General features: G+C 33.9%; 3 protein-coding genes and 1 pseudogene across 4 annotated transcripts; 3 read left to right on the top strand and 1 right to left on the bottom strand.

The window, feature by feature from the left end:
* The first annotated feature begins 5,171 nt into the window (after positions 1–5,171).
* Positions 5,172–7,315, top strand: LOC140878317 (5-formyltetrahydrofolate cyclo-ligase-like protein COG0212). The gene is made up of 6 exons (XM_073281921.1): positions 5,172–5,608; positions 5,699–5,789; positions 6,435–6,661; positions 6,766–6,841; positions 6,942–7,067; positions 7,165–7,315. The coding sequence occupies exons 1-6, from the start codon at positions 5,210–5,212 to the stop codon at positions 7,311–7,313; spliced, it is 1,068 nt and encodes a 355-aa protein (XP_073138022.1). The 5' UTR covers positions 5,172–5,209; the 3' UTR covers positions 7,314–7,315.
* Positions 7,316–7,346: 31 nt separating this feature from the next.
* On the bottom strand, positions 7,347–10,389 carry LOC140878321 (protein LIKE COV 2-like). The gene is made up of 7 exons (XM_073281926.1): positions 10,203–10,389; positions 9,345–9,397; positions 9,145–9,254; positions 8,658–8,825; positions 8,292–8,389; positions 7,839–7,965; positions 7,347–7,716 (listed from the first exon to the last, which is right to left on the bottom strand). The coding sequence occupies exons 1-7, from the start codon at positions 10,335–10,337 to the stop codon at positions 7,631–7,633; spliced, it is 777 nt and encodes a 258-aa protein (XP_073138027.1). The 5' UTR covers positions 10,338–10,389; the 3' UTR covers positions 7,347–7,630.
* A 13,346-nt stretch (positions 10,390–23,735) lies between these two features.
* On the top strand, positions 23,736–25,943 carry LOC140892681 (uncharacterized). Of its 2 annotated transcripts, XM_073301646.1 has the most exons (3): positions 23,736–24,545; positions 24,877–25,422; positions 25,521–25,671. In XM_073301646.1, the coding sequence occupies exons 1-3, from the start codon at positions 24,260–24,262 to the stop codon at positions 25,526–25,528; spliced, it is 840 nt and encodes a 279-aa protein (XP_073157747.1). In that variant the 5' UTR covers positions 23,736–24,259; the 3' UTR covers positions 25,529–25,671. The 2 variants fall into 2 exon arrangements, with proteins under 2 accessions (XP_073157747.1, XP_073157739.1); XM_073301638.1 differs by having other exon boundaries at positions 24,877–25,943.
* Positions 25,944–39,276: 13,333 nt separating this feature from the next.
* LOC140866139 (subtilisin-like protease) lies at positions 39,277–53,186 on the top strand (annotated as a pseudogene).
* Positions 53,187–60,948: the final 7,762 nt, after the last annotated feature.

Here is a 60,948-nt window from a genome sequence, read left to right as displayed (position 1 = left end):
ATTATCTTTATTTAAAAATATTAAATTTTATTGTAACTATGACAAAAATGACCCGTATTACGGATAAAGCTTTATCTGTGACACTATCTCACAAGTGACATCTCTATATTTTTTTATTCCTTATTGTGATGACCCGAGTTCTAATCTCTCATTAATCAACACTGTTAGACAATAACCAAAGTCTAAACAATTAATCAACAATGCTAGACAATAATCAAAGTCTAAACAAAAGAATAAAAAAAAAAATTTTTTTTTTTCAAATGGATTGCCCTGCGCACGCGCGGCCTGTCCTCTCGCGCGCGCGCCGGCACCCAAACCCGAAACTCAAAGGGTTGGCTCGCGCGCGCGCGAGCAGGAGCTCGCCCGTGCGCCGGCCACTGCACTCGAAACAAAATGTTGGCTCAGCTGCTGTAAAAAATGAAATCAAGCCTACAATTAATTCAAGATCATCTCCTACAAAAGTCTAGACATGGTTTAATCAATCATAACATCTAACATGCATTCTAACATGCTATAATTGTTAGGAATAAACCATTCCAAGGCTTTACAACATAATCAAAATCTCATAAACATGCAATAATCTTGTCATATAAAAACTAGTTCAAGATACAACATGTTGGAGTCAAATATTTGAAACATTACTCAAATTTCAAATATAATAACAAGACCTTTAGATCATCCTTAACAAGTCTTGATACAAGTAACTTCTAAAATGATCATGTTTACGACTCAATAAACTTCATGACAGTTCAAACAACTCCTAACTCGGATCCTCACACTATATCTCTTCAATCCTTGTTCTTCATGATTGCTTTTGCCCTGTTCCAATCCCCCTATTGCAATGACACATACAACAAAACAATAGCCGGATAACTCCGGTGAGAAATATATTTCCCAGTAAAAGCAACTAAACATGCATATCAAACATATATCAAGATCATGATATAACAGTAAATACAATGCATGTTTTCAAAACAAGGTTCATTTCATCATTCGTCGGTTGGGATCCCGAGAAGTAGATATCATAACTAATCCACCGACTCTCCCGCTCGAGGTGAGGTTACTTATCTTTCTTCTCTAGACTTTGAAATAATCATATATGCAAATCAGACGCTAGGCTAAATCAACCACCCAGGCCATACATATACAATCCTTCAAATCGTCTATTCGAACGTTTCCGTTCATTTCAAAATCAAGGAATAAGTCTTCAAGATGAATGCAACATATATCATTATCAAAGCATTCATAACATCAAAAACTTATTTAATAACTCAAAGGAAAACACATAAGAGCAATTAAGAAAACAAGTATGTGATTTAAGGGAACTCGATACAAACCATCTTGAGTTGTAATCCCAATCAAATCGTAGTCCACTTTTACCTTCGTATATTGTCCGTTCTGAATTCTTCAACCTCAAACATGTACATCCATCTCCGTTCAATTCAATCCTTTCAGAATCGAGTCGAAATCATCAGCACATCTTCAATCAAACCATTTCAAATTTCAAGCGAACTTCCTCGGTTCACTATTCGACTTCTTGAGTTGCTTGAGCTCGTAGCATGTCTGAAATATACAGATTGTATCTAACAAAATCAGTATACAATCCCAAGTTCATTAGCTCAATCGTAGACTATCCATATGGTTTCAAAACATAACCAATCATCGTAGCGATTGACAATCGGGAATCGTTACGGTATCGAATTCATTTCTAATTTCAATTCAATTCATACAGCTTTTCAAATCAATACTACATCGTTTGAATCTTAAAAACAGTAGCTAAACATATCAAATAACATCTTATCTCGACAATCATCTATCAAACTTGTCTCAAAACATCAATCGACGGCATAACGACTGAAAATCGGTAACCGACGAAATATCGTATTCGAATTCAATCTCATCTCAACATATGTGATCATAAACCAGACAAATAACCACATACCAGCAGCTAAAATTTCGAGAATACATGCTGGAGAATCCATACGATTCATTCAAAACTAAATCTTCAATCCAGTTTCGAATATAAACTAAACAACACGTCAAGAACAAGATCATATGCTCATGTACTGATCTCTGCCAATTTCGTTCTACAAAACATACTTAAAGTACTCAGAAACTTACATCAAATCGAAGTACTCGTCTCAAGGATTCCAGAACATCTTTCGGAATCAAAATCGGACGAACGGATCAAAAGTTACGGCATTTTGAAAATCGAAAAATCAACCAAAATGAAAAACGAGAAGGGCTCTCGGCTTCCACTGTTCAACTTTTGAATTTCATATGCAGCCTACACGTTTCACTCCTGAATTTAAGACTTAAAATCGGATATGTATTGAGTAAATTGCAATTTAGTCCCTAAAACTTCATAAATTGCAATTCAGTCCTCGGCCTTCGTTTTAATTCAATTTCAATCCTACATAATTTAAGAATATTAGAATTTAAATCAAAACTCTAAATATTTCCAAATTAAATATACTCGGATTAAAAGTAAATTAAATTCGGATTAATTAAATAATCCTGGCTATTTGCAATTTAGCCCTTCAACGTAGATAATTGCAAATCACTCCCTGATCAGGTTAAATCTTCAAAATTCATCTTCTTTAATTTCCGAAACATGGAATTAAATCTTCAATTTCATAAATATTCAAATCGAATATTTATTCTTTTAATTTAAGAATTCTCGGAATTTAATTCTCAAAATCCACATATTCTCAAATTAAATATTTTCAGCTCGGAAATTAAATCTATCATTTTCATAACTCCTCAAATCAATGTTAGCCCATGATATGGAGTTTAATTCTCAAATTCCATAATTACTAATTGACTATTTTCGGGCCTTACACTTATTTTCCTCAGTTTTTTTGTTTACGTAATTTTTACTTACAATGTTACACGTGGATCATATGTGTCTTGATCCCTGGTACAATATAATATAAAGTGAAGATATACACACATACATAAAGATGAAAAATAAGAAAAACACAAAATAATTCTTATATTTAAAATAGATATATCGTGTAAAATAGGGGTGAAATAGGGTCGGGATCCGTCTCGTAAACCCTCCTATCCAACTCCCGTCTCGAAAAGAATTGAAAAAATTTTTTTTTCTCCCGATCCCATATCCGAAACATTTCGGAACCCGACTATTCGGGATCCCGAATGTTCGGGATCCCGTCGGGTAGGGAGAGAAAATCCCGATTTTTTTTTTCAAATTTAAGATTTCGTTCAAAAAATAAAAAAATGTGATAATTTTATTAAATATACTATTTAGAAACTTATATTTATAAATAAAAATAAATATTCAACTTAAAACATATAATATCAAAATATTTCGGATAATGTTTCAAAGTTTTGTTAAGAGAAAAAATGTATCGAATAATTATTAATAAAATGTTCAGATACAATTACTAAATAAATTTTGTTAAATATATTGTCAAATTAATCACTTGAGTCTTGTTCTACATATTTGTTCTAATTAGATAATTTAAAATATTAATTAATTAAATTATTAATTAATTTTTTTAAAAAAAATACACAAAAATAAAATGACATTTCGTGATTTTATAATTTGATCGTCCCAACAATAAAAATTATGCGAATTAAGTCCACAATTAAGTGTTATACTGTTATATGAGTTGACACCTAATAATATTTAGCTTATTATATTAATAAAATATATAATTATATTATTTCGGAACGGGTCGGGAATCCTGTCGGGATAAAGTTTTATTCTCGATCCCGCTCCCGATATTAATCGGGATGGAAAAAATTCCGAAAGTTTGGGTCGGGAAAATTTCGGGTTGGGATTTTTTCGGGACGGAAATGGAAAGAAATTCGGGGTCGGAATTTCGGAAATATTTGTCAGCCCTAGTGCAAAGTCACATTGATCTATATTTGTTAGATTAATCAATTTGGTTCATACATGCATTAAAAAAATTTATATTAAATATAATAATTCACTCAAATCAGCATATACTACACAAAATTTTTCATAGCACAACTAATAAAATGATACTTTTGCAAGCGAAATGAAAACTAGACTATGTATTTGAGACGAATGAAAAAAGAAATTAAAAAAATGTTTGAGAATGTAAATTTTAGAATTATTTTAATGAAAATTTTAAGAATAAAATAATTGGACAAATAGTTAATTATATTAATTTAATATAAATAAATTGATTAAAAAATATGAAATATAACATTAAATATTAATATACCATATATAAATGAAATACAGTCTAAATGAGAGAGATGAAAAGAGTATATGGTAATATTATTCTGAGTTAAGCATCTGCAATGCTGTTAAACGAAAGTTAATAACGTTCATTTAAATTTTAACACTCTCTCTTCGTTATTGGACATTGTGACTTGCCATTAATAAAAGAGAGAGAGGGGGACGTTCACTCTTTTGAACGTCCGCCTCTCTATTTTTTTTTTAAATTTGTCGTGAGCCCCACATGTTTGTTTCCTTTTTTTTTTTTGCTTTTTTAATAACATATATATTTGTTCGAAGGTGTTTTTTTAATAATATTATTTTATGAAATGTGTACAAGTTTTTTTAATGGATTGATTTTTGAATTTTTATATATTTAATTGCAATTTAAATTTTTTATATTTGAATTAAATAATATATTAAAATAATTTTATTATTATTTTTTAAATTAATAAAATCAAAGCTCAAAAATTAATATTATTATTTCGCAAATCAATAATAATTTAAATATTTTAAAATATATAAAAATATATTTATTTATTATAAAATAATTTTTTATTATTGAGTAAAATGTGAAACCCATAAATAATGAGTGTTAATGTTAATAGGATTGTGGGTAAAAAGATGGATGTGTTATTAACAGTGGGGCCTACAACTTTTGATGATTTGGAGAGTATTTTTGTGTTAATAACATGGTAGCAATGTGGATGCTCTTAAATCGGATATCTGTCTCACAAAATTAATTAATGAAACAACGTCTAGTCATGATTTGATACTAGTATGTTAACACTAGGATGAAAAATGGGAAAGAAACGAGGAAGGCAAAAATCTAAATTTCCAATTTCAAATTGGATCTTTATAACAAATGCGACTTATTTGGTGGCTTTTTCTAAACCGCAACTTGCCTCAACTCGACATGAAGACAACTGTCTTCTAATCGAATGAGAAGATAACCGTCTTAACTACCTCAAATCAGTCACTGCACCGCCGCCTTAAATGGACGCCCTATTCCTGAAGCAGTGTTCTTCATTCCCATTCGCATCCAAACACACCCTTAATTTCCCTTCGATTCCCCAATCCAAAGCCCTCCATTTTCCTCTACCGTTCAACCTGGAGAAATCACGTAATTACTCCAACGCCGCCCGCCGAAACGACCCCACTTTCAACGAGGCGGCGTACGAGGCGGAAAGGCTGAGCCTGGACGCCGCCGCACGGAAGTCGATGGCGGAGAGTTCCGAGAAAGAGGGACATGATCCGGAGGATCCGAAGGCGTGGAAATGGATCATTAGGAAACGGGTCTGGGATTTGATGGAGGCCCGGAACATCGCCCAGTTCCCCAGGCCAGTTCATCATCGGATTCCCAATTTCCTTGGCTCCCATATAGCCGCTAGCAAAGTAACTCATTTGTTTATTTACTGAAGTTTAACTTGCTGGGTTTGAAAATTTCGTACGATTTTGTGATTTTTGTTCTAAGAGGTGTGGCAGTTAAGTGAACTGGAGGTGTTTAAGGAGGCTGCATGCGTAAAAGTTAATCCAGATACACCACAAAAGCAAGTGAGATTCCTTACACTTAATGGTTAGTCATTGTCGCTGATGAATTTTTTCAATAATAGTTTAGCTGGAGTTGAATTAAAATTGCAGCTAATTGGTTGTAAAAAGTTTGTGTTATGACTGTTATGAAGTTCATGTTATGCAGTCCCATATGTATCCGCCCTCCGGCGGAGGCGGATACAATAGCAGTGGAGGACTCTAGGAGAAAAGATTTAATTTTTATTTATAACTTTTGTATAAATTCAAGTTTCCCATTCATAATTCAATTGAGTCCTTTTTCGGTCTAACCCCGCTTAGTTCCGGGGCTGTTCCACTTGGTTTCGTTGTATTGTGTTGGGAGAACATATAGTATGTATAAGATCATATTCACTCTATGTGTGGTGCTTGAGCGAGATCAAGGACAGCAAACAGGAGTTGTGGCAGCAATTTAGTGTATCTACTAGGGAAACTTATCCTTTCAGGAAAAATTACCGATGGATTTCAAGCTATTATTCTCCTTGGGTCCACTAGATATTCCCCTGTTGCATAGAAATGATATATCAGTAAAGGCATTATTACACAGAAGAATGTACATTTTCAAAGAGATATTATGAAGCAATTAAGGCCTGTCCTGGTTGGCCACTGGCCATCGTGAAATGATGAAGTTCTGATGCTTGCAATGTTCAACCAGGTGGGAAGAAGCTGTTGACACCACAGCCACGTCTGAGGACTGGGTTTTTCTCCATTCTTGAAGACTCCATGTTAAGCCCAAGCACCATCAAGGAGGCATGTACGTCGGTGGGAGTCGCTAAATATGGAAAACCAATTGGTCTGGAGGAGAAGATAAAAGTAGACTTAATCGTAATTGGTTCTGTTGCTGTTGACCCAAAGACCGGTGCAAGACTTGGGAAGGGTGAGGTACAGCATGTTCCTTTCTTCCATTGAGAAAGCCAACCATCGGTCTTTTAATTCGTTGGAACCAGTACAGTAGAATGTTTATGGTGAAAAAAACATCGGTGCAGGGATTTGCAGAACTTGAATATGGCATGCTACGATACATGGATGCGATAGATGACTCTACACCAGTCATCACCTCTGGTAAGTTTTCTTGAATCCGAGTCTTTTTTAACGGATCTCCGAGTAAATGTTTTGAAGTACGTATTATTACATGCTCTCTACATGTTGTATGCGTTTACAGTGCATGATGAACAACTAGTTGATGACATACCGGTTGAGAAACTGTTGGTTCACGACGTTCCTGTCGACATCATATGCACTCCAAGCCAAGTAATTTTTACAAACACATCAATTCCCAAGCCTCAAGGTAAGTTTTTGGAACTTGTACAGTTTCCTCATTGTCATATTTTACAGTGTCCTTGTTTCTTATCATGGCGCTCGTCAAAAGTTAACAACTCCTACAGGAATTTACTGGGACAAATTATCTCCAGAAAAGCTCGGTCAAATAAGAATACTTAGAGAACTGAAGAGTAAAATCGAGCGAGAATCAGGGCAAAAGCTTCCTTGTGGCCCTTCGGAAAAACTACCCCCGACAGCTCGAAGGAGCCGTTGAATCGTTTAATTCTATAAATTGTTCCAGCTCATGTAACAAACTTTTTTTAATTCACTTGGGTCAATCAAGTTTTCGCTCCAAAGAATTATGTATTTGTATCAGTACATGGAGTCAGCAAGAGCAAAATAACACAACACAAGATTGAATTTTTGAATGTCAGTCGTCACTCTCGTCAGGCTAATTCTGTGTACTTAACAGCTGCTGAGTATTGTTGTCAAAGGAGAAAGAAGATCGCGGGCGTAAGACTTGAATTGGTCATAATCGATGAGAATGTGCAGCTCGATTCCGTCATGCATATGCAACTTGCTCCATTTTATTCAGAGAATCATGCCATTCTGGCATGTTACTCTTTCTATAGGTGTAAGCAACTGAGGCATTGACATCCCAACAGAAACAATTATCTCTGGAAAAAAGAAAAAAAAAACAATAAAACACCAAGCATAAAGAATATCAAGGAATCTATTCGAGAATCTGATTTAAATGGTTAAAAGGCATATTATAATAAGGACATAAAGAAAGACCCACCTATGCCTTCTCTGACAGACAAATTTGGTCTGATAATCTCCTTAGAGTTAACAAGAAATATGTCTCCTATATATAAATGATTAGTTGGCACATAAACAGAACATAGTTCTTCATCTCCATCATCTCTCTGCAATTAAACAACAAGATGAATAATTAACGACAAGCGAAAGCAGTTATATGTAAACACCGCTATTCGCCCGGGCAACAAGACCTGCCAAAATACCAAAAAGTGGCTTCTTTATCAAAATCTTCCGATGACAACTTATTCTAGTTTAAAATTCAGGACAACACCTCCTTCCCAGTATTTTCAATGGTGTAAGAAATGGCACACCCCAACCGAATTTGATCCCCAAGTGGAAAACAACTAATCATCCCGCACAAGATGAAGAGACAAATTTCTATGTGATTTTGGGATCCAACTTCAAGGCGAATAACGAGACAAGAGCTAAGAACCTGAAGAACAACGGATGACGTAATGAATCCCATAGCATATTCTCCAACACGAGGATGACGGATGATGGCAACCTCCTTGAACGCGGTTGTATTCTGGTCTAAAAGAAAACAAATGATGTTTTATCAGTATTCAAGAATGTATGGAGATGGCTGGATACTCGTGCAACTCTAGAATCCAAGAAAAACTCCAGCAGAAAATCATGGTGACTAAAACAATGTTTATAAGATATCGGCTTTCATGCTATATTCAAAAACCAAACTTTGGAACTTATTTTGTGACCAAAAACTAAAATAGACACATCCAAAATAGTAAATCTGCTTTGTCAAACAACTATGAGCTTATGTTCCTATGGCTTGTACAGTTACCTGGAGATATAGAAGAGCTAATCTGCTTGGATGCTGAATACAAATGTTTTACAAATGGCATTTGTTTTATAAACCATTCCCCTATCAAGAAAACTGTAGCACCCAACCACGATGAAGCAAATACACCAACAAAGAAAATAAAGATTAACGATGTGAGGAATCCAAGGCCTGCACCGAACATAAAGCGAGAATCAGGAAAATAAATCCACTATTAATGAGAAAATGCAGCCATTTAGTGGATTAACTGCATTTTGTCAGCCTTACTACGAGAATGACAACTCTCATAATCAGACGAAAAAGATGAAATAAGACTGATTGAGACAGCATAATTTCATTACAAATAAATTCAACAAATATGTCACCCTAAAAATAATTTTTGTTGAGTAACTGTTCTGACATGATGCGTGATTTATTATTAGAAACTAGGAATCAATAATTAAAGCTGAGTGTGCCGTACGACAGAAAATCGAAATATTTAATGACTCACCAAATATGTCAATACCAAGTCTTTCATATATAGGGCTGAAAAACCCATCTACAAACTGAATAAACCACCAAGTCACGAAAAATGTAACAGCCACCGGAAAGAGAACGACACTGCAATTTTAACTTCATCAAGAAAAAGTTATGTGAAAGCTCGAAAAGGGATAGGAAAACATTTCAGACCATTTGAACTCAACACATTACCATCCAGTCATAAACTTCTTTGAAACCCAACTCTGAAAAACAGCGTGGAAGGCCTGATCAAATACAGAAGTTAGACCATGATTACTAGCAGAAGAAATTATATAGATATATCTATCAAAGTGTATAATGTGAACCAGGAACAAACTAGTACAAAGGCTGCTCTAATAGAGAAATATACTATTGGTGTTTTGTGTTGTATGGGGTATAAAAATTAATTTGAGGGAGTGGGAGTTCAGCATGAATTTTTGGAAACAAGTTTCCAAATTATACATGTCATTTGATGATGAGTTCCCAACACTGACATTTAATAATCTTACATAGTAACAAAACCAGTACGAAGCTGCATTTGTTTTGAACGTATTCGCAAAATGAAATTATGTTTCTGAAGATCTCAACTCTGAATCTTCCTCAAGATTCAAAGAGGAAATTCAGAACATCAAAACTGAAGCACCTCGTAAGACAGTTCTTCTGAGATTATTTTCCATCAGTTATAACTCTAACTCTGATTTCATGTTCAACTCTTCGGATCTACTCATCAATTCACTCGAATAAGAAGTGCAAATAACTACTTTTAACTAGGTGTGAGATATACAATCCAAGGGTAGTGAAGAAATTCAAGAACTCAACAAATCATCACTCCAAAGATTGTAGATGCGACAACAATGCACCATCTAGGATATTTTGGAATAGAAAAAAGGTATTAGATCATGATTTAAAAACCATTCATTCCATATAATCTTCATCATTTAAGATTAAAAGTTCCCAAATTTAGTCAATTTAAGGCAAAAATATTGCATTCTGGCAAATTATTGACACACTGAGTTAAAGAAAAAAATATATATGTTGACAGATATTGACCTGACGAGTGGAGGAACTGTTTGGTGAACGCGGAGGGGATTTGACGGGATCTTCTTCATCCTTTTGACCCAATGAATTCGAACAACCAGCAGATGACTCTTTCTTTCCCCGATTGCTGCTAAATTCCTCTGCCATTGAAACACAGAGAGAAGGGACACGTTACCCATTTTCGCAAATCTTTATAAACCTACGATTCTAGCCGGGATGGCTAACTCGGGAAATTGTCAAAATGGTTCAGTTAATTTTTATTTGAGTAATGTGATTTGTATGTTTTTTTTTTTTTTTTTTTTTATGTTTTCTTGTTTTCATTTTTTATGTGAATTTTCAGTCCTATAATTTGTATACTATTTATATTTTTGGTCTTTTAATTTATTGTTTTTTTTATTTTTTATTTTTTTTATCGCTCATAAAAGGACTAGAAATGAAAAAAATATAAATAACAAGACTAAAATATTGTTATCTCAAATGATCCCTCCTATTCTTTATTTAAATTTTAAAATTGATGTAGGGTTAGAACTAATTATGGGTCCAATATCCAATTTCATCTTTACCAAAATAATACAGATCCATTGGTACAACTGTCAAAATATGTTGAGCTCATCGGGTTGACTAGCATCACTTAACCAACTGGTTGGATTAATATTTCTCAACTCATCCAAACGGTGAATTGTAATGGGTTGTGATTCAATCCGCTTCGAATCACCTAATATAATAATTTTAAAATTTTTCTAGGTCTGGCGGATAAGTTCATCCCCATCTCGCTAAATAGGTGGGTTTTGGGTTCGAAATCTCTCGGCCCAACCATCCCATTAAATTACGGGTTGTAGCGGGTTGTGGTTGGCCTACCCGTCCATCAACCCGTTTTGACGACTCTAATTTATATGACGCTAAGGTCGAAGTTGCACTTAATTGAGTTAATTAGAGAAAAAATTCTCCCAACTTCATTATATACAGAAATAAATAAATCCAGTAAAATACTGACTTGAATAAAGATTTTAAGATGATTTTATGTTTGACTTGTTAGTTGTAGTAAAGTTAAATTTAATTAATCATAATTAATAAGATTGGTTCAAACAAATTATCATTAATAAGAGTGGACCTCTCAAGTTTTCTTTTCTTTATTTATTTTTTTATTTTTTTAAAAAAAAGCGGGCCTCTCAAATTAAGTTTAATAATTGTCATTAATAAGAGTGGGCCTCTCAATTTAGGTTTAATAAATAACGTCAAAACTTTAAAAACACAAATAATAACAATAACAAACATGGTTGGTCTAGGTCCTAATTAGATTGCAGGCCTTGCACGACAGTCCTAATTCTGGACTCAAACAATGTCATTATGGGCTAGTCCACTTATGCTTCTGAAATTTGATCTATTACGTTTCGGCCCGGCCCATGTTTCAGGAAAAGTACTTGGGCCAGCATATATGTACGGATAAGAATAATTCACGAAACAATTTGAATTTTGTTATAAATTTAATATATATATATATATAATTACCCTTCCTTAGATGATTGATGGAGAATCTAACACTGCGTCGTTAAAACCTTAACAGTAAAATTCAGTGGAAAAAAACTGAACAAAGAAAAAAGAGTACAACAACTAATACTCCCCTGATTTCAATTATCGAAGATCCTTTAATTGATGTATTCATAACTTGTGCACTTGTTTCTTATATGTTGATGTCGGAAATACTTTTGTGAATAAATCAACTATATTGTCACTGAAACAAATTTGTGGACATCAATATCACATTTCTTTTGAAGTTCGTTTGTGTAGAAAAACTTTGGTGAAATATGTTTCGTTCGACCGCCTTTGATTATCCTCCCTTTAGTTGTGCAATGGCAGCACTATCTTCAAAAATAGTTGTCGGGCTATCTTTCGTTGTTGGTAGTCCACATGATTCTTGAATATGTTGGGTTACAGACTTCGACCAAATACATTCTCGCTTGCTTCGTGCATTGCAATGATCTCACGATGATTTGATGATGTCGCTGTCGAAGTTTTGTTTTGTCAACTTCCGTGAAACAACGGTGTTCCCTCGTATAAACACATAACCCGTTTGTGATTTGACTTTATGTGGATCTAAAAGATAGCCTGCATTTGCATATCCTATTAAAGAGAAAATTGATTTTTCCGAATAAAATAACCTCATGTCAGTTGTATCGCGAAGGTAATGAAATATGTGTTTTACATCATTCCAATATCTTCGGGTTGAAAAAAAAATTATATCTTGCTAGAAGGTTAACATAATGGCCGAGTACAGTTTGCAAGGTATGACAATATACCAATTGCACTAAGAAATGTTGTTTCATGACCAATGATATTTTCTCCATCTTCAAGCACATGAAAATTATATTTATTAGTGTCAAATGATCGAACGAGCCTTGGCGATGCTAATGAATGTGATTTGTCCATGTAAAAGCGTTTTAATATTTTCTCTGTGTATGAAGATTGATCATTGATGAACAAATATTCCTTTTGATAAATGTTCAATTTGCAATTCAAGACAAAACTATTTATTTCCCAAATCTTTCATCTCAAATTTATTTTTTTAAATGATTGACAATTTTGGTGAACTTTTCGAGAGTTTTTATAAGATTTAGATCATCGACATATACTGTCACGATTGCAAAACTCGTATCCGTTTTTTTTTTCTTTTCTTTTTTTGGGTAAAAACACATTAACTAATAACATTATTTTTGTAACCTTGGTGTGGTAAGTATTTACTAATTAAGGCGATTGTACCACATGTGCTTGGAATGTTTTAATTCATAGAACAACCTTTGAGGTTTTATTGAGAACATGGTATTGGGGTTGTATCACTTGCTTATGATGGTTTAAATTTTTCATAGATTTTCATGTATATGTCACTATCAAATGAACTATATAAATATGCAGTGACCAGTCCATAAATCACATGCATGTCCAAAGTTTCTGATTAAGCAAAGCTAATAAAGAATCGGAAAGTGGTGGCATTCGTCACAAGTGAGTAAGTTTTCTCATAGTTGATTCCAGGTCTTTAAAAGAAACCATGGGCTACAAGTCTGGCTTTGTATCTTACAATTTTGCTATTTTCGTTTATTTTTCGTACAATTACCCATTTGTATCATACATGGACTACATTTTTAGGTGTTTGAATTACAAGTCCAAAAACTTTATGTTTTTCTAGAGAACCTAATTCAGCTTATATAGCTTCCTTCCATTTCGGCCAGCCATTTATTTGTTGACAATCTTTAACATATTGTAGTTCGGAATCATCAATACCTTGCATAATATCAAGGGTCACGTTAAGAGTGAAAACATTATCGATGTTTGAATTTCTTTGATCTCATATTTTACGAGATATCAAATAATTGTGAAGTCTCGATATTTTCATATGACTGTGGTTCTTCATGAATCACATTATTCACATCTGTGTCATTTATTTCTCTTGTTGTAATGTGTGAGGTTGCTTCTTCTAGAGCTTTCAATCATTGTTTTACTTGTACCTTTTTTTTTCTAGGTACTTTATCTTTGAACCAGTAGGACAATCATGCTTCTGGCATATTTTAGAATCATATGCGGTAAAGTATTATTATTATATGGTCCTGCAGAGACATCGATCTTCATAATTTTTCAGATACCTAAAACTTTTCTGAAGTTTTATTATATTATTTGTGTCACGGTATCTTTAGGACAATCAGGCTCCTTAGTTTTGACGCCTTAGTTATTCTTACATTTTTTTTTTGAAGGGGTTAAGGAGATTAAAAATCAATTAACTATAACGCTTCAGGCAAGAGAACAAAAATTGTTCGATAGGAACAATTATAAGAGATAAATAGTATATATTATCTATTAACAAGTTGTATCAAATAATGCATTTGAAAACTAAAATTTGAACTTCGGATTTATTTTATATTTCACATGTATCGATCGAAAAATACAATACGAATTCATTACAAAGCATTCATTTTTTTTACAGGTCTTAGAGAACATTCATACAAAGACAATAATAATTTTTTTTTCTCTACCTTGAAGAGCACTCGTGTTAATAACATGTTATAAATTTAATAGAGATTTAGAAAAAAAAAATATTACAATCAAAGCAATCACCTAAATATCATCTATATATAACAAATTTATAATTTTCTTTTATCTAACATTTGTGATTTAAACATTCGATTTGTTCCTTTTAACAATTCTTAATTTAAATATTTATTATCCGAGATCAAAAGGAGGTTTGAATCTGAACCATTTGTAGACGTTGTTCTCCTTATATTTAAATCAATACTAGCATAATCGCACACGCGTTGCGTGTGTATAAAATCATGCAATATATTTAATATTGTATGTTATATATAAATATTATTTTTTAAATAATATTTAAATTTATTTTTTAACATTTATAAAATAATATAAAAATAAATTTAAATTTTTTTTTATCAATTTATCTTATCTACAATGTTTAGTTGAGAAAAATATGGAAATTTGAAATATAAAAAAAACAAATAAAAATAAAATTATAATATTTATATTACATAAGGGCAATTTCCGTAATTTAAAAGATGGTGTCTAAGGGGAAGATTCTTTATATATAGGGAGAGATAATCAAATAAGTCTTGAACATATAATTGAGCCACATATAATTTTACCAGAGCCTTAGCACTGCAAAAATTTTTATATTAATTTGTAAAAATTTTGGATTAATTTGATATTAGTCCGGGTATTTTCATTCAAAAAATGAAAAGATTTTAAATTTTATCCGGGTAGATTAAGAATGCTCTGTCATTAGTACTTTAGTAGCCGCTATCTTTTCGAACTATCCTGATTAACCTTCCGGACTAACACAATAGTCTTCAAATCATGATAGCCTAGTAAATTACATTGAACAAATCCTGTGCAACAGATCAAACTTATGACTACTGATTGAACTATCCCAACAATTTCTAGATGGTTTATGGTCACATTCATGATGATTCAACTAGTGATTCCCAACAATTTCTCAAACATAGATTTTAGAAATGTGATTTGAATCATTTAACTAGTAATCCACTCCACAAAAGATACTGCCTCGTGCTTTCCGAATGTATAAAATATAGTTCAAATTTTTTTTTAATAAATGAAATCAAACATATTCTTGTTTCACTAATGCCTTGTATTTGTACACGTTTTTTTTTTTGCCCTTACCAAGTCGGCAAACCTTCCCTTTTGTCAAATTATTATACTTTCGGCCGTGCATGTTTCAATTATGAATCAAGGGGGGGGCCCCCCCCCCCCCCCCCCCTCTCTTTCACTCGATCCCCTTCACTCGATCGATATCATGAAAACATAATTTTTAAAATAAATAAATAAAGTGTCAAATTTGTTGGATATTAGAATTTGTAATTGTAATTAATTTGCGTCATGTATTTGTAATTTTGATTTTTTATATTATTAAATTTGAGTTTTGTTACAACGTCAGTCAATTTTGACAAATTTAAAATTGAAAAAACGGTACAAAAATAATTAGATAATTAAAATTTGATAACATAAATGATTCAATTTTTTATGCATAACAGGACAAAATTAAGTGTCATTAAATAACGTTGCTATCAAATCACAAAACCTATGACTAGACAACTAGTAATGTATATATATTTTATTAATTCTAAAGTACATTGGAAGTGGAATGTTACCATTCATTTCTGGTCCCATCGCCCGTTTCTTTGAGTTAATAATTATGATCATATGCTAAATTAATCTAATAATCACGCGTGGTTAATTAATAGATTATTATTCAATGAATCTGGTGCTAACTTTTGAGACCGTACATTTCACTTTATTTTGTACACATTAAGTCATCACAATCACGATTTATAAAGTTGTGCAATGTATAGATTCTGTTCCTAATTATTATTATTTATAAAATTTTTTATTTTTAATTAGATTCAAGTATTGCATGTGATTTCCCTCAAAAAAAAAAAAAAGTATTGCATGTGATGGATGAAATATTTGCAAGATATGAATAGATTCATTTGCTTTACCATTTTATCTTTCAAGTAAAGTTATTCTTTAAGTCGGTATGGAACTTCATATGAGGGATTAATTGAATGAAGCGTATACTATCATTTTAGAATAAATTTGAAATGACTCCAATAATAAACGATTTGAAATATAAAAATTAAAATCTTTCAACTAATCGGGCGAGAGACTTGAAATATATTTGGTTCTGAAATTATCTAAAAAATTTGAATGAATTTACATTAGGAATTTGAAATCGAAAAACCCAAAATTTATAGAAACACAATTTTAGATTAAAAAAAAAGAAACACAATTTAATGTAACCTTTATAACTTGTGGATAAAGAGATGGGTGTTGGAAGGATAAGACTTCATGAGAGATATCAAAATGAGTTAAAACTGTTTCATCACATAAAAGTAAGTAAATTCAATTGAAAATTCCTCAACACATCAAAATTGCGAGCCGCCTCGCCCCATCTAATAACAAGTCACGGTCAGCTCGCACCAATTAGCCGGATCGGATTATACATAAAATTGATTAGGTCTATCAAACTGATATATCCTATCACTTGAAATAGACGAGTTGAGTTCGTAAATTTTTCAGCCCACCCATTGTAAAAAAAAACATGAGTTCAGAATACAAAAGAATAACAAAGGAAAATAAATTCGATGAATGGGCAAGTAGTACGACTTGTTTGTTCTCGTTTCCAGAAGCATCTAATTCCATTTCTGTTTTAAGAAAAAAAAAAAAAGAGAAAAGAATCCAAGTACAAAAATTCACAATGAAACGATGAAAAAAAAATAAGAAATATGTAGGTAACGTTTGGAGTGACTTTGGACATGTACTTATAAAATATTTTTATAAAACTATTTTTTAAAAACTTTTTACAAAATTTTAAAAATTGTTTTAAGAATAAATATGTGTTTGAATAACTATTTTATAAAAAAACATTTTAACATTTCAAAAGTACTAATGTTGTTCATATTTGCGTTTCATAGTTACATTCTAAAAATATCTAAAAACATCTCTCGAGCATTTTTTAAAAACTATACTTAGAAAATATTTTTAAAAAAATATATTTCAAAAACATTTTATAAAAATCTTATCCAAATTAAATGCATACTGTAAGTTTTTTTCACTTATAAAATACTACAACATTTTAAAGTAATACTATAAAAAATATTTTTAAAATACATGTCCAAAAAAAATATTAACTTTTGAAAATATAACTCTAAAAATCGATATTAAATTTGGGGTGAGGTCTTGGGAAAGGAACGGCTATGTGCACAGTGCATACTACCGAAATTCATATTTTGAATGATGCATTTGGTCAAAATAGTATAAAAAATTTATTGACTGGTTCTTATCTTAATTATTAAGAGACGATATTCGAACTTGAGTCATGTAATCGTTTTAAGTTAAAGATAGGATAATAATATCCAGATAAATAATCTAATATGATAAAAATAAATACAAAACGATAATATTTAGTTTGATTAATAAATAATAGTTTGTTTCGACTGATAAAATTTTAAATAAGATTATAGATTACCATTTTGTCTTTTTAAAAATTAAGAAAGTTCGAATAATATTATTTATTGAAGATAATATAGTAATTAATTTATATTCAATAATTTGATTAATGTGATCAGAAACAATATAAAATTATTTTATTGATGTAAGATAAATATTTAGTGAATAGATAAACAATATAACAAACTAAACATGAGATTAGATAAGATAAATTATCCATAAATTAATAATATACCACTTCAAACGAAAAACTTCCGAATAAGAGAGATTAGAACCTAAATATCACAAATACATAAAGTTCGAAATTTCATGCTACCGGCCGGTAATATCTCAATGATACACCGTGCATCTCAACATGGATATTTGGGCCACTAGAAAAAACATTATACTTTGGTCAAAGCCCTTAAATCTTAAGTAACATCTCATCTCCCTATAAAGTCTTGTCCACTGCTAAGATACCTGCCCTTTTCAATCTTGTTTATATACGGAGCCATTTAATTATATATTCAGTTTTTCAGAATTAAAAAGAAATTTAAAATTTTTGGGGGTGTCTGGTCCTACTATGCATCCGCGCCTCTATATTGGTATGATTTGGACAATTTTGATTTTGTATTAATGAAATAATCAAGTTTTGGTGCGTACATTATAGTCTTGTTAGTTGTCAAACCAAAAATGTGATCCCATTTTTAAGTTTTGAAAGCAAATCATTGGATCCAAGAAACACGATCAAAAAAGAGTTCGAGTTCGTGAAATAAATAAATGATCTATTGTGCATCGAAAAATCATGATAACTGCAAGTTTCATTGTCATTGTGAAAAAAAAAAAAATTTAAACACACGGAGTAAAGAGCTTATCCTAAATGACGTGCTGCTAAGATAGTGTTTGAAACCTCTAAAAATAAGTGATTAATTATTAGTTTTCTTCTTAACAAATTTGCTAATAAAAAATCCATAATCACTTATTGCAAACACTACCTAATTCAGCTGGATATGATGATCCACCCAAAATGATAATATTTGTCTTTAGACAGCTTGTTATGTTTCGGATTTTATTCAGAACAATAACATCTCAATCTTCAGTGGAGAGGAGAGAATAAAAAAGTGAACAAAATGGAAATACCAATACTGGTATTGTTGATCAGTTATCCTTCACAATGAGATGCTTTATAAATGATTATAATTAAATAGGACAACATATTCAATAGTCGTTCGTAAATCATAATGTTTTCATTATTTTTTAAAAAGTTCTATTCTTACTGTTTTCGTGCTTAAAGTATGCAATGTCAAAAAAATACCCTTAACATTATTGAATCAAGTGTTGTCATAGGCAACACATACACATTTAATTACAAATTTACGAGGAACCCTTCGGTATCTGGGAATAGGGCTGACCGGCATACCGTACCGAAATACCGAAATTTTGGCATATCGTACCGAGATTTTTTCGATATACATATATTTTTTCAGTATACCTATTTTTTTTTCGGTATCTATACAATATCAATATGGATTTTTTTCGAAGCAAAGTTTCAAAATTTTACTATCGGTATCGGTATGAATTTTTTTTATACCAATATTTGTAGTAAGGTATACCGAAAAACCACCCCTATCTAGAAATGACACGTACGATTATAAATTTAGAAGGATGCATGATATATATGAACAAAAAAATTATTTATAAGTCATAATCTTTTGTAAACATTGAACAAATCGGTGAATAAAACAACTATGTATAATGACCTCAAAAAAAAAAGAAGAAGCTATGTATAGTCAATTAATGCACAGATGTTGCATGTATATTATATATGATATAATATCGACGCTGGCTAGTTAATGACAAATGCAAGTGCCACGTTTAATAAATTGTAATTGTGATATATTTGTATTAATTAAATCAATGTTACATATTTCCTTTTGCGGAGTCAACACCTCGATTTTTTTCTAATTTGGTAGACGGTAACTCTTTCTTTAATTAATGGAATGATGATGATGATGACTATACGAATTTAATCATTATTCTCACGAACGTAAATTGTTTATTTCACACATTAAAATATATTATATAACACATTCATATTTTAATTGCATAAAAATTAGTACTTATATATATATATATACACATAATTGTTATTAATATTTGTGATAGCTAGTTATGATCAAATTATTTCTATAAATCTATATAATAAAAAAAATCTTAAAAATTTGCATCGTCATTATTGTTTAGAATAAAATTGCATTAATTTAAAGTAAATGAAGAATTAGGTCATCCTTCTTTTGTCCCCTATATAGACCTACCTACGGCCAATAGTTATTTAATGGTACCCACCTAGTTTTCACAAAATGAATCCACGTGTGACTTAATCCCTTCCTCCTAATTGACACCAACCAAATAAATCTCGTCCATATCGTTTCCACACCTCACTTATCCCATTCTTAATCCCGACAAATTCCACCGAACTATTATTATTGCGTCTAATAATAATAATAATAATAATAATAATAAAAGATAACAGCTCGAATTTGACTAGTGACTCCGTTCGATTTTGTCTTATCAACAATTTTTCGAGATGATTTTCTTGGTTGCACAAATTAATTTCAAGACGTTAAAAAGTGATTATGAACTAAAACATTATTTTAATTAAATCTCTGAATATTTTTGTGATGATATGAAACTGATTGAAATTAATCAATGATAATTAAATATGTTACTTGTCGAATCAATGTTTCTATCGACATTAAACTTTGGATCCCAAAGGTTTAATCGAACTACCCTTAAATAGCATGGTTTGTTATTTATTTCTTGGCCGCTTGCATTTATATATATGGAGGAAATATATATAAGAACGGGATAGATAATAGTTCCAGAATTAGGTAAATGCTTATTGATTAATAATTTGAATTGTTTGAAAACATTATCATATATATATATATATACACACATTTATTAATGTTGGTGTGAAGGACGGTTATTTAGTTCGAATTCAATGTTTCTTAAGTATTCATTTATCCATCTCTTTTTCTAGACATATCATGAAAATAATTTAAAAACAAATTTATGTAGAAAATTCACATTTTATCTATATTCACTTCATTCAAAAAATGGTTTTACGTTTTCTAAAAATTCAAAACCTAGTTAATAAGTGGTATATTAGTAAAACCAAGAAAAAATGCAACTAAATATAGTTTAAACCACCGGGAAAGGAAAAAAATACCGATCATTAAACTTATAGATTTTATACTTTAGATTGGATGATATTTGATTGGTAGAATAAAATAACCAACTATGTTAGTATATGGATGACAAATTTGTCAATAGAATGTAGCTGCGAAAATTTAACCCTATCTATTTTGTATTTATGACTGGTGAGTTATTCAAGATCCCATTCAATACCCTGGAATTATTTAGTTTTATTATTTGATTATAAAATTATTATCATCCAAAAGTCACATAGGAGACGTGCTTTGACCAAATCTCACATAATTTTAAAAAATAAAACTCAAAATCAATAAATGAATTTTAAAAAACTAATATTCTATATTCAAGGAGAGCATTTTTATCTTTCGTGCAAAATAGTGGAAAGGCGAAAAGCCATTTATATTTGTGCGTCCTCTATTATTATTTATCAAAAAATCAGAGAGATCAAATTATAAAGCCTTTGATTTGGTCATACTTATTATTTTAAATGAGTTGACCGTCTTACCATGACCATGCGAGCCATGACCATACATTAAGAGTAGAGCAGTTAAAATAAATTGAGTTCGTTGGATTGGTCCGTTTTTCTATCAAAAATATTAAAAATATAGATTGTGTTGATAATTTCCTATCCATCGATACTATCAGACTACGTTTACTTGTTATGATAAGTATAAGAGTATATTAATAATCCTATGTAATCACATGTTTACTTACTTTTTGAGGGCCGTATTAACTCATAAAGCTCATCCATATTTACCTAATTTAAACTTTAAACATCGATGATTTATCCCAAATAAATGGTGTGATAAATAATCATTTTTAACTAATTAAGTTTCCAATTGAAAAACATTACACTAATATCCTTAATTTACTTTCCAAAAAATTTATATATGATAACACCATTTAAAAAAAATTATATAACATGGATATAAATTTCAAATACTTTAAGATATATTAATACATTTCATTTGATTTTAATATACGAAAGATCCATTTAAAAATTATAAAACATGAATAGAAATTTTAATAATTTAATATATGATTAATACATTTAATTAGATTTTATCCTTATTCATGTGGAAAAAATTTTAACACAATTTATTAATTTTTGTTTTAAAAAATAAATAATATTTATAGTCAATAATTTTGGTCAATTAAAATAATTTACATGTGGATTAATAATACTTTACAATTTTCAATTATATATCATACAGGCAAAATTGTAACTCGTCAATTAATCATAATATCAATCATAAAATTGATCTATCAAAGTAAACATGTAATTGTTTATGCATCATTATTCAACATCATATAAAATTAGTTTAATAGTCTTAGTATTATTTATCTATATATAATTAATCTCACTAAGTAAACACAACCTAGTGGGTTGTGACAGGTTGCTGGTGGGCTCGTCCTCATTTAATATAACTAAAAAAGGACCATGTTTGTTGGGTTGACTAATTTGCAAATAGGTTGATTGGGTTGAGAAATTCTCAACTCACAAAAACGATGATCTGGCACACCAATTGATTCGTTTATATGGATTACAGTAGATCCATTTCACGAATCCGTTTTCACAGCTCTAATTAAGAGTAGTCTTAAATGATGCATACATGTTACAAGAATCACGCTAAGGTTTCAAACAAAGCACAGAGAAATTAAGGGTTTCAAGAAAAATAGAAGTATAATTGTACATAATGTATCAAATAATATCTTGACAATTGTTTATTGTTTTTAAAAACTATAATCCAACCCTATTTCTCAATCACAACTTATCGTTTATGATCATATAGTAACGACTTTGTATAGCAAATTAAAAAAAAAAAAAGTTGAATTCTTTAAATAGGTTATTTTAGGGGTCAATCTTGCAACTACAATTTTTAAAATCAAATAAAAATATGTCAACTCTCAAGTTGTGCAAAAAAATTAGATTTTTGTATTATAATCTCCTGGCTTCTCATTTCGTCCCCGGTGTATCTTACTCATATCATATCAAATAAAAGTAAAATACATTAATACAACGGATATATTTAGAAACAATGATCGGATTTAGAAACTGGCTTGAAGTTTTTCATCAAATTAGCCTTCTAGTAATATTCGAGTACCAAACCTAAACCAGAATCTCGAACCCAATTCCAAACCGAAATCAAACCGATAATGTATTTGGTGCAGACATCTTCTATATCGATTGAATCTCGGAACCACATTATATTCTCGTCCACACCATTTTTTTTAAAAATTCATATTAATCTTATTTCAATAAAATAAATTATTACATAAACCAAAAACTAACAAAGTATGTTTCATGTAAGACAGATGGATCACCCTTATATTTACAACAAAAAGTTATAATATTTTTTAACATAAAAATGATACGTTTTCATGAACCAAGTCGAATAGATCAATCATTTAACAGGGGTAAAATCATCTTACAAATTGTTTTTGTGCAGCTAGATAGCGTCTTTATTTTATCTGTTTTCCGTCTCCAATTTGGTTTTGTATGGGCAAGTAGTGTTACAAATGACTACACACAATTGAGTTTTTACTTACACACCAAGAAGTCCCACCGACAAAATTTTGGGTCTTCCAAGGGGCAGCGAGCGAATTCATCGTGTTATTAAACCGGTCAAAGTGATGGTGGGAACGCATATAATTTATAGTCGGCTACCTATTTCAATTTTATCTCTATCATCATATAATAATGTATTATATGTATAAGCTATAAATAAAAAAACTAAAAACACATTAAAAAACCCGTTTGAAAAGCGAACTCGAAACATTATTTCTATCTATCTAATGTAATAAATATTTTTAAAGACATTTTTTTAAAACGAGAGAGGTGCGCTTTTACTGTTCCATTGAGAGTGCTTAAAACAATATTCCTTTTCGCTTCTTCTTTATATTATATAATTTGGTTTCGGTTCAAAGAGAGAGGCTCTTGCGGCTGGAGGAATATTTACGGGGAAGGCTCCACAATTTTCAATAATCTTTGTCGGGGAAATTGATCCGAGGCTCTCGATATTTGCATGCGCTAGCTTTTGTTCTTTCAAATGGCGGCTGCAGGAGGAGCTTAATTAATTCCGTACACTGATCAATATCAAAGGCCGTGATCGAAATTTGGATTTGTGGGTTTAATTAGTGTATTTTGTTTCATCGGTGAGATTTCTTGGACATAATTGACAGAAGGGTGTGCTAGATTTCATCGGATTTTGGGTAGATTGTGTTGAATTCTTGTAAAGGTGGCGAACAGACGAGACAGCAGCGATCAGTACGCCAGATTTGAGGCAGCAGAGGATGTAGAGAACACAACCACCAGCTCCGACGCTTCCACGGCGGCGCCATACTTCCCCATGCAGCAGATGGAACAGCCAGATTACCTATTGTCTGCGGTGGTGGCGCCGCCGCCGTCGCATACTCTTTTCGGGTACAGATCAATCGTATCTGGACAAAGGCAAACTAGCAGCATCATTAGTACTACTAGTACTGCTTTTTCCCCTGTTTATTCTTCTTCGAGCTCTGGCCAGAAGAGGAGACGTGATCAAGAAGGAACCTCCGCCTCCGCCTCCGCCTCCGCCGCCGCCGCCGCCCAGATGTTTTATTCCGGGTTTGAAGAGTCTTCTTCCTCGGTGAAGCCTGGTTGGTTTTTTTTGACATTATAGTACTATGTGTGATTGCTTCAAACTTCTTCTTTTTTTTATTTCTTTTTTTTTTAAATAATAAAAAGATATACATTCGATGAAGAGATAAGTATTGAATTTGATCTCATCATCATTTTTTAAATGACCTGAATCTTATCCTTTAAAATAAGTGTTTTTTGAGGTATACTACACTCTTCGAAATCTAACAAGTTACTATGAGAAATTTTTTGTTTAATGAGTTTAATTTATGCATATCCCATTATTTAATTGTCAACCCTTTTCACCAATTTTGTCCATTTGTGAATTTATTCTCTTCCCAAAATGTGCAGGCGGAAGCTCAGGTGTGACATCAGCTACCACCGCGGCGACGGCACCACCGCCGCCGTCCATTTCCTCCTCGACTTCATCCGCCGCCGCAGCGGAACAAAGTACACAATCGGAATCTTCGACCACCACTTCACAGGAAGAGACGGGAGAAAGAAAAAGATACAGAGGAGTGCGGCAGAGACCTTGGGGTAAATGGGCGGCGGAAATACGCGACCCACACAAAGCGGCAAGAGTTTGGCTAGGCACCTTCGACACGGCGGAGGCGGCGGCCAGAGCTTACGACGAGGCTGCACTGCGTTTCAGAGGCAACAGAGCTAAACTCAACTTCCCTGAAAACGTCAGACTAATGCCACCGCCACAATCTACACAGCCCACCGTATTGGCCGCTACTCAGCCACCGGCGGCTCCCACTCTACCTCCGGCATTCTTCCAATCCTCCGCAAGGGACTACTGGGAATACTCGCAGTTACTTCAGAGCACCGGAGACTTCCAGCCGCAGACATCGACGAATTTTTTTGAGCAAATGCTGTATAATCCATCATTAGCTGGTTTGTACTCGGATGCATCAAATTCTTCATCTTCTTCGCAGCCTGCGGCATTCATTTCTCAATCGGTTTCCTCTTCTTCTTCTTCGTATCCCCTGCAGTTCTCTAGCGGCCAAACCATAAGTTTCCGGCCACCGGGGACCGATCAACAATATCAATGGAGCAACCAGAATTCCCCCCCGCCGCCGTGGACCACCCAGCAGTACCCTCCTCCATCTTCTTGATTTGATTTCAAGCTTATATTATTAGTGTTTTTTTAGTTATTATATTATATTATTTATTTTTGGGTTTTTTTTTTTCGAAAAATTGTATACGCGCACGTTTTTTTAATAATTTTTTAAAGTTACTTTCTTTAATAAATATTGAATTGATAATTACATTTTTTTGACAAAATTGATAATTAAATTTTAATCGTTAAGAATGACTGATATTAGTTCTTAATTTAAACTAGGGAAAAATTAGCATTTTAGTCTTGTATGTTGGCTTCATTTTGGTTTTGGTCCCGTATATTGGCTTGTTTTGGAAAAGATCCTGTAACTTTGTTTTTATTTTGGATTTAGTCTTACATGTTGATTGTTTTAGTTTTGGTTTTATAAGTTGACTTACTTTTTTGATTTTGGTCCTATACAAAGTTATGTTTTGAAAAAACAGTACAGGAATTTGGATTTTTTTTGGATTATGTCCTAATAGTTGACTTGTTTTTTTTATTTTGGTCATGGAAAAGATACAGTTTTGACCAAATTAAGCTCGGTTAAGTTAGAATAAGCGCATATATTTTTTATTTTAAAATAATAAATTAAATTTAGAATTTAAAAGTTGATTTTCCAACTTCATCGCTTAAGCTTAAATAAATTAGGTTTAAAATTTAGATGTTGACTTTCTAATTATTTTTTAAAATAATAATTATGTTCTAAAAGGTACAATAACTTCATTTTTTTTTTAATTTTTCCTCCGTCGCCGAAATTGGAGGGAGCGGCAAAATTTTGCTTATTTGCAGTGTTCTAAAAAACACGTTTAAGCAGCGATTAAGCGTGATAAAAGTGAAACATACCTAAAAAGTTTTGCTTTCGAGAAAAGCGGAACAAAAAAAGTCAACCATAGTTGAGAACGATAAAAAAAATATATTAGAGTGTTACTTTTTAAAAGAACGAAAGTATGTTTTAAATATATTTTTAGTTTTTTAGCTAATTTTGTTAATTTAGGTTGTAACTTATTTATATGATAATTAATAGGTGCTAAGTGGGTGAACACTTAGTGCCAAATAAATAAAAAAATCAAAATTATCGTTGAGAACGATATAAATGAATTTTTGTTTGTTACTTTTTAAAAGAACAAAAGTATATTACATTTAATACATTAAATTAACATATTTTAGATTTTATTAAATTATTTAGATTAAAAAAAATTTAAGCGTAAAAAAATATTTTTTTATTAGTTAGTTGTAATTATCTCAAACCAATAAGGAGATAAAACATGAAAGAATAAAAAATATTTATTACAAAAATAATTAGAGATCAATTTTTAAATTTCAAAACATGATAACATACAGGACGAAAACCAAAAAACAAACCTACTTACAGGATCAAAACCAAAATAAGCAAACATATAGGACTAAATCCAAAACAAAAATCGAGTTACAGGATCTTTTCCAAAACAAGCCAACATACGGGGCCAAAACAAAAAAGAAGCCAACATACAGGACCAAAATGCTAATTTTCCCTTTAAACTAGCGTATTTGCACATCCGTTGTGTGTGACGAAAAATTTGATTTTTTTCAGTAAAATTAATTTTGGAAATAAATCTAATAAATTTATGAAAAAATAAATGTTTCTTGGTTAAATATTATTCGTAAGTATATGAGAAATAATTAAAAGAGCATGAATTATATATTTGCATTTGTTTTTTTCCACCATTGTTTTTTTAATAATTTAAAATTTAAATTAATCTCATATCAAGAAATCAAATTGGTTTTTTTAGAGGGGTTCTCATTTAATAAATAGATATATATTTAAACCAATATCACCAATTCAAGTTTATCCAAAATGCCAGAACGTACGAGAAGATATGGGGGGGTCCATAGAAGGAAATAGAGATTTTTTGTCTTATTTCATGAACACAAAATTAGTATCTCATGAGATAGTCATCGGGTCGATTTTATAGGATAAATATTTTTTTAATTTGATTTATAAAAAACTTATTATTATGCATGTCAAAATTATTATTTTTCATAATAAATATATATTGGATTGATTCGTTTCATTAATATAAATATGTGAGACAATTTTATAAGAAACTTACTCATTTACTGTGAATATTAATAATTTGTTTTTGTTTTGTTTTGGTTTTTTTTCCCCTAACCATTATATATTTGTATACCACTAGTTAAGTATATGTTTTATGGGTTAACATGTACTATGGCATGTAATACATGTTATGCATGAGAATATAATATAATATTAGTCAAGAGTTAAAAGTCATTTTTTAACAAAATTTGGATTTATGAATATTTTTATTATGTGTTTCTTTTTTTCTTTTCTTTTTTTTTTTGGTTGGTTGAATGCATAACATTCGTTTTCAGGTTAAGATAATGAGATATTAGTTAGGATGATGGAGTTGCGAGAAGTGAATTTGGGAAGTTTTTGAGAGAGATATATTAATAATTAGGATAATGGAATTGTAAGAAGTGTGTGACTAATTTATTTTGTTGTATTTTATTTATTAAATATATTGGAAGAATTATAAGTGATGTGTTATTTTTCGGGTCCAAGTTTATTATAAGTCGATCCGCTTCAATTATTTTTTGGTCGAGATTCCAATTAAGTAATAAAACCCAAGAATTATTTATTGAATATAATCTTATTTATTAAATCTTTTTAACGAGGCTTCAATTTTTTCAAAAAACTAGTACAATACTCAATCTCATAAAACTTTCCGAATATCTATAAATAGCTCATGTCACCTCATTTTAAGTTAGTATTTGGGAGAGTTCTTAGGAAGCATTTATCAATTTTTTCTTAACAAAATTTCAAAATTTTATTGAGAAAAAATTGAAAAATACTTTTTAAAAACTCTCTCAAACACAACCTAAATATTCCACGGTGACGATCTAGTTAGCTACAAATTTTATATACAATTTCAACGACATCAATCAAGCACAGGCTACGAGATTTTGTCCTCTTTAAACTTAAAAAGAAAATAGTATTAAATTTGACATTGATTTATCGATTTTCATGTGTAGTTCTTTTTTGTCATGTAATCATATCTTTCCATTATATCAACGTTAACGTGTCGTGGTGCCCCATTCCCTATGGATGGATCCAAAAGAACAAACAAAAAAGTCCCATTACATATATATATATACTTCGAAAAACAACTCCAATTATGAAAATACAACGTAGCTCTTGTATATATGTTTCTAAAACGACGTTCAAAAGAATACAACGTAGCTCTATGTTTTTAAGAAACCATTTGCAACGATTTCTTCTTCTTCTTCTTCTTGTTTTTTTTCCCTATAATTTATCCACCTTTAGGGGTGGCTTTTGATTTCCTTTGATGCACGTTGACCCATTCTTTGTTACAAAGCGTGAAGGAATTAAACTCGTCCAATGAGTTGTCGTGAGTTATTCTCCAACTTTTGATACATATGCACTACCCCGGATGACATACACCATTGGATCAAGTTTTATATGAGACAATGTTCTTATAAGTTTAGTACCGAACCGTCTAGTTGTAAGTTCGTATCTGATGTGAGACACATGAGATGAGCGTCGATCGAGCCCTTATTTTAAAGGGGTCCAAAAAAAATTAAATGTATCTGGGTAATATTTCATTGGAAAAATTAGCGTTTTAGTCCTGTATGTTGGTTTTTTTTTGGTTTTGGTCCTGTATGTTGGCTTGTTTTGGAAAAGATCCTGTAACTCGGTTTTTGTTTTGGATTTAGTCCTATATGTTGGCTTATTTTGGTTTTGGTCCTGTAAGTTGGTTTGTTTTTTGGTTTTTGTCCTGTAAGTTATCATGTTTTGGAATTTAGAATTTGATCTCTAATTATTTTTATAAAAAAATATTTTTTATTCTTTCATGTTTTATTTGTTTATTGGTTTGAGATAATTACAACTAACTAATAAAAAATATATTTTTTACGCTTAAATTTTATTTAATCTAAATAATTTAATAAAATCTAAAATATGTTAATTTAATGTATTAAATGTAACATACTTTTGTTCATTTAAAAAGTAACAAACAAATATTCATTTGTATCGTTCTCACTGTAACTTCAATTTTTTTATTTATTTGGCAATAAGTGTCGCCCACTTAGCACCTATTAATGATCATATGACATAAATAAGTTCCAACCTAAATTAACAAAATTAGCTAAAAAACTAAAAATATATTTAAAACATACTTTCGTTATTTTAAAAAGTAACACACTAATATTTTTTTATCGTTTCAACTATGGTTTACTGTTTTTGTTCCGCTTTTCTCGAAAGCAAAGCTTTTTAGGTATGTTTTACGTTTATCACGCTTAATCGTCGTTTAAGCGTGCTTTTTAGAACACTGCAAATAAATAAAATCTTGTTGCTCCCTCCAGGCGACGGAGGAAAAATACAAAAAAAAAAAAAACCAAGTTAATGTACCTTTTAGAAAATAATTATTATGTTAAAAAATAATTAGAAGGTCAACATCTAAATTTTAAACTTAATTAATTAATTTATAAAATCATTAAAAAATATTTATTATAAAAACTTAAGCGGTGAAGTTGGAAAGTCAACATTTAAATTTTAAATTTAATTTATTATTTTAAAATAAAAAACATAGACGCTTATTCTAACTTAACCGGACTTAATTTGGTCAAAATCGTATCTTTTTAATGACCAAAATAAAAAAAACAAGTCAACTATTAGAACCAAATTAAAAAAATCCAAATTAATGTGTTTTTTTTTCAAAACATGACTTTGTATAGGACCAAAACCAAAAAAATAAGCCAACTTATAGGACCAAAACCAAAACAATCAACATATAGGACTAAATCCAAAGAAAAAACAGAGTTACAGGATCTTTTCCAAAACAAGTCAATATACAGGACCAAAACCAAAAGGAAGCCAAGATACAAGACTAAAACGCTAATTTTCCCTATTTCATTCAACTACTTTTTCAAATAAAGGTCAAAAAAATCTTTGTTTACTGTATGATCTGAAAAGTTTATGAGATAGAAGAGTTTCATCTTATATTGACGCCTAGCTGTATAAACATATTATAAAGAATATTTATTGTTTATCATTTCCTTCTATTTGAATAATTTTTCTCGCTTTTTTGTTTGTATAAACAAGACAATTAATAGTTCTAAAGACCATGTTGTTATATATATATATATATATATATATATATATGTTTTGAAAAACTCGTTTTAACCTCTCTATCTTTTTCTTTTTCTCTCTCTTTTTTTTTTAAAAATTAAAAAAATGTTCGAGTCAGCTCCCAAAATACTTCTTGTCGTGAAATTTTATCCTCAAAATTAGGGAAATTTTTTTTTGCCACGCCCCAAAATTGCACGAAGTTTAATTTGTGTTAGAATTGGGTTTTTGGATGAAGTGAGAAGAGGTGTCACTCTATGTGTCATTTAGGAGATCCTTAGGTAGAAGTCATTGTTTTCTATTGGAGAGAAAAAAAAAGAAAAAAAGAAAGAAAAAAAGAAGCTTAAATATAACGTTAGGGAAACGGGCACATTACAAGTATTACAACCTGGTACCAAGTCTTTTCCACCTTTCTATTTCAATCAAATCGATGCGTGGTTTTATTCACCAAAAATAAAATTAAAAATCCATGTGTGGTTTGCTGTTGCTGATTCAATTCAAAAAACTGGTTCGGTGTTTTAGTTGAATTGGACCTACTATTTAATTTGCTAAGAAATATAATATCTATGTTATTATTTTTTTTTATTTTAAAAAAATCTCATCTTGAAATTTCATTGTACGAAAACAATGAATTGATCTTCTCCTGCTCTAGCTAGAGTCAACATAGTCTTCCAACCCTCCGGAAGTTTTCCTTCATTTTTTTCCTAAATGCCCACTTGATATTTCACAGAATAACTCTTAAGAGGAAAATACAATTTATGTATTCCACCTTCTATGCTATGCTATATTATATAATTGATACGACTTAAAATACCTAATTTTTGGTTATGTGTGTGTATTTCTCTTTGTGAATTGTGATTGTGATCTCATATATATGTTATTAAATTTTAATCTTTAGTCATGTCATTTTCAAGTTTTTTTTTGATAATTCTAGTCCGTTTTTATAATGAGTGATAATATAACATTTTACATGTCAGGCTACTTCAAAAAAATGATTAAAATTATATTGAAACAAAAAAAAAAGCGAATCAAGATTGAAATTTGATTATATATATATGCAGGACCAAGATCGCAAATAAACAAATATATTTAATTAAAAATATACAACTTTCTCAATTTTATACTCCAGAGTAAACCATGCATCTCTGCACTGAGGATATATTTATGAGAAAAAAACAATAAATCTCTAAATGCCCAATTATAAAAAGTAGCCAATTGTGATACCCCCAGAGAAGACCAGCTCATCCCCTACCTCGCCCCACTGATGACCCTAAACACAACTCTCAGGTCGGCTCCAATAGCAGGTCGGCACAACTCCCTCACCATCAATCTTAGGTCGGCTCCAATGGTAGGTTGACATAACTCCCTCATCATCAATCCCAGGTCGGTTGGGCTCTCGGGTTGGCCAGCGCGAGAGCTCAGTTATATTCCTAGGCCAACCCAATTATAACAAGATCTCTTCGGAGATTCGACTTTCCATCTTTAAAGAGGATTCAGACAAAATATCTGTCGAGATCAATGAGATTGCGATCCCTATATTCATGAGTTCTAATTAAAAAAGGGCGGTACCAAATCCGGTGGTCTCTCCTACAAATACAATTTTGATTTCATTGTTAAGGGATCTACTTTCTCGAATACACACACGACACTCAATATATTCTTCCGTTCTCATATCTGACTTGAGCGTCGGATGGGATATGCTGGAAACATCTTCCGACCCCCTTCTAACACTCTTGTCGTTGGTTTTAGGCTTCAACCAGGTCGGTGGAGATCTCTTAGTTCGGCCAGGAGATCACGTTTTCCTGCAGCATCAAATGGTGTCTCCCGTGGTAAAATCTGAGATAAGACGTTGATATGTCGGGTCATCAGCATGGAGGGGGGACGTGGCCAACCTAACTTTAGATCAGCTCACTCAGCTGATTGTCCACACAATGGAAGAAACTTTTAACAGGAACCGACCATCACCACCACCTCCACCAGCTGAAGAGATTCCGAGGTTGGGTCGGCAGATGGGGGGCCGACCTGGCCCCTTGAACAGGGAGAACCCTTTCTCGCATGCCATCATAAATCAAGAACTACCTATGAATTTTTGACAACCTACAGTGGGAGAATATGATGGTAGCTCGAATCCAGTGAAGCATTTAGGGAGGTTTGAGAATGACGCTTTTTTACACAAATATTCAGATATGATCAAGTGTAGAGTTTTCCTTACCACCTTAGAAAGGTCGGCTCTGCAGTGGTTTAATATTTTGCAGCATGGCAGTATCTGCAGTTTTAATGACTTCAGTGCAACTTTTGTTCACCAATTTGCAAGTAGCAAGAGATATTTGAAAATCTCTCTCAGTAGAGGGGTCAAAACGGGCCAATGGAACGGACCGACCCAAAACCCATCGTAACCCACCATTAGGCGGGGCGGGACGACCCATCTTTTAGGCGGGTTGGGAAAACACCAACCCAACCCACCTATTTTTGGTGGCGGGGCGGGCCAACCTGGAGGACTCACGTGTAAATTGGCGGATTTTTGCAGGTCAACTCGAAACCCACCACAACCCACCATTAGGCGGGCTGATGCGGGCCAGCCCACTTTTAAGCGTGTTGGGAAATTGCCAACCCAACCAATCAATTTTGTATGGCGGGGTGGACCAACTCGACGGGCCTAGCCTATTTTAACATCTCTATCTCTCAGTTTGTTTAATTTGAAGCAATTTGAGGTGGAGCCTCTGAGAGAGTTCATCTAACATTTCAATGCTGCGGTTCTAGAGTTATCTGCTGTAACTACTGACACCTTAGTAAATTTTTCACCCTAGGCTTGAGATGAGGGGAGTTTTTTAAGTCCTTGGAAAAAAACCACCGGTCATATTTGATGAGCTTCGCCGCCGAGCTGAGAAATATGTGAACCTTGAGGATGCTTAGGGACAAAAAAGAGGTTGGAAGGAGTACTAGGGCAGAAATCCAGTCTGAAGGTGGATGGAAGGGTGGAAGTAGGAAAGAAGCGAGCAAGAGATGAACAGATCCGATCTAGGGGACTGTTGGGGTGCTATAATTGTCCCTGCTGGTAGAACGGCCGAACCATGACGCTTGAGATGCTGTACGGTTTAAAAGATTTGAGTTGCACCATTACCACCAGCTATAGATTTTGGTAAAGCGGCAAGCGCTCGGTCCAACAATTGATATCAGAGCCAAGGACATGAGTTTGATTCTCATTGATTGCAAGGAGTGCAATTATTGGGAGGGAGATTGTTAGGGTGCAATAATTATCCCAGTTGGTAGAGCGATCGAACCTTGACGCTTGAGATTCTGTGCGGTTTAAAAGATTTAAGTTGCACCATTACCATTAGCTATAATTTTTGGTAAAGCGACAAACACTCGGTCCTACAGGGACCTTATCCTAATGTGCCCCTTGCCATGAGTTTGGAGAAGACAATGCACGTATATGAGGAGCGGCAAAAGCTTGAGAGGCCGAGGAAAGTCGAGAGAAGTCCACGATTACCTCCATCAGATAAGTTTTGCGAGTTCCACCAGGAGTATGGACATATCACCAAAGAATGTCAGAGGTTGGATGATGAGGTGCAGATGATTATAGATGAAGATCCTAGGCTTAGGGCTGAGCTGACCAGATGAGCTCAACTGATTTAGTTCGATCATCGGAGTCGAGCTCCACGATGGGGGGAACTAGAGAAATGAGTGTTGGGGAAACCCACCTAACCAACGAGGCCTAGCTCCCCAAAAAATTCAGCGGGATCGGGTTGAGCAGATAGAAAATTACAGTGGGCATTGCACGCATACGACGAGCACTGCAGCTGGGAATTTTGGGATTGGTGTGAATGTGTTTAGAAATATGAGTGGTACGGCCGCTGTAATAGCTCCTCTTGCACATATTGCTATTTACAATGTCTGCCATACAGGATGCTGCTTGGAGAGTGATGTTGTTGCTACCAAGGATGTTGCTACAAACTACGGGTTCGATGTCCTTTCAGTTTCACTTGGTAGACCAGCTGGAGCCTTTTTTATGATAGCGTTGCTGTAGGGGCATTTAGAGCTATGGAAAGAGGGATATTTGTGTGCTGCTATGCGGGACACAGTGACCCTTTTCTTGGGACTATTGAAAATGGTGCTCCTTGGGTTCTTATCGTCGACGCGAGCACGACAGATCAAACAATAAACCGGCAGGCTTTGGCTCAAAAAACTTGCCTCTTATTTATCCTGACATGATTTCAATTGATCCACGCGTGGTATTTGCTTTCCCCAATCGTTGATAAAAGTTGATGTACAAAGCAATGTCGTGTTATGTGACAATAGAGGTAGGATCGGAAGTATCGCAAAAGGAACGGAGGTGAGAAATTTCGGTGGGGATGCCATTATTATAGTCAACCAGCAGCATGAAGACTACTTAATCTTAGAGTATCAGAACTCAACCCAACCCGTCATCCCGACACGAGTCGACCCGAAAAATATCGGTTTAGGATTGGGGGTTGTTTGGTTCGGGTAGAATAGGGTTGATTCGAAAAAATTAATCAGGTTCGAGTTGAGTTTTGGTCAACCCGGGTTGACCCAAAAATTTTTATTATTATTATTTATATATAAATTAAGAAAGATTTGCAATATTTTTATACATTGTATGTTTGGAAAAAAATTATTGTATATTGCTATAATAGATTTTCGCTATTTAATGTTATTTTGTATAACTTTAATTTTTTAAAATAATTTTTTATTTTTTGTAGTAATATACTTTAAATTTTCTACAACTAAACTTTCAAATTTAAATTATATATAACTTTAGATTTTGTAATTATGTGATTAAATTAAATATTCCTTTTATTATTGTGTGTTTTGAATTTTTATTTTATTATTTTGTTAAAAAATAATAAAATTAAAAATAAAATCAGATTGGTTCGGGTTGATCGGGTTAGTCGGGTTCAGGTTCGTGTTAGCCATTTTTGGGATGGTTCGGTTTGGGTTGAGAAATGTTTTTTAAAATTTTTCGTCAACCCAACCTCACCTGAACTCACCCAACCCACCAGAATTGACACTTCTACTCCATCTCTTCCGAGTTGCACGTTCTCCCCCGCAACACATCTCAATTATGAAGAAGGACTCAGATTCAAAGCCTATTTTAACTCAACAACAACACCAGTCACCACAATTTTTTTCAAAGGTACGATAATCGGGGACAGCGACGCCCACACCATGGCATTGTTCTTCGCCAGGGGTCCAAACAGGGTCGGCCCCGAAATCTTGAAAACAGATATAATTGACACTGGTGCCAACATCTTTGTTGTCTGACATCAATCTGTCGAAAACAACACCAACACGAAATCAAATTTCAAGATTATCTTTGGAACTCCTTGTCATGTCCTCACCTCAATGGCATCACATCATTGCTAAAATGCACTCAGCTCGATTGGTCTACAGCCGTGATCAAGTCCGCCATCATGTCCTTCGCCTATCTAGTGAATTTCAACAGAACCTTAATATAGGACCAAAATCTCAATTGGCACGCTTTGGCTCAACAACTAGATGAGGAATCAATCCAATTATCAACCGGCAGGCTTTGGCTCAACATTCTTGCTTCTTATTTATCATGACATGGTTTCAACTAATCCTCATGCGGCATTTTTATTTCCACAATCTTTGATAAAAGTTGATGTGCAAGGAAAAGTCGTGTTATATGACAATCGAGTTGACCTAAAAAAAATAATCAGGTTCGAGTTGGGTTCGGGTTGACTCGAGATGACATGATTTTTTTTAATATAAAATTAAGAAAGATTTGCTATATTTTTATACATTATATATCTGGAAAAAATTTATTGTGTATTGCCATAATTGATTTTTGCCATTTAATGTTTATTTTGTGCTATAATTTTTATTTCTTAAAATAATTTTTTTATAACAATCAAACTATCTCTCTCCACACAACACATTTTCCCAACTTCTTAGGGTTGAATTAAAATATGAGGTTTTGGGTCGATTTCAACTATGAAAGAGCTGTGATCAATGGATTTTTGGACACCGAAATCAACCTTAATCATCCTTTGTTCAACGACGAAGGGATGCCCCCACCGTCGACGTAGTGGATGGTGAGGTCCGAGTTTAATACATCTGTGTGTAACAACAATCTCATCGGAGCGAGATGTTTTTCTAAAGATGGCACACCATATGATTACAGTGGGCATGACAAGTATACAACGAGCACTACGGTTGGGAATTTTGCGATTGGTGTGAATGTGTTCAGAAATATGAATGGTACGGCCGCTGGAATAGCTCCCTTGCACATATTGCCTTTTTCAATGTCAGTCATGCAGGACGCTACTTGGAGAGTGATGTTGTTGCTGACATGGATGCTGCTACAAAAGACGGGTTCGATGTCCTTTTAGTTTTACTTGATGGACTAGTTAGAGACTTTTTTATGATAGCGGTTCTATGAAGACATTTAGAGCCATGAAAAATGAGTTATTTGTGTGCTGCTCTACCGAAAAAATGGCCCTTCTGTTGGGACTATTGAGAATGGTGCTCCTTGGGTTCTTAACGTCGACACGAGCATGATAGATCAAACTATCAATCAGCAAGCTTTGAATCAATATTCTTGCCTCTTATTTATTCTGGCATGGTTTCAACTGATCTACAAGCGGTAATTTGCTTTCCCCAATCGTTGATAAAAGTTGATGTACAAAGGAATGTCGTGTTATGTGACAATGAAAATAGGAACGAAAGTATCGCAAAAGGAAGGACATTGAGAAATGTCGGTGGGGATGCCATTATTATAGTCAAACCAGCAGCATGACGGCTACTCCATATTAGGAGTGTCAAAACTCAATTCAATCCGTCAACCCGACATGAGTCGAGCGGAAAAATATTGGGTTAGGATTGGGGGTTTTTTGGTTCGGGTAGAATCGAGTTGACCTGAAAAATTAATCAGGTTCGAGTTGGGTTTGGGTTGACTCGAGATGACCCGAATTTTTTTTAATATAAAATTAAGAAAGATTTGCTATATTTTTATACATTATATATCTGGAAAAAATTTATTGTGTATTGCCATAATATATTTTCGCCATTTCATGTTTATTTTGTGCTATAATTTTTATTTTTTAAAATAATTTTTTTATAACAATCAAACTATCCCTCTCCACATAACACATTTTCCCAACTTCTTAGGGTTGAATTAGAATATGAGGTTTTGGGTCGATTTCAACTATGAAAGAGCTGTGATCATATGATTTTTGGACACCAAAATCAACCTTAATCATCCTTTGTTCAACGACGAAAGGATGCCCCCACCGTCGACGTAGTGGATGGGGAGGTGCGAGTTTAATAGATCTGTGTGTAACAACAATCTCATCGGAGCGAGATGTTTCTCTAAAGATGGCACACCATATGAATACAATGGGCATGACACGTATACAACGAGCACTGCGGCTGAGAATTTTTTGATTGGTGTGAATGTGTTCAGAAATATGAATGGTACGGCCGCCGGAATAGCTTCCCTTACACATATTGCCTTTTTCAATGTCAGTCATGCAGGACGCTGCTTGGAGAGTGATGTTGTTGCTGCCATGGATGCTGCTACAAAAGACGGGTGGGGTTCGATGTCCTTTGAGTTTTACTTGGTGGACTAGTTAGACTTTTTTATGATAGCGTTGCTATGAAGACATTTAGAGCCATGGAAAATGGGTTATTTGTGTGCTGCTCTATCGAAAAAAATGGCCATTCTGTTGGGACTATTGAGAATGATGCTCCTTGGGTTCTTAACGTCGACACGAGCATGATAGATCAAACAATCAATCAGCAGGCTTTGAATCAACATTCTTGCCTCTTATTTATTCTGGCATGGTTTCAACTGATCCACAAGCGGTATTTTGCTTTCCCCAATCATTGATAAAAGTTGATGTACAAAGGAATGTCGTGTTATGTGACAATTAAAATAGGAACAAAAGAATCGCAAAAGGAAGGGCAGTGAGAAATTTTGGTGGGGATGCCATTATTATAGTCAAACCAGCAGCATGACGGCTACTCCATATTAAGAGTGTCAAAACTCAATTCAACCCGTCAACCCGACATGAGTCGAGCGGAAAAATATTGGGTTAGGATTGGGGGTTTTTTGGTTTGGGTAGAATCGAGTTGACCTGAAAAATTAATCAGGTTCGAGTTGGGTTTGGGTTGACTCGAGATGGCCCGAATTTTTTTTAATATAAAATTAAGAAAGATTTGCTATATTTTTATACATTATATATCTAAAAAAAATTTATTGTGTATTGCCATAATATATTTTTGTCATTTAATGTTTATTTTGTGCTATTTTTTATTTCTTAAAATAATTTTTTATAACAATCAAACTATCCCTCTCCACATAACACATTTTCCCAACTTCTTAGGGTTGAATTAGAATATGAGGTTTTGGGTCGATTTCAACTATGAAAGAGCTGTGATCATAGGATTTTTGGACACCAAAATCAACCTTAATCATCCTTTGTTCAACGACGAAGGGATGCCCCCACTGTCGACGTAGTGGATGGGGAGGTGCGAGTTTAATAGATCTGTGTGTAACAACAATCTCATCGGAACGAGATGTTTCTCTAAAGATGGCACACCATATGAATACAGTGGGCATGACACGTATACAACGAGCACTGCGGCTGGGAATTTTGCGATTGGTGTGAATGTGTTCAGAAATATGAATGGTACGCCCGCGGGAATAGCTCCCCTTGCACATATTGACTTTTTCAATGTCAGTCATACAGGACGCTGCTTGGAGAGTGATGTTGTTGCTGCCATGGATGCTGCTACAAAATACGGGTTCGATGTCCTTTCAGTTTTACTTGGTGGACTAGTTAGAGACTTTTTTATGATGCCTTTGATATGAAGACATTTAGATCCATGGAAAGGGGTTCTTTGTGTGCTGCTCTACCGAAAAAAATGGCCCTTCTGTTGGGACTATTGGGAATAGTGCTCCTTGGGTTCTTAACGTCGACACGAGCATGATAGATCAAACTATCAATCAGCAGGCTTTGACTCAACATTCTTGCCTCTTATTTATCCTGGCATGATTTCAACTGATCCACAAGCGTTATTTTGCTTTCCCCAATCGTTGATAAAAGTTAATGTACAAAGGAATATCGTGTTATGTGACAATGAAAATAGGAACGGAAGTATCGCAATAGGAAGGACAGTGAGAAATGTCGGTGGGGATGCCATTATTATAGTCAAACCAGCAGCATGACAGCTACTCCATTTTAGGAGTGTCAAAACTCAATTCAACCCGTCAACCCGACATGAGTCGAGCGGAAAAATATCGGGTTAGGATTGACGGTTTTTTGGTTCGGGTAGAATCGAGTTGACCTGAAAAAATTAATCAGGTTCGAGTTGGGTTCGGGTTGACTCGAGATGACCCGAATTTTTTTTATTATTTTTTATATAAAATTAAGAAAGATTTGCTATATTTTTATACATTATATATCTGGAAAAAATTTAATGTGTATTGACATAATAGATTTTCGTCATTTAATGTTTATTTTGTGCTATAATTTTTATTTCTTAAAATAATTTTTTATAACAATCAAACTATCGCTCTCCACATAACACATTTTCCCAACTTCTTAGGGTTGAATTAGAATATGGGTTTTTGGGTCGATTTCAACTATGAAAGAGCTGTGATCATTGAATTTTTGGACATCGAAATCAATCTTAATCATCCTTTGTTCAACGAAGAAGGGATGCCCCCACCGTCGATGTAGTGGATGGGGAGGTGCGAGTTTAATACATCTGTGTGTAACAACAATCTCATAGGAGCAAGATGTTTCTCTAAAGATGGCACACCATATGATTTCAGTGGGCATGACACGTATACAGCGAGCACTGCGGCTGGGAATTTTGAGATTGGTGTGAATGTGTTCAGAAATATGAATGGTACAGTCGCTGGAATAGCTCCCCTTGCACATATTGACTTTTTTAATGTCATTAATGCAGGACGCTGTTTGAAGAGTGATGTTGTTGCTGCCATGGATGCTGCTACAAAAGACGCGTTCGATGTCCTTTTAGTTTTACTTGGTGGACTAGTTAGAGACTTTTTTATGATAGCGTTGCTATGAAGACATTTAGAGCCATGGAAAAAGGATTATTTGTGTGCTGCTCTACCGAAAAAAATGGCCCTTCTGTTGGGACTATTGAGAATGATGCTCCTTGGGTTATTAACGTCGACACGAGCAAGATAGATCAAACTATCAATCAAAAGGCTTTGACTCAACATTCTTGCCTCTTTTTATCCGGGCATGGTTTCAACTGATCCACAAACGGTATTTTGCTTTCCCCAATCGTTGATAAAAGTTGATGTAAAAAGGAATGTCGTGTTATGTGACAATGGAAATAGGAACAAAAGTATCGCAAAAGGAAGAACGGTGAGAAATGTCGGTGGGGATGCCATTATTATAGTTAAACCAGCAGCATGACGGCTACTTCATCTTAGGAGTGTCAAAACTCAATTCAACTCGTTCACCCGACATGAGTCGAGTGGAAAAATATCGGGTTAGGATTGGGGGTTTTTTGGTTCGGGTAGAATCGAGTTGACCTGAAAAATTAATCAGGTTCGAGTTGGGTTCGGGTTGAGATGACACGAATTTTTTTTTTATTATTTTTATATAAAATTAAGAAAGATTTGCTATATTTATATACATTATATACCTGGAAAAATTTATTGTGCATTGCCATAATAGATTTTCGCCATTTAATGTTTATTTTGTGTTATAATTTTTATTTCTTAAAATAATTTTTTATAACAATCAAACTATCCCTCTCCACATAACACATTTTTCCAACTTCTTAGGGTTGAATTAGAATATGGGGTTTTGGGTCGATTTCAACTATGAAAGAGCTGTGATCATTGGATTTTTGGACACCGAAATCAACCTTAATCATCATTTTTTCAACGACGAAGGGATGCCCCCACCGTCGACGCAGTGGATGGGGAGGTGCGAGTTTAATACATCTGTGTGTAACAACAATCTCATCGGAGCGAGATGTTTCTCTAAAGATGACACACCATATGATTACAGTGGGCATGACATGTATACAGCGAGCACTGCGGCTGGAAATTTTGCGATTGACGTGAATGTGTTCGGAAATATGAATGGTACAGCCGCTGAAATAGCTCCCCTTACACATATTGCCTTTTTCAATGTCAGCCATGCAGGACGCTGCTTGGAGAGTGATATTGTTGCTGCCATGGATGCTGCTACAAAATACGGGTTCGATGTCCTTTAAGTTTTACTTGGTGGACTAGTTAGAGACTTTTTTATGATAACATTGCTATGAGGACATTTAGATCCATGTAAAAAGGGTTATTTGTGTGCTGCTTCATCGAAAACAATGGCCCTTCTGTTGGGACTATTGAGAATGGTGCTCCTTAGGTTCTTAACGTCGACACGAGCATGATAGATCAAACTATCAATCAGCAGGCTTTGAATCAACATTCTTGCCTCTTATTTATCCTGGCATGGTTTCAATTGATCCACAAACGGTATTTTGCTTTTCCCAATCGTTGATAAAAGTTGATGTACAAAGAAATGTCGTGTTATGTGACAATGGAAATAGGAACGTAAGTATCGCAAAAGGAAGGGCAATTAGAAATGTCGGTGGGAAACCATTATTATAGTCAAACCAGCAGCATGACGGCTACTCCATCTTAGGAGTGTCAAAACTCAATTCAACTCGTCAACTCGACATGAGTCGATCGGAAAAATGCCGGGTTAGGATTGGGGGTTTTTTGGTTCAGGTAGAATCGAGTTGACCTGAAAAAATTAATCAGGTTCGATTTGGGTTCTGGTTGACTCGAGATGACCGAAATTTTTTATTTTATTATTTTTATATAAAATTAAGAAAGATTTGCTATATTTTTATGCATTATATATCTGAAAAAAATTTATTCTGTATTGTCATAATAGATTTTCGTCATTTAATGTTTATTTTGTTCTATAATTTTTATTTCTTAAAATATTTTTTTTATTTTTTGTAGTAATATACTTTAATTTTTCTACAACTTGACTTTAAAATTAAATTATATATAAACTTACGATTTTTTTATTTTGTGATTAAATTAAATATTACTATTATTATTATGTGTTTTGACTTTTTATTTAATTATTTTTTTAAAAATAATTAAAATAAAATCGAATTGGTTTGGGTTGGACGGGTTCAGGTTTGGGTTAGACATTTTCGGGATGGTTTGGGTTCGTGTTGATAAGTGGTTTTTAAAAATTTTCTCCAACCCGACATGTACTCATCCAACTCACCCGAATTGACACCCCTACTCCATCTTTTTCGAGACGTACGTTCTCCCCGCATCACATCTCAATTATGAAGAGAGATTCAGATTCAAAGCCTATATTGAACTCAACAAAAACACTAGTTGCCATAATTTTGTTCAAGGGTACGATAATCGGGGACACCGATGCCCCCTCCATGGCATCGTTCTCCGCCAGGGTCCAAACAGGGTCGGCTCCGAAATCTTGGAAACATATATTATATGCCCTGGTGCCAACATCTTTGTTGTCTGACATCAATCTGTCAAAAATAACACCAACACAAAATCAAATTTCAAGATTATCTCGGAAACTCATTTTCATGTCCCAACCTCAATGACATCGCATCATTTCCAAAATGCACTCATACCTATTGGTCTCCGATTGTGATCAAGTCCGCCATCATGACCTCTGCTGATCTAGTGAATTTCAACAGAACCTTAATCTAGGACCAAATTCTCAATTGACAATCTTTGGCTCAACAACTAGATGAGGAATCAATCCAATTATCAATTGGCAGGCTTTGATTCAACATTCTTGCCTCTTATTTATCTTGACATGATTTCAACTGATCCACATGTGAAATTTTTTCTTTCCCCAATCGTTGATAAAAATTGATGTGCAAGAAAAAGTCGTGTTATGTGACAATGGAGGCAGGATTAGAAGTAACGCGAAAGGAAGGGCAGTGAGAAATACTGGTTGGGATTAAGGATGATAATTTCCTACGAACGTGATGAGAAATCCAATTCCCGACCCGAATGAAAGAGAATATGAAGATATTTTTTGGACCCAATTAAATAAATGAGTATTGAGATTTCGGATTCGGGGATGGAGGAGGATGTAGTAACATCTCATCCATCCCCGACCCGAATACCCCGATTAAATATATATAAACACACATAAATATTATATATAAATATATATGTATATATTTATTTATTCATTTATTTATTATATTAAAGAAATATTTATTATATTAAATAACTGTTAAAGAAATATATACATATACATATATAAATATATGTGTATATATTCCTTTATTTATTATATTGTATTAAAGAAATATTAATTCCAATTTATTTTTTTTGAATGACGGTAGTTGGATGGAACATAGAAAATTATTAGTATATTTTAACGGTATTTTGAAGAATTATACTATTGAGATAAATTATATATATATATATATATATATATATATATATATATATATATATATATATATATATTTCTTTTTTATATTATGTTTAGTTTGTTAATTTTTTTACCTTTCATATTTTTTATTGTTTTTATAAAAATTTGATGAATAAGCATAGTTTTATCAAAATAATCATATTTGAAAAAAATGTAATTGTACGTGGTGATAGGATATTTGGTAGGATGAGGATATCCATCCTCCAATGCGTATGGAGATGAGTATGAAAGTTGAATACTCGACAAGAATGGGGATGGAGTTAGGATGTATATAATAAATTGGGATGGGGACGAAGGTATGACATCCTACCCAAACCTGAACCATATTCATCCCTAATGGAGATGTCATTATGATAGTCAACCAGCAGCATAAATGCTACTCAATTTTTTTTGAGTCACACGGTTTAAGTGCAACACATCTCAACTATAAAGAGGGATCAAATTCAAAGCCTATTTGAATCCAACAACCATACCAGTCGCCACAATTTTGTTCAAGGATACGATAATCGGGACACCAGTGCCCCAACCGTGGCATCGTTCTCCGCCAGGAGTCCAAATAGGGAGTTTTATCGGATTTTATATATTTTTCTTCATTTTATCAAAAAAATCATGAAAAGGATACATTAGACATTGTTGAATATTGAGAGTGACGTCCATCGACTATCATATAAGATTAATTTTTAATGGTATAACTTTTGACTAATGGTTTTTTTTTTTTGGGTTTCGCAGATAGAGTTATCATTGATATTATATTAATATTCACATTCAATATTAATATAACTATAGGAGCCCAAGACTGCAATCAAACCATCCCTCTCCACATAAAACATTTTTCCAACTTCTTAGGGTTGAATTAGAATATGAGTTGTTATCATGGGATTTTTGGACACAGAAATCAACCTTAATCATCCCTCGTTCAACGACGAAGGGATGCCCCCACCGCCGGCTAAGAGGATGGGGAGGTGCGAGTTTAATACATCTGTGTGTAACAACAATCTCATCGGAGCGGGATGTTTCACTAGAGATGGCAGACCATATGATTACAGTGGGCATGAAACGCATACAACGAGCACTGAGGCTGGGAATTTTGCGATTGGTGTGAATGTGTTCAGAAAAATGAATGGTACGGCAACAATTGCATTAGAGTTTGTGTTATTATGTATGTCATTAGATTTTTATATCTGCAACAGTTGCACTTTCGCTTCATGCATTGAGTTTTTAATTTTAGTGTAATATTATTGTTTTGTTATAATTTGTATTTTTTTCTTTTTATTTTTGAGATTTAATTGAAAATTAAATATTTCAATTGGGGACGTGTTCGAGGATTTAATTCCCACGAGTTCGAGGATCCACCCCCATCCCCGCCCTATTTTCATCTCTACAATGGGGATGGGGACAGGGATGAGGGTTTAATCCTCGTGGGTTCAGGGATTTCCCGATTACGTAGAACCAAGGATGGGGACAGAGATGAGGGTGTGTTTTAATTTCGGAGAAAGGGATGGGGACGACAAACCCACCCCCAGCCCGCCTCATTGCCATCCCTAGCCTAAATAAAGAACCCATCATTCGAAAAGCAAGTTTTTACAAAAATAAAACGAGGCTTAGAAGGTTGAAACCCGAAACCAAGTGAGAGCATCGCGCCTTCGAGCCTCGGATGAACTGAAAAACATGGAGCGTAGCATTGTTTCTCTTCACCGTGTGTTGCCAAAGTGCAAATCGAGAACCTAAAAGTCTCGTGGTGTCCAACGAGAGTCGGAGTAGAAGATAATACATGAGGATGGGTATGAACATTGAATACCGTACCCGAACCGGATCAATTGTCATCCCTAGTGGGGATGCCATTATTATAGTCAACCAACAACATGAAGGCTACTCAATCTCTTCTAAGTCGCACGTTCTCCGCGCAACACATCTCAATTATGAAGAGGGATCAGATTCAAAGCCTATTTGAACTCAACAACCGCACCAGTCGCCATAATTTTGTTCAAGAATACGATAATCGGTGACACCTGCGCCCCAATCGTGACATATTTCTCCGCAAGTGGACCAAATAGGGCCGCGCCAAAATCTTTAAATCAAATATAATTGGCTTTGGAGCCAACATTCTTGTCGTGTGATATCAATCTATCAAAAACAACACCAACACGAAATCAAATTTCAAGATCATCTCTGGAACCTCCATGTCATTTACTCACCTGAGTGGTATCGCATCATTGCTAAAAATCATTCATCCTGATTGGTCTCTAGCCGCGATCAAGTCCATCATAATGACCTCCCCCAATCTAGTGAATCTCAACAGAACCTTAATGCAGGACCAAACTCTCTACCGGCAGGCTTTGGCACAACAACTAGATGGAAAATCCAACTATTAACCGGCAGGATTTGACTCAAAATTCTTGCCTCTTATTTATCCTGGCATGGTTTCAACTGATCTACATGCGGCATTTTTATTTCCCCAATCGTTGATAAAAGTTGTTGTGCAAGGGAACGTCGTGTTATGCAACAATGAAAGAAGGATCGAAAGTATCGCGAAAGGAAGGGCAGTGAGAAATGCCGGTGGGGATGCCATTATCATCGTCAACCAACAGCATGAAAGATACTCCATCTCTTTCGAGTCACACGTTCTCCCTTAACACATCTTAATTATGAAGAAGGGTCAGATTCAATGCCTATTTGAAATCAGCAACCACACGAGTGACCACAATTTTGTTGAAGCGTACGATAATGGAGTACACCAACGCCCCCACCATAACATCGTTCTCTGCCAAGGGTCCAAACAGAGCCAGCCTCGGAATCTTGAAACCAGATATAATTGGTCTGGTGCCAACATCATTGCTGCCTGACATCAATCTATCGAAAACAACACCAACACGAAATCAAATTTTAAGTTCATATCTATAATATCCATGTCACGTCCTAACCTTAGTGGCATCACATCATTGCTAAAAATCACTCATCCCGATTGGTCTATAGTCGCGATCAAGTCCGCCATCATGACCTCTGTTGATCTATGGAAGCTCAACAGAACCTTAATCCAGGTCCATAATCTCCTCAGGTCAATGTTATCTCCATTGTTTCGGGTCACGTAAACATACTCAAGGCCATCAATCCAACCTTTGTTTACGACGTGACCCCAACAGATTACCTAACATACTTAAGCAGATTGACGTACATTGATCAACAAATAAGTTACATCCTAAAACTTGAATTATCCATCATTTTCTGTTGTTATTGAGACCTTACTTATCGAAAGAACTACTCAAACATACCAACCGAAAAGTTACCAATGTGGTTGAAACTAATTCAATTTATACAGTTGAAGTAGTTGGATTCCCGGGTGCAGTTGTGAGTGTTGAGCCCAATGTTATTAAATTTTTGGGATCGAATCTGAAATTGAGTTATCAAGTAAGATTTGACATATCAGTGATTAAGTCATTGCCATCCCTAGTGGGGATGCCATTATTATAGTCAACCAACAACATGAAGACTACTCAATCTCTTCTAAGTCGCACGTTCTCTGCGCAACACATCTCAATTATGAAGAGGGGTCAGATTCAAAGCCTATTTGAACTCAACAACCGCACCAGTCGCAACAATTTTGTTCAATAATACGACAATCGGTGACACCTGCGCCCCAACTGTGACATATTTCTCCGCAAGGGGTCCAAATAGGGCTACGCCATAATCTTTAAATCAAATATAATTGGATCTTGAGCCAACATTCTTGTCGTGTGACATCAATCGATCGAAAACAACACCAACACAAAATAAATTTTCAAGATCATCTCTGAAACATCCATGTCATGTGCTCACCTGAGTGGTATCCCATCATTGCTAAAAAACATTCATCCTGATTGGTCTCTAGCCGCGATTAAGTCCGCTATAATGACCTCCCCCGATCTAGTGAATCTCAAAAGAACCTTAATGCAGGACCAAACTCTTTACCGGCAGGCTTTGGCTCAACAACTAGATGGGAAATCCAACTATTAACCGGCAGGATTTGTCTCAAAATTCTTGAATCTTATTTATCCTGGCATAGTTTCAACTGATTCACATGCGACATTTTTATTTCCTCAATCGTTGATAAAAGTTGATTTGCAAGGGAACGTCGTGTTATGCGACAATGGAAGCAGGATCAGAAGTATTGCGAAAGTAAGGGTAGTGATAAATGCCGGTAGGGATGCCATTATTATCGTCAACCAGCAGCCTGAAGGATACCCCATCTCTTTCGAGTCACACGCTCCCCCCTAACACATCTTAATTATGAAGAAGGGTCAGATTCAAAGCCTATTTGAACTCAGCAACCACACCATTTGACACAATTTTGTTGAAGGGTACGATAATTGAGGACACCAACGCCCCCACCATGGCATCGTTCTCTGCCAGGGGTCCAAACAGAGCCAGCCCCAGATTCTTTAAGCTAGATATATGGTTTGGTGCCAACATCATTCCTGCCTGGAATCAATCTGTCGAAAACTACACCAACACAAAATCAAATTTCAAGATAATATCTGGAACCTCCATGTCACGTCCTAACCTTAGTGGCATCACATCATTGCTAAAAATGACTCATACTGATTGGTCTATTGCCGCTATCATGTCCGCCATCATGACCTCTGTCGATATATAGAAGCTCAACAGAACCTTAATCCAGTTCCATAATATCCTTCGGTCAATGTTATCGTCATGATTTCGGGTCACGTAAACATACTCAAGGCCACCAATCAAACCCTTGTTTACGACATGACCCCAACAGATTACCTAACATACTTAAGCGGATTGGCGTACATTGATCAACAAATAAGTTACATCCTGAAACGGACCGTAAATTGCTCACATATTTCTAGCATCCCATAAGCAAACTTGAATTATCCATCATTTTCTGTGGTTATTTAGACCGCACTTATCGGAAGAAATACTCAAATAAACAACCAAACAGTTACCAATGTGGGTGAAACTAATTCAATTTATACAGTTGAAGTAGTTGGATTCCCGGGTGCTGTTGTGAGTGTTGAACCCAGTGTTCTTTAATTTTTGGGATCGAATCTGAAATTGAGTTATCAAGTGACATTTGACATATCAGTGGTTTAGTCATTGCCATCCCTAGTGGAGATTCCATTATTATAGTCAACCAGCAACATGAATGCTACTCAATCTATTCTGAGTAGCACGTTCTCCGCGCAACACATCTCAATTATGAAGAGGAGTTAAATTCAAAGCCTATTTGAACTCAACAACCACACTAGTCGCAACAATTTTGTTCAAGAATACGATAATCGGGGACACCTGCGCCCCAACCGTGGCATAGTTCTCCGCAAGGGGTCCAAATAGGGCCGCGCCATAATATTTAAATCAAATATAATTGGCCCTGTTGCCAACATTCTTGTCATCTAGCATCAATCTGTCGAAAACAACACCAACACGAAATCAAATTTCAGGATCATCTCTGGATCCTCCATGTCATGTACTCACCTGAGTAACATCGCATCATTGCTCAAAAGCATTCATCATGATTGGTCTCTAGCAGCGATCAAGTCCGCAATAATGACCTCCCCCGATCTAGTGAATCTCAACAGAACCTTAATGCAAAACAAAACTCTATACCGGTAGGCTTTGGCTCAACAATTAGATGGGAAATCCAACTATTAACCGGCAGGATTTGGCTCAAAATTCTTGCCTCTTATTTATCCTAGAATGTTTTCAACTGATCCACATGCGGCATTTTTATTTCCCCAATCGTTGATAAAAGTTGATGTGCAAAGAAACGTCGTGTTATGTGACAATAAGAGCAGGATCGGAAGTATCGCGAAAATAAAGGCAGTGAGAAATGCCGGTGGGGATTCCATTATTATAGTCAACCAGTAGCCTGAAGAATACTTTATCTCTTTCGAGTCACACGCTCTCCCTTAACACATCTTAATTATAAAGAAGAGTCAGATTCAAAGCCTATTTGAACTCAACAACCACAACATTCGTCACAATTTTGTTGAAGGTATGATAATTGAGGACACCAACGCCCCCACCATGACATCGTTCTCTGCCAGGGGTCCAAACAGATTCATCCCCGGAATCTTGAAACCAGATATATGGTCTGGTGACAACATCATTGCTTTCTGGCATCAATCCATCGAAAACTACACCAACACAAAATCAAATTTCAAAATAATATCTGGAACCTCAATGTCACGTCCTAACCTTAGTGGCATCACATCATTGCTAAAAATGACTCATCCCGATTGGTCTATAGCCGCGATCAAGTCCGCCATCATGACCTCTGTCGATATATGGATTCTCAACAGAACCTTAATCCACTTCCATAATCTCCTTCGGTCAATGTTATCGCCATGGTTTTAGGTCACGTAAAGATAATCAAGGCCACTAATCCAACCCTTGTTTACGACTTGACCCCAACAGATTACCTAACATACTTAAGCGGATTGACGCACATTGATCAACAAATAAGTTACATCCTGAAACGGGCCATAAATTGCTCACATATTTATATCATCCCATAAGCAAACTTGAATTATCCATTATTTTTTGTGATTTTTGAGACCGCACTTATTAGAAGAACTACTCAAACAAACAACCGAACAGTTACCAATGTAAGTGAAACTAATTCAATTTATACAGTTGAAGTAGTTGGATTCCTGGGTGCTGTTGTGAGTGTTGAGCTCAATGTTCTTCAATTTTTGGGATCGAATCTGAAATTGAGTTATCAAGTGAGATTTGACATATCAGTGGTTTAGTCATTGTCATCCCTAATAGGGATGCCATTATTATAGTCAACGAACAACATGAAGGCTACTCAATCTCTTCTGAATCGCACGTTCTATGCGTAACACATCTAAATTATGAAAATGAGTTAGATTCAAAGCCTATTTGTTCACAAGATACGATAATTGGGGACACCTGCACCGCAACTGTGGAATAGTTCTCCGCAAGGGGTCCAAATAGGGCCCGCGCCATAATATTTAAATCAAATATAATTGGCCCTGGTGCCAACATTCTTGTAGTCTGACATCAATTTGTCAAAAACAACACCAGCACGAAATCAAATTTCAAGATCATCTCTGGAATCTCCATGTCATGTACTTACCTGAGTGGCATCGTATCATTGCTAAAAAAACATTAATCCTGATTGGTCTCTAGGTGCGATCAAGTTCGCCTTAATGACCTCCTCCGATCTAGTGAATCTCAACAGAACTTTAATGTAGGACCAAACTCTCTACCGGCAGGCTTTGGCTCAACAACTAGATGAGAAATCCAACAATTAACCGGCAGGATTTGGATCAAAATTCTTGCCTCTTATTTATCCTAGCATGGTTTCAACTTATCAACATGCGGCATTTTTATTTCTCCAATTGTTGATAAAGGTTGATGTTCAAGAGAACGTTGTGTTATGCAACAATGGGAGAAGGATAGAACGTCTCACGAAAGGAAGGGCAGTCAGAAATGCCGGTGGGGATGCCATTATTATCGTCAACCAGCAGCATGAAGGATATTCCATCTCTTTCGAGTCACACATTCTCCCCTAACACATCTTAATTATGAAGTAGGTTCAGATTCAAAGCCTATTTGAACTCAAGAACCACACCAATCGACACAATTTTGTAGAAGGGTACGATAATTGAGGACACCAATGCCCCCACCATGGCATCGTTCTCTACCAGGGGTCCAAACAGGGCCAGCCCCGGAATCTTGAAACCAGATATAATTGGTCTGGTGCCAACATCATTGCTGCCTGACATCAATCTGTTAAAATGAACACCAACACAAAATCAAATTTCAAGATAATATCTGGAACCTCCATGTCACGTCCTAACCTTAGTGGCATCACATCATTTCTAAAAATCACTCATCCCGATTGGTCTATAGCCACGATCAAGTCCGCCATCATGACCTCTGTCGATCTATGGAAGCTTAACAGAACCTTAATCTAGGTCCAAAATCTCCTTTGGTTAATGTTTTCGCCATGGTTTTGGGTCACGTAAACATACTCAAGGTCACCAATCCAACCCTTGTTTATGACATGACCCCAACAAATTACCTAACATACTTAAGCGGATTGGCGTACATTAATCAACAAATAAGTTATATCCTGAAACGGGCCGTAAATTGCTTACATATTTCTAGCCTCCCATAAGCAAACTTAAATTATCCATCATTTTATGTGGTTATTGAGACCGCACTTATCGGAGGAACTACTCAAACATACAACCGAACAGTTACCAATGTGGGGAAACTAATTCAATTTATACAGTTGAAGTAGTTGGATTCCCGGGTGCTTTTGTTAGTGTTGACACCAATGTTCTTCAATTTTTGGGATTGAATCTGAAATTGAGTTATCAAGTGAGATTTGACATATCAGTGATTTAGTCATTACCATCCCTAGTTGGGATGCCATTATTATAGTCAACCAACATCATGAAGGCTACTCAATCTCTTCAGAGTCACACGTTCTACGCACAATACAACTCAATTATGAAAAAGGGTCAGATTCAAAGAATATTTGAACTCAACAACTCCACTAGTCGCCACAATTTTGTTCAAAGATACGATAATCGAGGACACCTACGCCCCAACCGTGTCATAGTTCTCCGAAAGGGGTCCAAATAGGGCTCGCGCCATAATCTTTAAATCAAATATAATTGGCCTTGGTTCCAACATTCTTGTCGTCTGACATCAATCCGTCGAAAACAACACCAACACGAAATCAAATTTCAAGATCATCTCTGGAACCTCCATGTCATGTACTCACCCGAGTGGCATCGCATCATTGCTAAAAATAATTCATCCGGATTGGTCTCTAGCCGCGATCAAGTCCGTCATAATGACCTTCCCCGATCTAGTGAATCTCAACAGAACCTTAATACATGACCAAAATCTCAACCGGCAGGCTTTGGCTCAACAACTAGATGGGAAATCCAACTATTAACCGGCAGGATTTGGCTCAAAATTCTTGCCTCTTGTTTATCCTGGCATGTTTTCAACTGATCCACATGCGGCATTTTTATTTTCCCAATTGTTGATAAAAGTTTATGTGCAAGGGAACGTCGTGTTATACGACAATGGGAGCAGGATATGAAGTATCTTGAAAGGAAGGGCAGTGAGAAATGCAGGTGGGAATCCCATTATTATCGTCAACCAGCAGCATGAAAGAGACTTCATCTCTTTCAAGTCACACGTTCTCCCATAACACATCTTAATTATGAAGAATGGTCAGATTCAAAGTCAATTTGAACTCAGCAACCACACCAGTCGCCATAATTTTTTTGAAGAGTATGATACTTGAGGACACCAACGCCCCCACCATGACATCGTTCTCAGCAAGGGGTCCAAACAGGGCCAGCCCCGGAATCTTGAAACCAGATATAATTGGTCTGGTGCCAACATCTTTGCTGCCTGGAATCAATATGTCGAAACAACACCAACACGAAATCAAATTTCAAGATAATATCTGGAACCTCCATGTCACGTCCTAACCTTAGTGGCATCACATCGTTGCTAAAAATCACTCATCCCGATTGGTCTATAGCCGTGATCAAGTCCGCCATCATGACCTCTGTCAATCTATGGAAGCTCAACAGAACCTTAATCCAGGTCCAAAATCTCCTCCGATCAATGTTTTTGCCATGGTTGTGGGTCACGTAAACATACTCAAGGCCACCAATCCAACCCTTTTTTATGACATGACTCCAACATATTACCTAACATACTTAAGCGCGTAAATTGCTCACATATTTCTATCTTCCCATAAGTAAACTTGAATTATCCATCATTTTCTGTGGTTATTGAGACCACAGTTATCGGAAGAACTACTCAAACATACAACCGAACAGTTACCAATGTGGGTGAAACTAATTCAATTTATACAGTTGAAGTAGTTGGATTCCCGGGTACTGTTGTGAGTGTTGAGCCCAATGTTCTTCAATTTTTGGGATTGAATCTGAAATTGAGTTATCAAGTGATATTTGACATATAAGTGGTTTAGTCATTGACATCCCTAGTGGGGATGCCACTATTATAGTCAACCAACGGTATGAAGGCTAATCAATCTCTTTTGAGTCGCACGTTCTCCGCGCGACACATCTCAATTATGAAGATGAGTCAGATTCAAAGCCTATTTGAACTCAACAACCACACCAGTCACCACAATTTTGTTCACAAGAAACGATAATCGGGGACACCTGCGCCCCAACCGTGGCATAGTTCTCCGCAAGGGGTCCAAATATGGCCCGCGCCATAATCTTTAAATCAAATATAATTGGCCCTGGTGCCAACTTTCTTCTCGTCTGACATCAATACGTCGAAAACAACACCAACACAAAATCAAATTTCAAGATCATCTCTGGAACCTCCATGTCATGTACTCACCTGAGTGGCATCGCATCACTGCTAAAAAGCATTCATCCTGATTGGTCTCTAGCTGCGATCAAGTCCGCCATAATGACCTCCCCGATCTAGTGAATCTCAACAGAACCTTAATGCAGAACCAAAATCTATACCGGCAGGTTTTGGCTGAACAACTAGATGAGAAATCCAACTATTAACCGGCAGGATTTGGCTCAAAATTCTTGCCTCTTATTTATCCTGGAATGGTTTCAACTTATCCACATGCGACATTTTTATTTTCCCAATCGTTGATAAAAGTTAATGTGCAAGGGAACATCGTGTTATGCGACAATGGGAGCAGGATCGGAAGTATCGCGAAAGGAATGGTAGTGAGAAATGCTGGTGGGGATGCCATTACTATCGTCAACCAGCAGCATGAAGGATACGACATCTCTTTCGAGTCACACGTTCTCCCCTAACATATCTTAATTATGAAGAAGGGTCAGATTCAAAGCCTATTTGAACTCAGCAACCACACCAGTCGTCACAATTTTGTTGAAGGGTACGATAATTGAGGACACCAACACCTCCACCATGGCATCGTTCTCTGCTAGGGGTCCAAATAGAGCCAGCCTCGGAATCTTGAAACCAGATATAATTGGTCTGGTGCCAACATCATTGCTATCTGGCATCAATTTTTCGAAAACAACACCAACACGAAATCAAATTTTAAGTTCATATCTGGAACCTCCATGTCACGTCCTAGATTTAGTGGCATCACATCATTGCTAAAAATCACTCATCCCAATTGGTCTATAGCAGCAATCAAGTCCGCCATCATGACATCTGTCGATCTATGGAAGCTCAACAAAACCTTAATCCAGGTCCAAAATCTCCTCCACTCAATGTTTTCGCCATGGTTTTGGGTCACGTAAACATACTCAAGGCCACCAATCCAACCCTTGTTTACGACATGACCCCAATAGATTACCCAATATACTTAAGAGGATTGGCGTACATTGATCAACAAATAAGTTACATCCTGAAACGGACCGTAAATTGCTCACATATTTCTAGCATTCCATAAGCAAACTTGAATTATCCATCATTTTATGTGGTTATTGAGACCGCACTTATCGGAGAAACTACTCAAACATACAACCGAACAGTTACCAATGTGGGTGAAACTAATTCAATTTATACAATTGAAGTAGTTGGATTCTCGGGTACTATTGTGAGTGTTGAGCCCAATGTTCTTCAATTTTTGGGATCGAGTCTGAAATCGAGTTATCAAGTGAGATTTGACATATCAGTGGTTTAGTCATTGTCATCCCTAGTGGGGATGTCATTATTATAGCCAACCAGCAGCATGAAGGCTACTCAATCTCTTCTGAGTCACACGTTCTCCGCGCAACACAACTCAATTATGAAGAAGGGTCAGATTCAAAGTCTATTTGAACTCAACAACCTCACCAGTCGCCATAATTTTGTTCAAAGATACGATGCTCGGGGACACCTACGCCCCAACCGTGGCATAGTTCTCCGCAAGGGGTCCAAATAGGGCCCGCTTCATAATCTTTAAATCAAATATAATTGGCTCTGGTGCCAACATTCTTGCCGTTAGACATCAATTTGTCGAAAACAATACCACCACGAAATAAAATTTCAAGATCATCTCTGGAACCTCCATGTCATGTACTCACCTGAGTGGCATTGCATCATTACTAAAAAGCATTCATCTTGATTGGTCTCTAGCCGCGATCAAGTCCGTCATAATGACCTCCCCCGATATAGTGAATCTCAACAGAACCTTAAGCAAACTTGAATTATCCATCATTTTTTGTGGTTATTGAGACCACAATTATCGAAGAAAATACTCAAACATACAACCGAACAGTTACCAATGTTGGTGAAACTAATTCAATTTATACAGTTGAAGTAGTTGGATTCCCGGGTGCTGTTGTGAGTGTTGAGCCCAATGTTCTTCAATTTTTGGGATCGAATCTAAAATTGAGTTATCAAGTGAGATTTGACATATCAATGGAGGCTGCAAGTAATTCAGTTGTTCAAGAATTTCTAACATTGACTTAAGCTAACCATTCTGTTAGAAGTCCCATTGTTTTTTTTTTTTGAGGATTTGGTGAAGTACGAGAATAATTATTGGTGAAAGAAAATATTATTGTAACATTTTTACAAATATTTTGATATTTGATTCCCCAATTAATTGCTTTTCAAAATCTAAAATATTGGATATGAAAACAAATGAAGCACAAACAATCTACATTCAAGAAATTTGTCAATTAAAATGGTTGAAGGATTTTGCTTACGTAAATTTCATGAGAGACCTTAAAAGATTGCAAAAGTCCTTATTGTAAATCCAAATTCTTTTTGTGTCCCTTCAGTATTTCATAGATGGGTGCACAAGATTAAGATCAAACTTGAAAATTCGTCATATTGCTTCAGGAGGTGAAATCAATCTTGCACATTGAAAATTTTTAAATCCATCAACTACGAGGTCTCTTTTTTAATTTTTTTTTATGGTAATGGCTTGTACTTTTGTTTCAAATGAGAAATGTCCTCCAATACAAGAGTTACCAACCAATAAGAAAAATTTCTATTCTCCAAAACAAAAGGGGAGGGGGAAGAAAAACAAAAGAAGCAGTCTTGTGTGCAAATGCATTGGCCATTCTTCGACTATGTGCTAGCTTTGTGTTCGGTCAACTTTCAATAAGATGTTTAACTTCATCAACTACGAGGTCTCTTTCATATGTATTTAATGTATACATAATCTTATTATGTCCTTTATAAATATATTTATAGATATATTTTATAGGTTGAATAGTTGAACATATTTCAACATTAATGTGAAAATTAAATTTAGCCTAAAGTTATTGATTATAAGGTACAACCCACCGGTTGTCAAGCTGGGGACCCCAAATAAGAACAACATGATTGTTATTTCTACGCCGATATATTGGATATGAATTTGATCCATATTTAGCATTTTTTGATAAATCCTTTGGATAATTAAATTCACATAAACTTTTTTTCATGCAAAGACATGTTGAATTAAGTAAACCACAAAGTTCTTGCATCATATATTTAATGACCAATGAAAATAAATATGGATCAGAATGTGGATGATTAATTCTGCATAAACAATTCTATCAAATGCTTCAGGGTAAAATATTTTTTATGCTTGGTTCAAAATAAGGAAAAATGAGCGTGTGGTAAACATTTTTTTTGGAATTCTATGACGTGAGTATAAGCAACGATGTGACCAAAAAGTCCTTCTTAAACAATTCATCTTTTAAAACTTGGAGTTTCGCACGAAATACTCTAGCAATTAAATACGGTCTATTTTGTATTTCATCACAAGGTAAGCATAAAGTTTTTATTTCTAGCCAATTTGGATTTAAAGTTATTTTTTAAAAAATATCAAATTTCCGTAACTTTGTACTAAAATTATAATATTCAATTACCTCTTACGCATATCTCAAGGTCCTCCAATCCGCTAGTAAAATGAAATGACTTGGTCGATCAAAAGTGAGAGAAAATAATAATTATCGTGTGTGTAGCATGTGCGAGCGGTTTGATTTTTGTAATGGTATAATCAGAATTTAATATTTTTGAAAAATAAAATATTAAAACTTTTAGATTTTTTTTAAAATTATTATGATTATATATAAAATATCTTATGAGACGATCTTACGGATATTTATTTGTGAAACAAATTGATCAGATCCAAACACGTTGATCCAATTTTTATTTTTTTAGCTCAGTAGCGGGAAAGATACCGAAATGTTCGTTATACCGAGGTTATCGTACAAAAAATACCAAATTCACCAAAAATTTTAGTATACCAAATATCTCAGTACAATAACTATATAAAATTTAAAAATTTCGATACATTAAAATGCCAAATCTATATATATATATATATATATATATATAAGTTAAAAAATATTTAAATAATAAAGTTCTAAATTTAAAAATATATAAAAAATTTTCCGGTATAAAACGACAATTATACTTACCAAAAATTTCATATAAATTTTTATACCATAATTTTCGGTAAGATATGAGGTTGAATATCACCCCAAAGCTTAGTTTATCTATTTTTCTACTATAAAAGTATGAATGGTGGACAAAGTTTTTGCATTGTGAAATTTCATTAATGCCTAAATTTTATTCATTAGAGTGTAAAATATGATGAGTATTTTGGGAAGTTAAATGATAAAAATAAGTACCATATTGTAAGTAAAATTATTTGATGTAATTATGCTATTAATTGTGTCATTAATCATCCTAAATTCATTGTATAGAATTTCTATCATTTATTTTTCTCTTTTAATTATTGAGTCTTCTAAGTTGATATATATATATATATATATATATATATATATATATATATATAAATAAAGTTATTATTAGCATTATAATTGGTGATAATTTTGTCTTAAAAATTGTAGATATCAAAATGAGGTAAATTAAGAGGCATTATAAACTAATAATACTATTACCGATAATATAAAAATAAAAATACTAATAAAGTTAAAAAAATAATTTATATAAAAAATTATTTTTATTATGACTTTATCATATTAAAATACATAATGAGTTTTATGCAAATATTAATAAATGTAGCAATGAATAAAAATGCACATAATATTTTCACTAGCAATCCATCACAACAAAAATAATTTTTTTTAAAAAAATTAGCTATATTTACACATCAATAAATATGTGTTTAAGATAATACATGAATAGAGAACATCTTGTATATGTTATTAGGAATAATTTTAATATGCTAATAAAAATATACTATCTATCTATTGAGTCTTCTAAGTTGATATATATATATATATATATATAACTTTGCAGCTGCCCAACAATATTTTTCCACCTCAAAAACTCGGTATCAGTTTTAATTGTTTTTTCATTTTTCGCATAACTAAAACACGGTACCGGGTTTTAGTGGTCGAAAAAGAGTTGGGAAACATTGGTTGGGCAGATGAAATTTTTTTTTATATATATTAAGTTATTATTAGTATTATTATTGGTGATAGATTTGTCTTAAAAATTATAGATATCAACATGAGGTAAATTAGGAGGTATTAGAAACTAATAATACTATTACCGATAATATAAAAATAAAAATTAATACTAATAAATTTAAATAAAATTGTTTATATACAAACTTATTTTTATTATGAATTTATTATATTAAAATATATAATGAGTTATATGCAAATATTAATAAATGTAGCAATGAAAAAAAAAGCACATAATATTTACACTATTAGTCCATCACAACAAAAATAAGTTAATAACTAATTGTTAAAAAAATTAGCTATATTTTACATCAATAATGATGTGTTTAAGATAATACATGAATAGAGAACATCATTGTATATGTTATTAGGAATAAATTTAATAATTTAATATGCTACATAGTAGAAAAAAAATATCTCATCGCAAAAATAACTCATTGATTTCTGCTAAAAAAAATTTAATGTATACTAATATTTGCTAAATTTTAGTCATTCATTTTTTTAATATCAGTATTTTATTAAAATTTCTACAACTATCACTACTATAATAATTAATTAATAATTGGGATGTGCAGTTTATGATCATACGTTTATAATTTACAAGTGATTAAAAAAAGAGGTATGATTAATAATGAAATATTTATAAATAAAAATAATTATAAATTATTGGTATCACACTGATATGTTTAATTTTTATTTGGCACAAAAATAAAAGACATCAAAACATTGATTTAGTATGACAAATTTAGAATGAGAATTAAAATAATAATTAAAATTATTAATTAGAATGAAATAATATTTAATGAAAATCTCATTTATATATTGTAAATATTAAAAAGAATTTATTCATGATGATGGATGATGATGGTGATGACGACGATGAAACTACTAATTGATATAAAATAATATCTTTTAAAATAAATAAACAAACTCGACAAAAGATAAAAAATTTATTGAGGATAAATTTTTTTATATATCGTCCTAATCTATATACATGTAGGTGATATGAAAAAAAAAAAAAAAAACAGATTTTAATTTAAAAAAACAAAACAAAAAAGGGATCGATGAAGTTGAATGTAATGAAATTATGATAATTACATTGATAAAAAAAAATTAACTATATTAAAAAATTTATGTTAATTTATTTTTATTTTTCCTTAAAATTATAAAATAAATTATTACGAAAAAATGAAGCAAGATTGGTAGTCGTGTAAATTAACAGGCCATTAGGTGTCAAAAAAATTGAAAAAAAAATTGTTATATAATAAAGACAAATATTAAAATTAAATTCATCAATATAAATATAAATAA

Source organism: Henckelia pumila, chromosome 1, assembly GCF_033568475.1.
Source record: "Henckelia pumila isolate YLH828 chromosome 1, ASM3356847v2, whole genome shotgun sequence".
Taxonomy (NCBI): domain Eukaryota; kingdom Viridiplantae; phylum Streptophyta; class Magnoliopsida; order Lamiales; family Gesneriaceae; genus Henckelia; species Henckelia pumila.
The sequence above is the reverse complement of the archived record's forward strand: the minus strand, read 5'-3'. Positions and strand labels throughout refer to the sequence as shown.

Excerpts from the sequence above, each read along its gene's own strand:
- LOC140878317 (XM_073281921.1), top strand. The coding sequence starts at position 5,210 with ATGGACGCCCTATTCCTGAAGCAGTGTTCTTCATTCCCATTCGCATCC. Across the intron at positions 5,609-5,698 it reads CCCATATAGCCGCTAGCAAA|TTAAGTGAACTGGAGGTGTT; the intron begins GTAACTCATTTG and ends GAGGTGTGGCAG. Across the intron at positions 6,842-6,941 it reads TACACCAGTCATCACCTCTG|TGCATGATGAACAACTAGTT; the intron begins GTAAGTTTTCTT and ends ATGCGTTTACAG.
- LOC140878321 (XM_073281926.1), bottom strand. The coding sequence starts at position 10,337 with ATGGCAGAGGAATTTAGCAGCAATCGGGGAAAGAAAGAGTCATCTGCT. Across the intron at positions 8,826-9,144 it reads ACTTGGTATTGACATATTTG|GCCTTGGATTCCTCACATCG; the intron begins GTGAGTCATTAA and ends TGTTCGGTGCAG. Across the intron at positions 7,717-7,838 it reads GTCTGTCAGAGAAGGCATAG|AGATAATTGTTTCTGTTGGG; the intron begins GTGGGTCTTTCT and ends TCTTTTTTCCAG.
- LOC140892681 (XM_073301638.1), top strand. The coding sequence starts at position 24,260 with ATGCAGCAGATGGAACAGCCAGATTACCTATTGTCTGCGGTGGTGGCG. Across the intron at positions 24,546-24,876 it reads TTCTTCCTCGGTGAAGCCTG|GCGGAAGCTCAGGTGTGACA; the intron begins GTTGGTTTTTTT and ends CAAAATGTGCAG.